Source organism: Schistocerca cancellata, chromosome 1, assembly GCF_023864275.1.
Source record: "Schistocerca cancellata isolate TAMUIC-IGC-003103 chromosome 1, iqSchCanc2.1, whole genome shotgun sequence".
NCBI lineage: Eukaryota > Metazoa > Arthropoda > Insecta > Orthoptera > Acrididae > Schistocerca > Schistocerca cancellata.
Genome location: NC_064626.1, coordinates 91,878,764 through 91,950,852, shown reverse-complemented (window position 1 = coordinate 91,950,852; position 72,089 = coordinate 91,878,764).

Genomic DNA, 72,089 nt, shown 5'->3' with positions numbered 1-72,089 from the left:
CCACCCAGCCTTGCTCATAGAATTTAGCGAAGCTCACAATCAATAGGATTGTTCCCGAAAATGATTGTGGCCTCCAGATCGTGAGTGGAGAGAAAGATGTGCACCAGAGACTTCAGAGGTTCTGTGACAAACTTGACTGTGACTTTCAAGGCTTAGGTTACAGAGTAGAGAATTGTGAGATCCTCCTGAATGGGTCAAGTGTACACTACCCAGGCAGCTGACTAGTGTAGTATACACACACAATAGTTTATTTTTTTAAATTTTTATTTATTTTTTTAGATAAGGTGAGTCTCCATCCAGTCCTGTAGAGACCAGGAATTGTCTGTATAAGATCCAAAGAAATGTCCCCTACAGACAGGATTTTAAAATTCTAGTGATTAACTGTCAAAGCAAATGCAATGAAGTTCCAGAGTTTGAAGCACTCCTGAAAGGAAGTGGAGCTCATATAATACTAGATACATGAAGCTGGTTAAAATCTGAAATTGATAGTACTAAGATTTTTGTGGAAAATTTGTGTGTATACCAGAAGGAGAGGCTAATGGTAAACGGGGATGGTGTATTCGTTGCAGTAGACCAGGAACTCAAATCCACCAAGACAGAAAGTGAAGCTGCATACAAGATAGTTTGGGTGAGATTCAGTGTCAAGGGTGGAAATAAAAATACTGTTGGATCCTATTGACCATCAGACTTACCTCCTGACGTAACTGAAAACTTCAGAGAAAGCAGAAAGTTCACTTGCAAGTAGATTCCCCAATCGTATTCTCATCATTGGAGGAGATTTAATCATCCAAGAAGCAAGTGAGAAAGTAAAAGTTTTATAAGTGGTGGATATACTTTCTCTGAGGCCTACCTAGAACAGATACATCGCCAGCCCTTCCATGATGGATCAGATGGCAACAAATGAACGTGGCCTTTTTGAGTATGCCCTCATTAAAACTGGTATCAGTGACCCATGAGGCAGTTGTAGCAACAGTGATGATCAACAAACAAATAGCAACTAAAACAAGTAGAATGATTCATAGTCCAGTCAACTGGTGTTCAAACTAGCTGTTTTTGTAACGAAATTGCAGATTTTTTTTTTAATGAATGATTCTGTGTTTTTTTCAGGGTGCTGAATTTGAATTCCAAGTTGGCTGCCTTGTCAGAGGTCAGTTTCACAATGAAAAACATAAAAAACCTCAAGTTTTGCACTGTTTTCAGTTTTTCACTTATATTTTGAAAGCTGTGTGTTTTTCAAAAATGAACACACACTGCAAAAATAAAGAACACAAAATTTCCTACAAAATGCATTAGTCAGGTTTGATTTTATGATAAAAAAAAATCCACTCTCCACCACCTACAACTTGAAAATTATACATGATAACAGTGAAAACCTGTACAGCACGTGAAAGTACATTAAATTTCCTACAAGAGACGTTCGTTAACATTTAATTTTCTCTTTAGGGGGGGAAGTAGCAATGCAAAAATTATAAAAATGCATTCAGTACCCCACAGCCAGACAATTACTCCCATCTGTCTTATCTCTCATCAGAGCTATACTTCTCATGTGTTATGCATAAAAGGTTGTTTGAATGAATTGTTGGGAAAGCATGTTTGATCAAAAAATTGACAAATAATACTGTATTCACAACATATTAGGTACATGACACTGCATAGAAGGATGGTTATGAAATCTGTAGGTAGTCATGTAAATTTGTCATTAAATGAGTGAGTGTCAAGCACAAGATGGTGGCGGGTTGTACTTGTGATGTTGTGTCAGCTCCTATGAAAAGTAGTTTTGTATTGAATGATAAGTGTCTTAAATGTAATAAAATAGTGAAAAACAGTATCTTGTGTGATTTAAGTGACAGATGGTATCATTTTAAATGTGAAAATTTGCCAAATTTTAATGAAATCGATGTAAGTAAGGACTGGTTTTGTGGTACTTGCACCTGTTGTGACGAACACAGAGGTGTGGTTAATGAAAACAGTGAGTATTTCAGTGCTTTAGAAATAATTAATGTGTTGCAAAAAGACATCGAAGTTTTGAAAAATGAGAACTGTGCTTTGAGAACTAGAATAAAAAATCTGGAAGAAACCAGTAAAGATGTGACTGAGGAGGGTGTGCCTAATCTAAATGGGGATACAAATAATCTAAACATGCCTAGGAGGTGGGAATCAGTTAGGTCTCTTAAGCAATCGACCAGAATAGCAAAGCAGAAAGTAGACCAAGATAACAGTTTACCTCCAATCAAGAATAGATTTGAATCTCTCCTGCTTCCAGTTGACAGTACTGAAGAAACTAGGTGTATTCCATCTGCAGATAAACCCAGACTTGTTTCAATCCAAAATAAAAACAAAATTAAAAAGAGCTAAAGTTCTTCTTTTTGGTGACAGTCATGGCGGAGGTGTTTCTTTCCAACTGAACCATTCTGAGAGCCTTCAGAATTATACAGTATGTGAAGTTGTGAAACCAGGGCATGCTTTCATGACATTGCTTCATCAGCTATAAACGAAGCCAAGGATCTTTCTTCCAATGACACTGTGGTGCTGATGGCAGGAGCAAATGATGTGGCCAGGAATAATACTTCAAATGCTGTTAATGAACTAAAGAAGACTTTGTCATTGCTTACACATACAAATGTAGTGGTGATAAATATCCGTCAGCGACATGATCTTGAGTCTTGGTCTTGTGTTAACAAGGAAATATTTAGAGCAAATGAAAACTATAGGCATATCTGTAAACATTTTAGAAATGCAAGTATTGTCAATGTTGCTAATTGTAATTGCAGCCTTTTCATTAGGCATGGGCAACATCTCAACAGCCCCGGCAAGGCTAGTTTGTGTAGCACAATTATAAACATTAAAGACAGGTTTACACACATAAATGGTTGTGAACCAATCGCAATGATAGTTTTTTAGGGAATGGCTGGGGCTTACTTTGACACAAGTAGGTATAGATGATGGTATGAAATTAAATCTATGTCTTAACCCTGCTAGTTGTGGAGATTTAATTAATAAGCCTGCCATTTTTTAAGATATAATTAATAAACCGAAGATAATGTAGGCATACTTAAAACAGGTAGCTCTGAGTTTAAAATAGGGTATCTCAATGTTCAATCTCTCAGACATAAATGTGTACTAGAAAATAACTTTGCTGTTGATAATTTGTTAGATATTTTGTGTTTTAAGTGAGCATTGGTGAAGAAAGAAGAATTTCCATTTGAACTATTAGATGATTATATATTAGTTAGCAGTTTTTGTAGGGAACAGCATAATAATGGAGGTACTGCAGTGTATATTAAAAAGCATTCTTTGTGTAATGGTTTTAAATTGGACCTCGATTTTCTTTGTCATGAGTTTGATTTTGAGGTTTCAGTTTTCTGTTTGGAAGATGCTAAACTGCTAATAATTGTACTTTATAGATACCCAACTGGAGGGACAAACTTGATGATTAATTTAATTTTTTGTGTATGTCAAAATGGGAAAAATTTAGCATTGCTATAGGGGGAGATGTCAATTCTGCATTTAATGTAACTGAGGATAATCAAAGTGTGAATGCGTTAAAAAATCTATTAAGGCAATATAATTGTAATTTTTTAAATTCCAAAATGACAAGAGGATCAACATGTCTTGACAAGATTTTTACAAATGTTGTCACTTTTCAGTTTTCAGATCATGATGCTGTGACATGTGAATTAAGTAATATTAAGTTACCTAATAAGTGTACTGTTGCTGGTAAAAGTACTAAGTTAGTAGTTTCTAGGCCACTGAATGAAGTAAATTTATGAAATTTTAAGAATGCATTATGCAATTTTTACTGGAAATGTTTAATTCACTGTTATCAATGTTGCTCAGCTGATGTTATGTTTAACAATTTTTTTTTCAGTTTTTTGTTCACTTTTTGAGGAGTTTATTTTTTTAAAAAAGAGTGCAAGGTCAAGCCCCTTTCACATAAAAAAATCTAAGAACCAATGTGAGTGGTACACTCCTCACTTACTGCATATGAAAAATAAAATACTTTTTTATTTAGATTTGTATAGACAGTATAAGACAGAAAATGCTAGATTGCTGCATACTGAAGCTAAGAGAGATACAAACTAAGTGTCAATAATGCAAAGAAATCATATAATTTAGGTATAATTAACAGATCTGTAAATAAATGTAAAACAGCATGGAAAGTAATCAATTCACTTTCCAATAATGGCAAAAAAGGCTGTGAACTTATCCCCAGATAGTTTTACCATTTTTTGTTCTCAGTCAGTGGAAAAAATTTGTGGAAACATAGTAAAACCCAATGAATCCCCTGCAGAACTGATTAAGCTTTTTGGGGAAAAAAATCCATTTTCAAATATTAATTTTAGGGAAATAAATCCCAAAGATGTTGTAGGAGTTGTTAAAGCTCTTAAACCATCTGAAAGTGTTGATATTTTTGATTTGTCCAGTAATTTTATAAAAAGAATAATTGAATGTATTATTGCCCTGTTGACCTACCTCATAAATCTTTCCTACCATTTTGAAACTGTCTACAGTAGTTCCTATTTTTAAGAAAGGTGATAAAACATGTCCATCTAGTTATAGACCTGTATCCATTACTCCAATTTTTTCTAAAATTAGTGAATCTATTATGCATTCCCAACTTTGTTCCTATCTTGAACAATGTAACCTAGTATGTAATGAGCAGTTTGGTTTTAGAAAAGGCAGGTCAACTGTGGATGCCATGGACATAACTCTAAAAAAGTGCTGGAGGTATCTGAAGCAAGGGGATATGCTCAGGCTACCTTTTGTGACCTCAGCAAGGCTTCTGATTGTGTTTATCATGGGGTACTGATAGAGAAACTGTTTTATTATGGAATAAAAGGTGTTAGCAGTAAAATGTTTCAATCATTTCTTAATGACCGGCAACAAATTGTATGTATAGGTAACGATATGTCTAGTGTAGTCACAGACACGGTGTGCTACAAGGCTCAATATTAGGCCCTTTGCTATTTGTATTAATGATCAACGATTTACCATCTTTTATCAACTCTCAAATTATATTGTATGCAGATGATACTACCTTTTTTAACAGTAGTTCTGATTTCAATGAACTGCACAGTTTAACCGAATACACAATATCTCACCCCTCTATTTGGTTTAGAGCTAATGGCTTTTGTTCAAATAAAGGTAAAATGCAACAAATATTTTTTTACTCTTTGTAATTTACCATGTACAGACAACCCAGATGGTATTAAATTTTTAGGCGTAAACATAGACAGTAAACTCTCATGGGGACCACACATCAAATAAGTGCTAGGCTTTCTAGAGTAATTTATTTGCTGAGGAAATTAAAGAGCTGTGTCCCAGACAATTATGTTAGATCAGCATATTTTGCATTTTTTAGTGTATCATTTCTTATGGAATTCTTTTCTGGGGGAACAGCAGCCATGTCCAGGATATTCATCTGCTACAAAAAAGGGTGGTCAGGATTATTACAGGTTCAAACAAGTGGGAACATGCAAAGCCACTATTTGTAAAATTCAGTTGTCTTACAGTTGTTAATCTGTATATATATCATGTTCTAATTTACATAAAAAATAATTTATCTAGCCATCTCTTAAAGGAAGACATTCATTGTTAAAATACCAGAAATAGCAAGAAAATAGATGTGCCATTCTATAGATTGTCAAAACCATTAGATAGTTGCATTGTTTTAGGCTTCAAAATGTATAATAAGTTACCTTCACAAATAAGTAATTTACCTTTAAATTTATTTAAATGCAAGTTGTATAACAGATTAGCTGGTTTACATTTTTATTCTGTTACTGAATTTTTTGAATGCAATTCTATGGGAAATTGCAGTATGAAGCATGAATGAGGAGATACCTGTCGATATACACTCCTGGAAATGGAAAAAAGAACACATTGACACCCGTGTGTCGGACCCACCATACTTGCTCCGGACACTGCGAGAGGGCTGTACAAGCAATGATCACACGCACGGCACAGCGGACACACCAGGAACCGCGGTATTGGCCGTCGAATGGCGCTAGCTGCGCAGCATTTGTGCACCGCCGCCGTCAGTGTCAGCCAGTTTGCCGTGGCATACGGAGCTCCATCGCAGTCTTTAACACTGGTAGCATGCCGCGACAGCGTGGACGTGAACCGTATGTGCAGTTGACGGATTTTGAGCGAGGGCGTATAGTGGGCATGCGGGTGGCCGGGTGGACGTACCGCCGAATTGCTCAACACGTGGGGCGTGAGGTCTCCACAGTACATCGATGTTGTCGCCAGTGGTCGGCGGAAGGTGCACGTGCCCGTCGACCTGGGACCGGACCGCAGTGACGCACGGATGCACGCCAAGACCGTAGGATCCTATGCAGTGCCGTAGGGGACCGCACCGCCACTTCCCAGCAAATTAGGGACACTGTTGCTCCTGGGGTATCGGCGAGGACCATTCGCAACCGTCTCCATGAAGCTGGGCTACGGTCTCGCACACCGTTAGGCCGTCTTCCGCTCACGCCCCAACATCGTGCAGCCCGCCTCCAGTGGTGTCGCGACAGGCGTGAATGGAGGGACGAATGGAGACGTGTCGTCTTCAGCGATGAGAGTCGCTTCTGCCTTGGTGCCAATGATGGTTGTATGCGTGTTTGGCGTCGTGCAGGTGAGCGCCACAATCAGGACTGCATACGACTGAGGCACACAGGGCCAACACCCGGCATCATGGTGTGGGGAGCGATCTCCTACACTGGCCGTACACCACTGGTGATCGTCGAGGGGACACTGAATAGTGCACGGTACATCCAAACCGTCATCGAACCCATCGTTCTACCATTCCTAGACCGGCAAGGGAACTTGCTGTTCCAACAGGACAATGCACGTCCGCATGTATCCCGTGTCACCCAACGTGCTCTAGAAGGTGTAAGTCAACTACCCTGGCCAGCAAGATCTCCGGATCTGTCCCCCATTGAGCATGTTTGGGACTGGATGAAGCGTCGTCTCACGCGGTCTGCACGTCCAGCACGAACGCTGGTCCAACTGAGGCGCCAGGTGGAAATGGCATGGCAAGCCGTTCCACAGGACTACATCCAGCATCTGTACGATCGTCTCCATGGGAGAATAGCAGCCTGCATTGCTGCGAAAGGTGGATATACACTGTACTAGTGCCGACATTGTGCATGCTCTGTTGCCTGTGTCTATGTGCCTGTGGTTCTATCAGTGTGATCATGTGATGTATCTGACCCCAGGAATGTGTCAATAAAGTTTCCCCTTCCTGGGACAATGAATTCACGGTGTTCTTATTTCAATTTCCAGGAGTGTATTAAGAAAGTCTATCCATCACAACCTAGTGTATAAACTTATATATGCAGTCTTTTAAATATTAATGTTGTCTTTGTCTATTGCTTGTAAAAGTTCAATGACAATAAAATTTATATTATTATTATTATGGTCTGAGCAGGATCTCCAACTGAAAGGAACGAGGCATTCAGTGACAGAATATGGATTCAAGTGACAGATAAGTTGTATAGTGAACTATCAGTGTGTGAGAAATACTCATACTGATGTCAATTATTGCTTTTCTTCAATTGGAAAAAACAGAATTGAATGGTTTTATTTTTGTGACAGAGAAAAAGTGATTTGAAATGCTGCAAAATTTTCTGAATACCTTCTGTCACCTTGGCTACTTCAGTGGTACTGCAAGGGCATCATCGAGATCATCTTCATCTTCTGTATCAAAGTTGTCGATGTTGGAGTATGACCCATCACATTGCTGACACAGTTTCACACAGAACATTCCTGATCGCCTACATCCACACTGACCATAGCAATCTGTCTTTTATTTGCAAGATGTAAGCTGAAGAAGCCTCTTGAGAGCCGGGTTTTGTCTGTTTCCAACCCCAATAGTACGTCTCCAAATAGTGTGCTATATGTGATTGATGGGGGCTTTCTGTGGCACAGATTTTTATGGTTGAGTTGGCATACCTTCAAACAAATTTGTATATAAATAATGTACCGAGTAAGTATGGTCAAAGTGTGAAAACTGTGTGCAGCACCATGAAACCAACAGTTTCACAAATAAATTTTTCATTGAGTGTGGAAAACGAGGGTAGACGAATCACCATGCTGATGATAATGCGCAATGAAAGTGGAATTGCCTCCAAGCAGGCAGCTGATGATGCAGACACACTGATGATGCGGACGGCAGAATCACTGGCTTCAGCTAGCAAGTGTCACAATTGCAGGGAAGATCCTGACCTCCTTCTCATAATGATGGGTCTCCAAAACTCCCCTGAATGTATATTTCCTCAAGCCAGGAAAAGGTACAGCTCCTGTACCATCCGAGAAGTGCAGTGGACAACAGTGTTGCCAACCACTTGCTCTTCCACTACCCAATGAGTGGCTGCAACATTAGTCTGCTTGAATCATACATTGCTAAATTCACTGACACTGCAACCCTTCCAAAGGAAATAACAGCAGCTGGTGAGAAATTTCTGATTGCTCTTTGTAGTGATAACCACCCATCCACAACATTCAACAAGCTGAGATTGTTACCCTGTTCCACACCAACAACGGGACTATCCACCTTGAGGTCCTCTTACAGCAACACAAGAATGAGAAACCCATCAAGGTTACTGTCAAACATTTGCTCTGGGCAGATGAAATGTGTGGGTTGACCAACTCATTGTTACCTGATGTCTACATTGCACCATGCACCTGCCAGCTGCTCTTTGCTATCATCAGACAAGCAAGCACAAGGCCACCTAAGTTGACCAACACAACTGCTGACACTACGCCATCGCTGGACTAGTTTCCACAGGACACCTGCTCAGTTTCTCCTGTTCTACGATCACGAAGGCTGGCAGAAGCATACAGCATTAATACAGGGTGAGTCAAAAAGGTCTTTACAACTTTTTATTGAGATAACATACAGAATCCATAGATGTGTCATTTTGTAGCAAAAAACATCAAGTTTGATGTATGTAGTGCATCAGTATTCCAATCTGCCACTAGGAGTAGCAGCATAGTGCATACTTTCACAGCTGTAGAGTGTGCTCGCTGTGTGGTTTGCATATCGTGATGTGCTTGAAATTTTTTTAATACTATAGATCAGTGAAGGTGATAGAAACAGGATGGTTTACTACCAGCAAGACAGTGCAACACTTCATTTCCTCACAGAAGTTTGATGTTTCCTCAATAATCGCTTCCTGGGTCGGTGGATTGGCCCTCTGCCACCTCACTCTCCAGACTTGACACCACTGGATTTCTTTCTCTGGTGTTCATTAAAGATTGTGTGTATGTTCCTCCCCTACCAAACAATTTAGCCGACCTGAAAAACTGAATCTACGCTGCTGGTGCACAAGTTACATCCGATTTGCTGCAGAGAGTGTGGAAAGAAACTGATAACTGATGAGACGTTTGCCACATCACAAATGGTAGTCACATTGAATCAAAATGACACTTAACATTTTTCATTGAAACTTGAGGTTGTTTGCTACAAAATAACACATCTGTCGATCTGTAAGTTATCTGAATAAATTTCTATATCATCTCAAAGTTGTAAAGCCCTTTCTGACTCATCGTTAATCCTATATTTATTCATCCCAGGAGCTCCTCTATTCAAGACAGGGAGGAGGGGGGGGGGGGGGGGAGGCTATGTGGCAACACAATTGGTCAGAGACTAAGACTGAAATCGTAAGTGTGGAATATGTTTCCTTTGTGTTGTTTTTCCTGCCATGTTTCCATGTATCATGTATCACCATTTTGCTGCATGTATTCTTTCAGTAAATTAATATTGTATGTAACTTCTATTGTTTGCTCTTTATTAGCTGCAAGTTGCCAGTCATTCCGAGTCTTGCTAGGGAGTTCCTACTGAATGTTCGTCATATCTTCAGGTCGTCAGGTGAGATAGAAACATTAAGCGATAGATAGAGGCTGGTTAGAATTCGGTAGAAACAGAACAACAAAAGAATTGAAATCTTTTATTGGATTAATAGGGTATTATCGGCGTTTCAGGAGTGACTTCAGCAAAGTGGCAAACCACTCCATGAATTATTAAAAAAGGGTGTTAAGTATAAATGGGGCACAGAGCAAGAAAATGCGGAGAAGCTACTTCACCCCCCCCCCCCCCCCCAATATTACAGTATCCAGATTTTTCAAAAAAGTTTATCATTACAACTGATGCGAGTTCATTTGTGATAGCATCTGTTTTGTCACAAGGAGAAGCAGGCAAAGACTTCCCCGTGGCCTTTGCATCCAGAATTTATTAGTCCATAGCTCGTGGTCTAGGGCTAGCGTTGCTGCTCCTGGATCATGGGATGTGGATGCTCACCAGGCTCAAACTCGTTGGGAAATCAGCGAAATGTCATGAATAGTGGTCAAGGGGCACTAAATTAGTGTGTGGTTAAGTTGAGAATGCAGTTGTAGGGGAAGGAGTAGAAGAAAAGGTTACTGGAGAATATGGGCTTGGGACAAGGAATGAAAGAGGAGAAAGACTAATTGAGTTCTGTAACAAGTTTCAGCTAGTAATAGCGTATACCCTGTTCAAGAATCACAAGAGGAGGAGGTGTACTTGGAAAAGGCTGGGAGATACGGGAAGATTTCAGTTAGATTACTTCATGGTCAGACAGAGATTCCGAAATCAGATACTGGATTGTAAGGCGTACCCAGGAGCAGATATAGAATCAGATCACAATATAGTAGTGATGAAGAGTAGGCTGAAGTTCAAGACATTAGTCAGGAAGAATCAATACGCAAAGAAGTGGGATACGGAAGTACTAAGGAATGATGAGATACGTTGGAACTTCTCTAACGCTATAGATACAGCAATAAGGAATAGCGCAGTAGGCAGTGCAGTTGAAGAGGAATGGACATCTCTAAAAAGGGCCATCACAGAATTTGGGAAGGGAAACATAGGTACAAAGATGGGAGCTGCGAAGAAACCATGGGTAGCAGAAGAAATACTTCAGTTGATTGATGAAAGGAGGAAGTAAAAACATGTTCCGGGAAAATCAGGAATACAGAAATACAAGTCGCTGAGGAATGAAATAAATAGGAAGTGCAGGGAAGCTAAGACGAAATGGCTGCAGGAAAAATGTGAAAACATCGAAAAAGATATGATTGTCGGAAGGACAGACTCAGCGTACAGGAAAATCAAAACAACCTTTGGTGACAGTAAAAGCAACGGTGGTAACATTAAGAGTGCAATGGGAATTCCACTGTTGAATGCGGAGGAGAGAGCAGATAGGGGAAAGAATACATTGAAAGCCTCTATGAGGGTGAAGATTTGTCTGATGTGATAGAAGAAGAAACAGGAGTCGATTTAGAAGAGATAGGGGATCCAGTATTAGAATCGGAATTTAAAAGAGCTTTGGAGTACTTACGGTCAAATAAGGTGGAAGGGATAGATAACATTCCATCAGAATTTCTAAAATCATTGGGGGAAGTGGCAACAAAACGAGTATTCACGTTGGTGTGTAGAATATATGAGTCTGGCGAAATACCATCTGACTTTCGGAAAAGCATCATCCACACAATTCCGAAGACAGCAAGAGCTGACAAGTGCGAGAATTATCGCACAATCAGCTTTAAACAGCTCACACATCGAAGCTGCTTACAAGAATAATATACAGAAGAATGGAAAAGAAAATTGAGAATGCGTTAGGTGACGATCAGTTTGGCTTTAGGAAAAGTAAAGGGACGAGAGAGGCAATTCTGACGTTACGGCTAATAATGGAAGCAAGGCTAAAGAAAAATCAAGACACTTTCATAGGATTTGTCGACCTGGATAAAGCGTTCGACAATATAAAATGGTGCAAGCTGTTCGAGATTCTGAAAAAAGTAGGGGTAAGCTATAGGGAGAGACGGGTCATATACAATATGTACAACAACCAAGAAGGAATAATAAGAGTTGACGATCAAGAACGAAGTACTCGTATTAAGAAGGGTGTAAGACAAGGCTGTAGCCTTTCGCCCCTACTCTTCAATCTGTACGTCGAGGAAGCAATGATGGAAATAAAAGAAAGGTTCAGGAGTGGAATTAAAATACAAGGCGAAAGGATATCTATGATACGATTCGCTGATGACACTGCTATCCTGAATGAAAGTGAAGAAGAATTAAATGATCTGCTGAACGGAATGAACAGTCTAATGAGTACACAGCACGGTTTGAGAGTAAATCGGAGAAAGACGAAGGTAATGAGAAGTAGTAGAAATGAGAACAGCGAGAAACTTAACATCAGGATTGATGGTCACGAAGTCAATGAAGTTAAGGAATTCTGCTACCTAGGCAGTAAAATAACCAATGACAGACGGAGCAAGGACATCAAAAACAGACTCGCTATGGCAAAAAAGGCATTTCTGGCCAAGAGAAGTCTACTAATATCAAATACCGGCCTTAACTTGAGGAAGAAATTTCTGAGGATGTACGTCTGGAGTACAGCATTGTATGGTAGTGAAACATGGACTGCGGGAAAACCGGAACAGAAGAAAATCGAAGCATTTGAGATGTGGTGCTATAGACGAATGTTTAAAATTAGGTGGACTGATAAGGTAAGGAATGAGGAGGTTCTACACAGAATCGGGGAGGAAAGGAATATGTGGAAAACACTGACAAGGAGAAGGGACAGGATGCTAGGACATCTGCTAAGACATGAGGGAATGACTTCCATGGTACTAGAGGGAGCTGTAGAGGGCAAAAACTGTAGAGGAAGACAGAGATTGGAATACGTCAAGCAAATAATTGAGGACGTAGGTTGCAAGTGCTTCTCTGAGATGAAAAGGTTAGCACAGGAAAGGAATTCGTGGCAGGCCGCATCAAACCGGTCAGTAGACTGATGACAAAAAAAAAAAAAGTTGAGAATTTAGGCCTGACAGGAGATGTGCTAGGATAGTTCGTGCAGTTGCGATGGCCACTGTATCCTGATGGTTTAGTAGTAGTTGACTTTCAGTTGAGACAGTGCGGACAGAACTCAGCGAGCCGAATAGCACTCCACAGGATACTTATTTACCCACTAGCGTGGGGTGCTGTGTCGTCGTATTGACGTACGAGGGCTATTCAGAAAGTAGGGAACGTTTTGGCATTAAACAAAACCAAGTACAAGAAATACATTTTATTATATACATCTGAAAGAGCGACTGACATACTACTTTTCCACATAGTCACCAAACACATTGAGGCATTTATCATAGCAGTGGACAAACTTTGAAAGACCTTCGTCATAAAATTCTGCCACCTGAAACTTCAGCTTATGAGTCACACCCGATTGGAGTTCCACGTCTTCATCAAAGCACTTCATTGCAAGCCAGTTCTTCATCTTGGGTAACAAGTAGAAGCCGCTTGGTGCAAGATCGGGGCTGTAGGGCGGATGAGGGAAAATTTCCCGTTTGAATGAATTAAGGAGTTCTTTAGTGCGGTTTGCCATGTGAGGTCGAACATTGTCGTGCAAAAACAAAATTTTGGACGTCATCTTTACTCGGCGTTTGTTTTGAACTGTTCTCCTAAGGCTGTGCAAAGTTTGACAGTACTGGGCAGAATTTATGGTTGCTCCACATTCGAGCAAATCAATAAGAAGCACATGCCACATCCCAAGACACAGTCGCCATCAGCTTCCTTGCTGACAAGGTTTGCAAACATTTTCATGGTTTTTGGGGGACCTTGTGTGCTTCCACTCCATGGACTGTAATTTTGTCTCGCAATTGACGTGTTTCACCCAAGTCTCGTCACTAGTTACGATTCGATCCAGTAATGAATCGCCACGTTTGCGGTAGACCTCCAGAAATGTCAACATTGCCACCATTCGTTGTTCTTTATGGTACTCTGTAAGCATTTTGGGCACCCATTGTGCACAAAATGTACGTAGCCTAGCTTTTGAGTTGCAATTTCAAACAAAAAAGTCCGTGAAACCTGTGGAAAAGAAAGCGAAAGCGAAAGCTCTGTTATTGTGAAATGACGGTTTTCACGAAACTTTTCATCAACTTTAGCGACAAGATCGTCAGTCACAATGCTCGGGCATCCAGTCTTCTCTTCATCATGAACGTTGGTTCGGCCATTTTTAAACGGACTGCACCATTTCCGGATGGAACATTCACTCATTACGTTGTTTCCATACACTTTGCACAGTTCACGATAAATTTCTGTAGGTTTTAGGTTTTTTGCCAACAAAAACCATATCACAGAATGCACCTCACAACTGGCGGGATTTTCGATTGCAGCGCACATTTCAAATTCGAATATCGAAAAAACCAGACACGCAGAGACGTTCCCACTGTCACGGATAGATGCCGACTGAGCTGTCGAGCGCACACATACCAAAATATACGCGATCGGCGCGCGTCTAGCGGCGTCGGACGGAAACGTTCCCTACTTTATGAATAGCCCTCGTATTACCGCCTCACCATGGCGTTGTCTTATCGACGAGCTACAATCAAACTAACGTTCAATGCATTGTACACAAGACCGAAGGCCAATGAGACAAAGGATTTCTTCGAGACGAGATGCCTATAGAACCACAAGAACTGATAGGCATCCTTTTGTCTATTGAGTCCAGTACAGTATACTTCAAACTGATTGACGAAGCAGCCTGTGACAGAATTCTGCAAAGATCTACCAATAGCCTCCGCTTCTGCCGTGCTGACGGTTATGTGAGTGCAGTAGCGGTGCATCATGGTGGTCTGGGGGTGCATGTTTTATGCATCTTTGAACAACTGTTCGAAACTCCTGCCAACCCTGTCATTGATGTGCTGCAGCCATATGGCACAGTTTTGAGTCCCACAGTAGAAAAATGGAATAACTTTGAAACATGGTACACCAGGTATGCACAGAATTTAAGAAGGAATACCACACTGTTGTTACAAATGAAGGACAGCTGTGGACCTACTTGGGTTGTGACCAGGAAGGCCATGTCCAATCTGAGTGTACGCAGTGATGCCTCATCCAGATTCCCCACTTGGTACTTCCCCAGGAATCTACAATGACCTCTCTCCTGCTAATATATGTGGAGGTGGCACTGCATGATGCGATGGATGATCCAAACTTGATACCACTTCATGCCCCCATGAGTTCCATTGGTGACAAAGCACCAACAGCAACGCCGCTGCCACAGCTACTCCACAGTGTTAGAGGTTGGATCCTTTGCACATCATGGCACCAGGGGCACCTGGCCATTATCGCTGTCAGGATTGGAAGCAGGGACTCCCAATGCTGAGACCCGCCCTCTGGCAAATGTTAAGTCATGGACCCACAAGCAGAAGTCACCCAATTGTCACAAGAAGAGACGATTGTCAGCGTAAGGATCACAGTGTCTCCCCTAATCCCCTCTTGGCGACTGGGCAGATGACATGGAGGCAGACGACATGCAGCAGACATCGATAGCTCCTCCGACACCCATGGCTGGCATTGAGTTCAGAAGGAGACCATATGTTACAATATACACATCATGAAACTGGGCAGATGCTTGGTGTCTGACCCCATCATGGGCTTGCACTCACGTTTTACATCCACCATTTGAGATGTCTCAATCCTATCGTGTGGGAACAGTGTCAATGGTATTCACTCCACCGTTAACACCCCAACGTTACATGACATGATAAGAGCGGCAGACTTGGACATTGTTTTTCTCTGGGAGGACTATTCACAGTTGCATTTATACCTTTATGACTACACTGTCTACAGTATACAGTCAGGTGATGGAAGAGGAGGAACAGCCATCTGTCTCCAAGAAGGCATAGAAGTAATAGGCATGACATACTTTGTCAAATGTGCGAGGTATAGCTCTCACATTTGGTGCAATCAGCTTCATTAACTTGTATGCACGCTCAGGTACTTCACAGCTTGACGACAGGCACAGTTCTATTTGGAGGAGGTGGTGACGTTTTTGCAGGAAAACATGGACCATTACATAGTGGGCAGCGATTTTAATATTGTACTGCATTCCAAGGACCAGATACTGTATCACATCCCATCTCGGACTCTGCAAGCACTGTTACATGACCTAGTGCTCCACAACACATAGCTCTTACATCACGGGAAACATCATGGATATATACACCTTACCAGCCACTCTGCCGGTCAACTGGACTGGATATATGTCAGGTGAAGCCCAGCCCAGCGACCAGTCATGCAGAAATCTGGCCAACAGCCATCATAGATCATGTCACATGTATCTGCACTGTTATCCTACCACACCGACTTACCTGATGCAGCAGAGGCCTATGGATGCTAAACATTACCCACTCTCATGAGGAAACACATTGGCAAGCATAAGCTGACATGTGGCTCCATTATCTCACAAGCCTGCCCACGTATGTGTCCATGTTACTATGGTGGCTGGAGCAAGTCAAACCTGACTTCTGCAAGACCCTGATGGCATACAGTCATGACAGATCGAGCTAGCAAAGACGACATAAGAATTTTACTATACAGCCTTATGTAAGCTGGTGGCACAGCTGCCATCATTTGGACACTGTTGGCCATACAAAGCCTGTCTACTTCATATCACAGAAGAGCAGCTAGATGGCGTCTTCATCGGTGCGAATGTGCCAGATAGCCACCAAAATGGCGTCAATCTGTTACACTGTGCAAGAGAGGCGCCACCACAAACGTCAGCTCATCACGACAATAAACACGGAGGTGGTCAGGTCCACCATGATGCAAATGGATATAGTGTGCAGATTCTCCTAGTACTATGGGATCTTGTACATGGAAGATCTGCAGAATGTTTATCATTTTGAAGAGATGCTGTACAATTTTCCCACCTCTAGAGATGTGGCGTTAGGTGATATGTTTCTGTTGCCTACCAAATCCGACGAGTTGATATTGGACTTGGTGCAAAGCATACCAAACAAATTGCCAAGGCTGGATGGTTTATCCCAGGAATTCTACCACACATTTTATGGTTTTATGGGTGACAAGTGGCTCCAGATGTTTCAAGAACTGACCCAGCCTGATTTCACTGTCCCCATGGTATGCACAGAAGGAATCGTGATGATCCCAGTACCAAAACGGAGTGGTGGTTGTAAGTGGGAGGACTTTCACCCACTCAAGCTCCTCAATGCTGACTACAAGATCTTTGTCCACATCCTCCATACACATCCCCATGCTGCTATTGGGAAAGCAATCCACACCAATTAAACTCCTTAGGTGGTGTCAGTAATATCCATACAGCGTTATTAGCGTACTGTGATGTAATAGCATTGACGGCAGACTGCAACAGGACGCCCTTGTCACAGTTGATTTCGACCATGTGCTTGACTGAGGCGACCATGCATTGCTACAAGCGGTTTTGGAATGTATGGGCCTCTCTCCATAGTGTCTGCAACTCGTAGTCTCATGGTCGCGTTCTCGCTTCCCGAGCACGGGGTCCCGGTTTTGATTCCCAGTGGGGTCAGGGATTTTCACCTGCCTCGAGATGACTTGGTGTTTGTGTTGTCCTCATCATTTCATCATCATTCATAAAAAAGTTGTGAGATTGGACTGAGCAAAGGTTGGGAATTTGTACAGATGCTGATAACCTCACAGTTGAGTGCCCCACAAACCAATCATCATCATCTCTCTAGAGTCCTCTGGGGTCATTCTTTGATTGATCCATGGGACACATTCCCACAATGGCATACATTCCCCATTTTGGTCACATTGTCATTATACAGTCAGTGTAACAAAGATACCCCTTGTTGGGCATTTTATTTGTGACAGCATTTGAACCAGTTGCATGTTCTATGGCAGTGACTGGCAGGCATCTGCATACGGGACATGACTTTTTATTGTGGTGCATTTGCCTATGAACTGTTCCTGGTCAGATCAGGGGGTGAAATACACATGAGACTTCAATGGCTATGCCAGTATGGGGCGCTTACTGGGAGCATTATCAACATGAAGAAGACAAAATAACATGACTGTCAGAGGTGAGCTCCCACAAACAATGGGAGTGCCTCTTGATAAAGTGCTCACATTCAGATGTTTTGGGGTGTTGTTATCTAGCAATGTTTGCTGCACAGTGGCAGCTACGTAGCACTGACTACTACAACAGACATGCACTCTGATACAGGACAACAAACTGCATTGCATAGATATGCTCCTAGGGACACAGGACATGTTATGTTAGCACCCATCTCATCTCAAAACTGAACTCTTTCACCCATATCCTTCTCTTGGCTGTTATGTTGGCCAACAGATTTCAAGCAGCATATGGAGATTTCATGAACCTGGTCTCGTTTTTAAAGTCTGATACACCATCTTGACACCGCCACAGTGGGTGGACAGTATCAGTACATTTCTTGTCTATAACCACACGGGAGAACTGTGTCTGAACACTATGCATCGCACATGGGCCTCTGACGATGCCAGTCGGATGGGCACCCTGATAGCTGAAGTGTCACCATGCTCCCTACAACCACCAGTTTCCATGGGACAGCCCCATGGGGCAGCCACACGGTCTGAGGTGTCTTGCCTTGGCTTGCTCGGCTCCCCCTGTCCGAGGTTTGAGTCCTCCCTTGGGCATGGGTGTGTGTTGTCCTTATCATAAGTTAGATTAAATAGTGTGTAAGCCTAGGGACTGATGACTTCAGCACTTTGGTCACATAGGAACTTACCACAAAATTTTCATGGAATACATTCATCACCGGCACTCACTCACATCAGGGAGTCCTTTATTGACAACAGCTATTTACTAGCGGACCTTCCATCGATATGGTTATCCAGCATGAAAGACAATTATCGCCTTTTCCAGTAGCAGTAGTGCACCAATACAGTCGCACAATAGCACATGGCGTGGGGCACGCCTTTTCTAACTACAGTGGTGCGTTCGTTGTGGTATGTGGCTATGAATGGAAAATTTACTACTCATCAGCAACTACTTTCCATTCACCTAACAGACAATCCTTCATGTCCGAGATGCCCAGGTCGTTGATTCAGACGTGCACCGCCTGAGTTATGATGTGACTGTTGACTGCTGGCGACTCACACAATACATGCTGGCATAACTGTTATATATTGCCCCCGACAGAGTGTATTTTCCAACAGGCAAGACGAAGACGTTCATTGGCTAGAAGACGTGGCCCTTTGTTACAAATTTCGTGATGCCCACAAAAGGACTCTCGACTTTTTGTCCCCTACTGATGACCACACAGGCGACTTTCAGCTGCCACCTGAAGTACAGGGCCCAGTTCGCTAATTATTTAGGTTTTTTATTTGTGGGACCCTCCCGTTCATTGGGGTGCTCCTTGTGAATTATAGCGTGGACAGTGCCTAGCAAAATTAGGGCATTTATGACACACAAATACTGAAGAAAGTTCCACAACCATATTGATCCCCTATGGATTGAATAGGAGGGAACTCCTACCAACAGACAAGAAGACAACTCGAACGCCAGTCCTGCAGTCATAGGACCTTTTAAAATAAATAAAAAACACCTCCTTAATCCCCTCCCTCATGCTAGAGCACGTTGTGTGAGTGTGGTGACAGAATGGTCTACCCGCCCCCCTGCTCCTGCACAGTTCCTTTGGGGAAGAAAAAGGTGGTCAGAGCAACTGCCTAGTAAGGAGAGGACACGGATTCGAATCCTGGTCCAGTACAAATTTTCAACTTTCCCTCAAAGATTTAAATCAATGCCCACTTGCACCACGGTCTGTAATTGCTCTGTATCTTCTTAACGTGGTATCCCAGTATACCACAGTGTCTCATTTCCTAGCTCTCCATCTCTGTCGATCCATCTCTTCTTTCTCCTTCCTCACTCCTCTCTCCACATTCTGCCCCCCCCCCCCCCCCCGCCTCCCTCCCACACCCCAAGTAGGGAGGTTACGGGTTCATCCTGCTATCGTATATCTTTCCAAATAATAAGTAATAGGTATACTGAGCTTGATTGAAACCGACTCAGGGCCTTAATAGGAGGTTTTATCTGTGTTTTGATTGCATGTAGAAGTCTACACTGAAGGGCCAAAGAAACAGGAACATGCATGCATATTCAAATACAGAGATATGTAAACAGGCAGAATATGGCATTGCTATAAGCAACAAGTGTCTGGTGCAGTTATCAGATCGGTTACTGCTGCTACAAGTTCTCCTAGTTCTCCATCTCTGTCGATCTATCTCTTCTTTCTCCTTCCTCCTCTCCCCACATTCTGCTCCCCCCCCCCCCCCCCCAATCCCACACCCAAGTAGGAGGTTGCTGGTTCATCCTGCTACCGTATATCTTTGCAAATAGTAAGTAATAGGTATACTGAGCTTGGTTGAAACCGACTCAGGGGCTTAGGAGGAGTTTTTATCTGTGTTTTGATTGCATGTACAAGTAAGGCTACACTGAAGGGCCAAAGAAACAGGAACATGCATGCATATTCAAATACAGAGATATGTAAACAGGCAGAATATGGCGTTGCTATAAGCAACAAGTGTCTGGTGCAGTTATCAGATCGGTTACTGCTGCTACAATGGCAAGTTATCAAGATTTAAGGGAGTTTGAACGTGGTATTATAGTCGGTGCATGAGTGATGGGACACACCACCTCTGAGGGTAGCGATGATGTGGGATTTTTTTTTTTTTTTTTGTTTTTTTTTTTTTTTTTTTTTTTTTTGTTTTTTGTTTTTTTTTTTTTTTTTTTTTGTTTGTTTTTTTTTGTTTTTTTTTTTTTTTTTTTTTTTTTTTCTTTTTTTTTTTTATTCCACCTTCATGATTTTTACCGAGAATATAAAGAATCTGGTAAAACATCAGATCTCCAACATCGCTGCTGCTGGAAAAAGATCTGCAAACCATTCAACGAAACATTAATGATATGGGTTTTCCAGAGCCGAAGGCCCACTCATGTGCCCTTGATGACTGCATGACACAAACGCTTTATGCCACGCCTGGGGCCTGTTGACACCAACATTGGACTGTTGATGACATGGAAACATGTTGTCCGATTGGAAGAGTCTCATTTCAAATTGTATCGAGTGAATGGACATGAACAGGGTGGAGACAACTTCATGAATCCATGGAACCCTGCATGTCATCAGGGGACTGTTCAAGCTGGTGGAGGCTCTGTAATGGTGTGGGGCGTGTGCAGTTGGAGTGATACGGGACCATTGATACGTCTAGATACGACTATCACAGCTGACATGTATGTAAGCGTCCTGTCTGATCACCTGCATCCATTCATGTCCCATTGTGCATTCTGACGGACGTGGGTAATTCCAGCAGGACAATGCGACACCCCACACGTCCAAAAATTGCTATAGTGTTGCTCCCGGGAACATTTTACTGTGTTTAAACACTTCCGCTGGCCAACAAACTCCCTCCAGACATGAACATTATTGAGTATATCTGGGATGCCTTGCAATGTACAATTCAGAAGAGATCTTCACCCCCTCATACTTCTTACGGATATATGGACAGCCCTGCAGGATTCATGATGTCAGCTCCCTGAAGCAGTACTTCAGACATTAGTCGAGTCCATGTCACGTCGTGTTACGGCACTTCTGCGTGCTTGCGGGGGCCTTATACGATATTAGGCAGGTGTACCAGTTTCTTTGGCTCTTCAGTGTATTTCACATACATTTAATATATTTCAAATATATTTGTACACATGTTTTACCGAAATCTTCTGAGAATTTCGTCCTGCAGTTTCGTTTTCATGCGGCTTTGTGTTCATGATGTCATATAGGGCCTATCTCGAACTACATGTCGTACAACGATATAATTTTGTAGGAACATTCAGCAGCATCCTTGCAAGCTATATACATAATATGTTGTGAATACAATTAGTACCAAAGAAGTAATGAATTTTAACGTCAAGCTGCATGTGGACGTGGAACATACATTTTTATAGTATGTATGGAAAGGACGAAAGTCACCTTTGCATGATGTGTCATTGCAAATACCATATCTCTATGAAACTTGGCCCAATGTAGAAAGAACTATTGCAATATACACTCCTGGAAATGGAAAAAAGAACACATTGACACTGGTGTGTCAGATCCACCATACTTGCTCCGGACACTGCGAGAGGGCTGTACAAGCAATGATCACACGCACGGCACAGCGGACACACCAGGAACCGCGGTATTGGCCGTCGAATGGCGCTAGCTGCGCAGCATTTGTGCACCGCCGCCGTCAGTGTCAGCCAGTTTGCCGTGGCATACGGAGCTCCATCGCAGTCTTTAACACTGGTAGCATGCCGCGACAGCGTGGACGTGAACCGTATGTGCAGTTGACGGACTTTGAGCGAGGGCGTATAGTGGGCATGCGGGAGGCCGGGTGGACGTACCGCCGAATTGCTCAACACGTGGGGCGTGAGGTCTCCACAGTACATCGATGTTGTCGCCAGTGGTCGGCGGAAGGTGCACGTGCCCGTCGACCTGCGACCGGACCGCAGCGACGCACGGATGCACGCCAAGACCGTAGGATCCTACGCAGTGCCGTAGCGGACCGCACCGCCACTTCCCAGCAAATTAGGGACACTGTTGCTCCTGGGGTATCGGCGAGGACCATTCGCAACCGTCTCCATGAAGCTGGGCTACGGTCTCGCACACCGTTAGGCCGTCTTCCGCTCACGCCCCAACATCGTGCAGCCCGCCTCCAGTGGTGTCGCGACAGGCGTGAATGGAGGGACGAATGGAGACGTGTCGTCTTCAGCGATGAGAGTCGCTTCTGCCTTGGTGCCAATGATGGTTGTATGCGTGTTTGGCGCCGTGCAGGTGAGCGCCACAATCAGGACTGCATACGGTCGAGGCACACAGGGCCAACACCCGGCATCATGGTGTGGGGAGCGATCTCCTACACTGGCCGTACACCACTGGTGATCGTCGAGGGGACACTGAATAGTGCACGGTACATCCAAACCGTCATCGAACCCATCGTTCTACCATTCCTAGACCGGCAAGGGAACTTGCTGTTCCAACAGGACAATGCACGTCCGCATGTATCCCGTGCCACCCAACGTGCTCTAGAAGGTGTAAGTCAACTACCCTGGCCAGCAAGATCTCCGGATCTGTCCCCCATTGAGCATGTTTGGGACTGGATGAAGCGTCGTCTCACGCGGTCTGCACGTCCAGCACGAACGTTGGTCCAACTGAGGCGCCAGGTGGAAATGGCATGGCAAGCCGTTCCACAGGACTACATCCAGCATCTCCACGATCGTCTCCATGGGAGAATAGCAGCCTGCATTGCTGCGAAAGGTGGATATACACTGTACTAGTGCCGACATTGTGCATGCTCTGTTGCCTGTGTCTATGTGCCTGTGGTTCTGTCAGTGTGATCATGTGATGTATCTGACCCCAGGAATGTGTCAATAAAGTTTCCCCTTCCTGGGACAATGAATTCACGGTGTTCTTATTTCAATTTCCAGGAGTGTAGTACAGAAAGTAACTGAAAGAAATTACGCAATAAGACGAACAGAAATGACACTTTTGTTCAAAGATAATTATTATACTGAAGTATTCGTGATTTATGGCGGTTCCCCTCCACAGTCAAAAAGTGGGAAATGGTTCTTAATGGGGAGTGTGGTATAAGATGTGCTCCCATATTGGCCACAAGTTTCATAAAGCATTTTTGAGGTAGGGCAATCCTTTGCTCCTCCAGCGTATTTGACAGGTCCTAAATGGTCACTTTTACATGTGAACGTGCTGCAGCACACCTCCCCTATGCATCCCACATGTGCTCGATGGGATTTAACCCGGGGGAACGGACAGACCAGTCCTTTCGCTGAATATTCTCTCGTTTCAAGAGCTCCTTCACGTACGGTCTTTAATGAGGTCGCGCATTGTCATCCATAAAAACGAAGTCACAGCCGAATGCACCCTTCAAAAGACGTGCACGGGGAAGGAGTACAGCATTACAATAACGTCGTCTGGTGAGCGTACTCCCATCCAACATTATGCCTTCCCACATCATAACACTTGGACCACCAAAACGGTCATGTTCCACAACATTCCTGGGTGCGGTACATGTTCCCATCTCTCTCCATAAGAGAATGTGCCCACAATTGTAGTACATGATCGTTTTGTAGTCTGGGGGATATGATGTAGGGTAGCATAATGTTGCATGGGCATATTGACCTCCATATCTTTGAGCACAGTACATTCAGCAGTCAATGATATTGCGTATATACCCCTTACCATTATACGTCTTTTTAGAGTGCATTCTGCCACGACTTGATTTTATGGAAGACAATGCCATGACCATCCATCAGTTCTCAACCGCTCTGTTGAAGGAATGGATCACGCTTCTACAAGGACTGCTTACCAACATTGTAGTTACTGTGAGTGCACGTCACAGAGTAATATATTCTGGCTTTTGTAATGTCCAGCAGTCCAGCACAAATCACGGTGGCTCATTGTCTTTGAATAAAAGTGTCATTTCTGTTCGTCCCATTGGTATGTCTTTCGGTTAACTTCTCTGTTTTATCGTAGCAGTTGCTTATAGTGTGTTGGGTTCAAGTAAGATGTAGGATTTTAATAATACCTAGATGCGCATTGACAAAATAATTTTAATCGGAAAAATCTCCTAACAACGCAGTAAAATAATGAAAAAATAGAGATGTGAAACAAATCACAGAACTTCAACCGACTCTAAATATTGCCTTTGAGTGATGGAACAGAAAATAAGCCCCTTTAACAAGTTTTGGATGGTTAATCTTCTCCTTAATGTTGCACTTATAGCGTGGAACGTCTTTTTGTTCAGGCCACTTCCAGAATATTTTTGTTTTATGCATACACTCGACGACAGCTCCGTTGTCGTCCACACTTGACACAAAACCAGGAAATTCAATGTGCTCCCTTAAAACGCTTCTATGTTGCCTTCCTCCAATGTCTAATACTACTGTATTTTGAAGCACTGCCTTTTTAGTTCTTCTCGCTTTTTACACTGCCCATCTTAGCTTGTTCATCTATAGTCCTACTGTTAGATGGCAGGTCAATGTCCCTCAGGCCACACGCTTCCTTCTCACTGTTACAAAACTAAAATCACTTTCTCCTGATGACAAGACGCTGAAATCATTAGCATCTTCTGATGTTGACTCAATGTCGACTTCCTTTTTTAGTTGTCTTGGCGTTATTCGATTTTTCTACAGTTGTCTTATTTCACATTTTTAACTTTTTACCCTTTAAACACTTTTCTATTTGTTCACCTGCAAAACCATTGTATTTGCGGATCCCATGCAATTTTGTATATTTAAACGACTTAGTGAGCCTTAAACCTGTGAAGGAAAAACCTAAATAGCTTAAAACATATTTTGTATGAGGTGCAAATTGAAAATAACTTGTCACAATCTGTAACGGGTGTTGTATACGTTTCTAAGGATTACTTGGACCCGTCGTGGGTCCAAGAAGCTCTTGTATTTTGTTATCGGTACACCAGCATACACATTGACAAATAAAATGTTAAAGCTGATTTATAGATAAACGTTTACATAGAAATTACGTAGAGCGCTGTTTAAGGCATAAAAATGTGCACTTACTGTATTCAAAATATCAAATCATCGCAAGTTGGACAAAGAAGCTGTAAGACGAGAAAAACAGTAAATATGTTACACTATTGACGTAGCCTCACTATAATCTAACAGAAAGTCGTGCAAATACGTGGAGTGTGCTATAGCCCGCTGAGTGCTGCTACCTCGTGGATGGTCTAAGAACTAAGCTGAATATTTTAGTAAACCACTGAAGTTGGGCGTCTATGATTCTGCTGTGTGCAGGAGTGCATACACGAACTCTGAGTCTGAGAGATTATTATCGCGAGTAGAGGCGGAAGTGGTCGACGCAGGGTGCGGTGGAGAGAAGCCGCGCGACCTGAGGTCGCAGCCTGTTGCGACCGTGCTAGTGGCGCCGGAGGAGACTGTGGTATTAATTGAAAATTGTTTTTTGGTAATTTGCGTTTTCGCTGCACGCAGTTGTTGGTTGCTTGCACACTGGAGGGTTTTTATCAGATTTATGTTTGTATACACTTACAAGGGAACCTCCCCATCGCACCCCCTTCAGATTTAGTTATAAGTTGGCACAGTGGATAGGCCTTGAAAAACTGAACACATATCAATCGAGAAAACAGGAAGAAGTTGTATGGAACTACAAAAAAAATTAATAAAATATACAAACTGAGTAGTCCATGCACAACATAGGCAACATTCAGGAAAATGTGAGCTCGGCAGCGTCGTGGTCCCGTGGTTAGCGTGAGTAGCTGCGGAGCGAGAGGTCCTTGGTTCAAGTATTCCCCCGACTGAACATTTTACTTTCTTTATTTTCGCAAAGTTATGATCTGTCCGTTCGTTCATTGACGTTCACTGTAATAAGTTTAGTGTCTGTGTTTTCCGACCGCACCGCAAAACCGTGCGATTAGTAGACGAAAGGACGTGCCTCTCCAATGGGAACCGAAAACATTTGATCGCAAGGTCATAGGTCAACCGATTCCTCCACAGGAAAACACGTCTGATATATTCTATACGACACTGGTGACGACAAGTGCGTCACATGACAGGAATATGTAGTCGGCCCACCTAACTTGTACACTTAGCGAATGGGTAAAAAGATTCTTCTACCTTGCCCGAGTTAGGTTTTCTTGTGGATGTGATAATCACTCCCAAAAAAAGTGATGAAAACATAAGAGTTTGTCACATAAACTGAAAATAAAAAAATTAACTTTTCACTCGAGGGAAGACTTGAACCTAGGACCTCTCGTTCCGTAGCTGCTTTCGCCAACCACGGGACCACGGCGCTCCTTGACTCCCAGTCTCCTTGATGTTGCATATCTTGAAATGGACTACTTAGTTTGTATATTTTACTAATTTTTTTCATAGTTCCACACAACTTCTTCCTGTTTTCTCGATTGATCTGTGTTCAGTTTTTCAAGGCCTATCCACTGTGCCAACTTGTAACTAAATCTGAGGGGGGTGCGATGGGGAGGTTCCCTTGTTAGAGTCATATTCGTATCTTTCTTGTGGCTAGAAACACGTTTATTGAGTATAGACACTGTGGAATAATTAAAAGTCCTTGCAAAGTTTGTCAGCATTTAAATCTTCAATTTTCTGAATATATATAGTGAATTAAAAGTTGTTATTTGGTTCTGTCATTTTTCTTTACATCGTTTAAGGTTAGTTGACTAAACCCCTCCTGATCATTCAATTTCTACATATAAAAGTATGGCGGTAATTGTGGCAATTAGTCCAAGCATTGCAGTCTACATGGATCGCAGTATTGATAATTGAAATATTTTAGCATGTTGCTGATCACGCAGTTGCAGCGCCAAGACGAGGTAAGTTGTCTGTTGCGCACAGAAACATTGCAGAACAGTTGTTAGGAGACGTTAAGGATATTTTAAAACCCGCAGTCATATGGTAGAGAACTGATTTCTTTATATTTCGTGCGAGGAGTAATTTTCTGCTCCGTTTTCCAATCAGAATTCTTTATTGCCACAGACGGAACGTCGCAGTCACATTTCCGTACGTCTTTTAAAACAATTACGAACTCGTTTCAGCCGGTTCCAGGAACGGCTTAAATCACTTTAAGGTTTTGGGTTCAAGTAAACCGCCATGGTCCAAGTAACCCGGATTTAGGGCATAATACCTCATAATTCTTTGTTATTAGTGCTTAACACAGAGCCACGTTCCACGATTTCCCTTCACGACCAATGAATGTTCTGGCGCATCGGAATCTATTGAGTTGTAGTCACGAGATGTTAGTATGTAATCAGCAGTTTTTCTTTGCATACTATGGGGACTGAGATGCCAATAAGGTTAAAGTAGGTCGATGGGTACTGCTTCGCCGACAGCTGTTATGTTAAATATCTTCTACGGTTGCAGATTCGAATCCTGCCTCAGGCATGGGTATGTGTGCTGTCCTTAGGTTAGTTAGGTTTAAGTAGTTATAAGTTCTAGGGGACTGATGACCTAAGAAGTTAAGTCCCATAGTGCTCAGAGCCATTTGAACCATTTTTGTTACATATCTTGCGGAGTGATCCTGCACATTGTCACGATGTTACCTACAAATGATAATCAAGATTTATATGTTCAGATGATGCGATTATTCTTTGTGTGTTAATCCAGTGATTAAAAACTGAGGAGACGTCATCAGTGCTGAGCTGGTCGCTGTAAGCAGAATGCTAACACTTGGTCACTTTGGTTCAGTGCCTTTACGAATCAGTATTCACAGCGCACCATTCAAATATTAGCTATGCAATTATGTTTGTTAGTTGCGCTGGATTGTGGAAGTGCGCGAGTGAGTCAGATATCCGTTTCGAATTATTTTCTGGGGCATAAGAATTGTACTTTTTCAATAGGCTCTGAGCACTATGGGGCTTAACATCTATGGTCATCAGTCCCCTAGAACTTAGAACTACTTAAACCTAGCTAACCTAAGGACATCACACAACACCCAGCCATTACGAGGCAGAGAAAACTTTTTCAATAGCTTGGAGGCTGAAAGACTTGATCATCGCTGCTTATGGGAGTAGTCTTTCGTTTCTATCACAACACACGTCTTTCAAGCCCACGGCGGACAGATCGATTGTGTCTGTACGTTTTCGTCGTACAGCGTTTGTTATGCCTGTGACGATATCGTAGTAGTGTAGCCACATGCGCGAGATAGTTGCGAATTAGTTTTATGTGTGTAGAATTGTAAAATGGCGTAGCGTGGAAATGCGTTTAGCTAGAACATTGATTCAGTGTCGTTCTGAGCAGTGTACGGGGCACCACAAGGACCCACAGCGAAACAAGGAAAATATTCGCCGGAACATTAGTGAAAATCGCCATTACATTAAAAATTACAAAATACTGAAAGATGTTCTCATGTGACTTGGAAGTAAGCTCGGAATTATAGAACACGCAAATTAGAGGAAAGCTCGCTTTCGAAGGAGTCCAAAAAGCGCAAACTGAACGAATGTGAGAGCTACGGCAGCGTCGAAAAGAACATGAAAAAACGACACAAAGCGATTACGTACCTGGACCATCGGTAACACAGCGACCAGCGACAGTTCAGACTTCCGATTAATGTATTCGTTAATCATTGTAATACTCTCTGCAACGATTGCATTAGGAGGCCCTGAACGTTACAATTAACTATCAGTTTTGCGTCCGATTCGATAATCTAGACTCACAGGAGAATGACCATAAGGTGCCCGAGGCAGCAATAGACCCATGGAGACAAGTCGGCTGGAGGACGATGTATTGAATCGGGACGCAAATTGAGTGTTCCATCGTCATTAGGAGCCCCTGAACGTTACAATTAACTATCAGTTTGGCGTCCGATTTGATAATCTAGACTCACAGGAGAACGACCATAAGGTGCCCGAGGCAGCAATAGACCCGTGGAGACAAGTCGGCTGGAGGACGATGTATTGAATGGGGACGCAATTTGAGTGTTCCATCGCCATTAGGAGGCCCTGAACGGTACAATTAAGTATCAGTTTTGCGTCCGATTCGAAAATCTAGACTCACAGGAGAACGACCATAAGGTGGCCGAGGCAGCAATAGACCCATGGAGACAAGTCGGCTGGAGGACGATGTATTGAATCGGGACTCAATTTGAGTGTTCCATGGTCGTTAGGAGGCCCTGAACGTTACAATTAACTATCAGTTTTGCGTCCCATTCGATAATCTAGACTCACAGGAGAACGACCATAAGGTGCCCGAGGCAGCAATAGACCCATGGAGACACGTCGGCTGGAGGACGATGTATTGAATCGGGACGCTATTTGAGGGTTCCATCGTCATTAGGAGGCCCTGAACATTACAATTAACTACCAGTTTTGCGTCCGATTCGATAATCTAGACTCACAGGAGAACGACCATAAGGTGGCCGAGGCAGCAATAGACCCATGGAGACAAGTCGGCTGGAGGACGATGTATTGAATCGGGACGCAATTTGAGTGTTCCATCGTCATTAGGAGGCCCTGAAAGTTACTATTAACTATCAGTTTTGCGTCCGATTCGATAATCTAGACTCACAGGAAAGAACGTCCATAAGGTGACCGAGGCAGCAATAGACCCATGGAGACAAGTCGGCTGGAGGACGATGTATTGAATCGGGACTCAATTTGAGTGTTCCAGGTCGTTAGGAGGCCCTGAACGTTACAATTAACTATCAGTTTTGCGGTCGATTCGAAAATATAGACTCACAGGAGAACGACCATAAGGTGCCTGAGGCAGCAATAGACCCATGGAGACAAGTCGGCTGGAGGACGATGTATTGAATCGGGACGCAATTTGAGTGTTCCATCGTCATTAGGAGGCCCTGAACGTTACAATTAAGTATCAGTTTTGCGTCCGATTCGAAAATCTAGACTCACAGGAGAACGACGATAAGGTGCCCGAGGCAGCAATAGACCCATGGAGACAAGTCGGCTGGAGGATGATGTATTGAATCGGGACGCAATTTTAGTGTTGCATGGTCATTAGGAGGCACTGAACGTTACAATTAACTATCAGTTTTGCGTCCGATTCGATAATCTAGACTCACAGGAGTACGACCATAAGGTGCCCGAGCCAGCAATAGCCCCATGGAGACAGTCGGCAGGAGGACGATGTATTGAATCGGGACGCAATTTGAGTGTTCCATCGTCATTAGGAGGCCCTGAACGTTACAATTAACTATCAGTTTTGCGTCCGATTCGAAAATCTAGACTCACAGGAGAACGAGGATAAGGTGCCCGAGGCAGCAATAGACCCTTGGAAACAAGTCGGCTGGAGGACGATGTATTGAATCGGGACGCAATTTGAGTGTTCCATCGTCATTAGGAGGCCCTGAACGTTACAATTAACTATCAGTTTTGCGTCCGATTCGATAATCTTGACTCACATGAGTACGACCATAAGGCGCCCGAGGCAGCATTAGACCCATGGAGACAAGTCTGCTGGAGGACGGTGTATTGAATCGGGACGCAATTTAAGTGTTCCATCGTCATTAGGAGGCCCTGAACGTTACAATTAACTATCAGTTTTGCGACCGATTCGATAATCTAGACTCACAGGAGAACGACCATAAGGTGCCCGAGGCAGCAATAGACCCATTGAGACAAGTCGGCTGAAGGACGATGTATTGAATCGGGACGCAATGCGAATGTTCCATCGTCAGTAGGAGGCCCTGAACGTTACAATTAACTATCAGTTTTGCGTCCGAATCGATAATCTATACTCACAGGAGAATGACCATAAGGTGCCCGAGGCAGCAATAGACTCATGGAGACAAGTCGGCTGGAGGACGATGTATTGAATCGGGACGCAATTTGAGTGTTCCATGGTCATTAGGAGGCTCTGAACGTTACAATTAACTATCAGTTTTGCGACCGATTCGATAATCTATACTCACAGGAGAACGACCATATGGTGCCCAAGGCAGCAATAGACCCATGGAGACAAGTCGGCTGGAGGACGATGTATTGAATTGGGACTCAATTTGAGTATTGCATGGTCATTAGGAGGTACTGAACGTTACAATTAACTATCAGTTTTGTGTTCAATTCGAAAATCTAGACTCACAGGAGAACGACCATAAAGTGCCCGAGGCAGCAATAGACCCATGGAGACAATTCGGCTGGAGGACGATGTATTGAATCGGGACGCAATTTGAGTGTTCCATCGTCATTAGGAGGCCCTGAACGTTACAATTAACTATCAGTTTTGCGTCCCATTCGATAATCTAGACTCACAGGAGTACTACCATAAGGTGCCCGAGGCAGCAATAGACCCATGGAGACAAGTCGGCTGGAGGACGATGTATTGAATCGGGACGCAATTTGAGTGTTCCATCGTCATTAGGAGGCCCTGAACGTTACAAATAAGTATCAGTTTTGCCTCCGATTCGAAAATCTAGACTCACAGGAGAACGACCATAAGGTGCCCGAGGCAGTAATAGACCCATGGAGACGAGTCAGCTGGAGGACGATGTATTGAATCGGGACGCAATTTGAGTGTTCCATCGTCATTAGGAGGCCCAGAACGTTACAATTAACTATCAGTTTTGCGTCCGATTCGATAATCTAGACTCACAGGAGTTCGACCATAAGGTGCCTGAGGGAGCAATAGCCCCATGGAGACAAGTCGGCTGGAGGACGAGGAATTGAATCGGGACGCAATTTGAGTGTTCCATCGTCGTTAGGAGGCCCTGAACGTTACTATTAACTATCAGTTTTGCGTCCGATTCGAAAATCTAAACTCACAGGAGAACGAGGATAAGGTGCCCGAGACAGCAACAGACCCTTGGAGACAAGTCGGCTGGAGGACGAAGTATTGAATCGGGACGCAATTTGAGTGTTCCATCGTCATTAGGAGGCCCTGAACGTTACTATTAACTATCAGTTTTGCGTCCGATTCGATAATCTTGACTCACAGGAGTACGACCATAAGGCGCCCGAGGCAGCATTAGACCCATGGAGACAAGTCGGCTGGAGGACGATGTATTGAACCGGGACGCAAGTTGAGTGTTGCATGGTCATTAGGAGGCCCTGAACGTTACAATTAACTATCAGTTTTGCGTCCGATTCGATAATCTAGACTCACAGGAGAACGACCATAAGGTGCCCGAGGCAGTAATAGACCCGTGCAGACAAGTCGGCTGGAGGACGATGTATTGAATCGGGACGCAATTTGAGTGTTCCATCGCCATTTGGAGGCCCTGAACAATACAATTAAGTATCAGTTTTGCGGCCGATTCGAAAATCTAGACTCACAGGAGAACGACCATAAGGTGGCCGAGGCAGCAATAGACCCATGGAGACAAGTCGGCTGGAGGATGATGTATTGAATCGGGACGCAATTTTAGTGTTGCATGGTCATTAGGAGGCCCTGAACGTTACAATTAACTATCAGTTTTGCGTCCGATTCGATAATCTAGACTCACAGGAGAACGACCATAAGGTGCCCGTGGCAGCAATAGACCCATGGAGACAAGTCGGCTGGAGGACGATGTATTGAATCGGGACGCAATTTGAGTGTTCCATCGCCATTAGGAGGCCCTGAACGATACAAATAAGTATCAGTTTTGCGTCCGATTCGAAAATCTAGACTCACAGGAGAACGACCATAAGGTGGCCGAGGCAGCAATAGACCCATGGAGACAAGTCGGCTGGAGGACGATGTATTGAATCGGGACGCAATTTTAGTGTTCCATCGTAATTAGGAGGCCCAGAACGTTACAATTAACTATCAGTTTTGCGTCCGATTCGATAATCTAGACTCACAGGAGTACGACCATAAGGTGCCTGAGGGAGCAATAGCCCCATGGAGACAAGTCGGCTGGAGGACGATGTATTGAATCGGGACGCAATTTGAGTGTTCCATCGACATTAGGAGGCCCTGAACGTTACTATTAACTATCAGTTTTGCGTCCGATTCGATAATCTTGACTCACAGGAGTACGACCATAAGGCGCCCGAGGCAGCATTAGACCCATGGAGACAGGTCGGCTGGAGGACGATGTATTGAACCGGGACGCAAGTTGAGTGTTGCATGGTCATTAGGAGGCCCTGAACGTTACAATTAACTATCAGTTTTGCGTCCGATTCGATAATCTAGACTCACAGGAGAACGACCATAAGGTGCCCGAGGCAGTAATAGACCCGTGGAGACAAGTCGGCTGGAGGACGATGTATTTAATCGGGACGCAATTTGAGTGTTCCATCGCCATTTGGAGGCCCTGAACAATACTATTAAGTATCAGTTTTGCGGCCGATTCGAAAATCTAGACTCACAGGAGAACGACCATAAGGTGGCCGAGGCAGCAATAGACCCATGGAGACTAGTCGGCTGGAGGACGATGTATTGAATCGGGACGCAATTTGAGTGTTCCATCGTCATTAGGAGGCCCTGAACGTTACAATTAACTACCAGTTTTGCGTCCGATTCGAAAATCTAGAGTCACAAGAGAACGAGGATAAGGTGCCCGAGGCAGCATTAGACCCATGGAGACAAGTCGGCTGGAGGACGATGTATTGAACCGGGACGCAATTTGAGTGTTGAATGGTCATTAGGAGGCCCTGAACGTCACAATTAACTATCGGTTTTGCGTCCGATTCGATAATCTAGACTCACAGGAGTACGACCATAAGGTGCCCGAGGCAGCAATAGACCCGTGGAGACAAGTCGGCAGGAGGACGATGTATTGAATCGGGACGCAATTTGAGTGTCCCATCGTCATTAGGAGGCCCTGAACGTTACAATTAACTATCAGTTTTGCGTCCGATTCGAAAATCTAGACTCACAAGAGAACGAGGATAAGGTGCCCGAGGCAGCATTAGACCCATGGAGACAAGTCGGCTGGAGGACGATGTATTGAACCGGGACGCAATTTGAGTGTTGAATGGTCATTAGGAGGACCTGAACGTCACAATTAACTATCGGTTTTGCGTCCGATTCGATAATCTAGACTCACAGGAGAACGACCATAAGGTGCCCGAGGCAGCAATGGACCCGTGGAGACAAGTCGGCTGGAGGACGATGTATTGAAACGGGACGCAATTTGAGTGTTCCATCGCCATTAGGAGGCCCTGTACGTTACAATTAAGTATCAGTTTTGCGTCCGATTCGATAATCTAGACTCACAGGAGAACGACCATAAGGTGGCCGAGGCAGCAATAGACCCATGGAGACAAGTCGGCTGGAGGACGATGTATTGAATCGGGACGCGATTTGAGTGTTCCATCGTCATTAGGAGGCCCTGAACGTTACAATTAACTATCAGTTTTGCGTCCCATTCGATAATCTAGACTCACAGGAGTACGACCATAAGGTGCCCGAGGCAGCAATAGCCCCATGGAGACAAGTCGGCAGGAGGACGATGTATTGAATCGGGACGCAATTTGAGTGTTCCATCGTTATTAGGAGGCCCTGAACGTTACAATTAACTATCAGTTTTGCGTCTGATTCGAAAATCTAGACTCACAGGAGAACGAGGATAAGGTGCCCGAGGCAGCAATAGACCCTTGGAAACAAGTCGGCTGGACGACGATGTATTGAATCGGGACGCAATTTGATTGTTCCATCGTCATTAGGAGGCCCTGAACGTTACAATTAACTATCAGTTTTGCGTCCGATTCGATAATCTTGACTCACATGAGTACGACCATAAGGCGCCCGAGGCAGCATTAGACCCATGGAGACAAGTTAGCTGGAGGACGATGTATTGAATCGGGACGCAATTTAAGTGTTCCATCGTCATTAGGAGGCCCTGAACGTTACAAGTAACTATCAGTTTTGCGTCGGATTCGATAATCTAGACTCACAGGAGAACGACCATAAGGTGACCAATGCAGCAATAGACCAATTGAGACAATTCGGCTGAAGGACGATGTATTGAATTGGGACGCAATTTGAGTGTTCCATCGTCATTAGGAGGCCCTGAACGTTGCAATTAACTATCAGTTTTGCGTCCGATTCGAAAATCTAGACTCACAGGAGAACGACCATAAGGTGCCCGAGGCAGTAATAGACCCATGGAGACAAGTCGGCTGGAGGACGATGTATTGAATCGGGACGCAATTTGAGTGTTCCATCGTCATTAGGAGGCCCTGAACGTTACAATTAACTATCAGTTTTGCGTCCGATTCGATAATCTAGACTCACAGGAGAACGACCATCAGGTGGCCGAGGCAGCAATAGACCCATGGAGACAAGTCGGCTGGAGGACGATGTGTTGAATCGGGACGCAATTTGAGTGTTCCATCGTCATTAGGATGCCCTGAACGTTACAATTAACTATCAGTTTTGCGTCCGATTCGATAATCTAGACTCACAGGAGAACGACCATAATGTGCACGAGGCAGCAATAGACCCATGGAGACAAGTCGGCTGGAGGACGATGTATTGATCCGGGACGCAATTTGAGTGTTCCATCGTCATTAGGAGGCCCTGAACGTTACATTTAACTATCAGTTTTGCGTCCGATTCGATAATCTAGACTCACAGGAGAACGTCCACAAGGTGCCCGAGGCAGCAATAGACCCACGGAGACAAGTCGGCTGGAGGACGATGTGTTGAATCGGGACGCAATTTGAGTGTTTCATCGTCATTAGGAGGCCCTGAACGTTACAATTAACTATCAGTTTTGCGTCCCATTCGATAATGTAGACTCACAGGAGAACGACCATAAGGTGCCCGAGGCAGCAATGCACCCATGGAGACAAGTCGGCTGGAGGACGATGTATTGAATTGGGACGCAATTTGAGTGTTCCATCGTCGTTAGGAGGCCCTGAACGTTACAATTAAGTATCAGTTTTGCGTCCGATTCGATAATCTAGACTCACAGGAGAACGATCATAAGAAGCCCGAGGCAGCAATAAACCCATGGAGACAAGTCGGCTGGAGAACGATGTATTGAATCGGGACGCAATTTGACTGTTCTATCGTCATTAGGAGGCCCTGAACGTTATAATTGACTATCAGTTTTGCGTCCGATTCGAAAATCTAGACTCACAGGAGAACGAGGATAAGGTGACCGAGGCAGCAACAGACCCTTGGAGACAAGTCGGCTGGGGGATGATGTATTGAATCGGGACGCAATTTGAGTTGTCCATCGTCATTAGGAGGCCCTGAACGTTACAATTAACTATCAGTTTTGCGTCCGATTCGATAATCTTGACTCACAGGAGTACGACCATAAGGCGCCCGAGGCAGCATTAGACCCATGGAGACGAGTCGGCTGGAGGACGATGTATTGAACCGGGACGCAAGTTGAGTGTTGCATGGTCATTAGGAGGCCCTGAACTTTACAATTAACTATCAGTTTTGCGTCCGATTCGATAATCTAGACTCACAGGAGAACGACCATAAGGTGCCCGAGGCAGTAATAGACCCGTGTAGACAAGTCGGCTGGAGGACGATGTATTGAATCGGGACGCAATTTGAGTGTTCCATCGCCATTTGGAGGCCCTGAACAATACAATTAAGTATCAGTTTTGCGGCCGATTCGAAAATCTAGACTCACAGGAGAACGACCATAAGGTGGCCGAGGCAGCAATAGACCCATGGAGACAAGTCGGCTGGAGGATGATGTATTGAATCGGGACGCAATTTTAGTGTTGCATGGTCATTAGGAGGCCCTGAACGTTACAATTAACTATCAGTTTTGCGTCCGATTCGATAATCTAGACTCACAGGAGAACGACTATAAGGTGCCCGTGGCAGCAATAGACCCGTGGAGACAAGTCGGCTGGAGGACGATGTATTGAATCGGGACGCAATTTGAGTGTTCCATCGCCATTAGGAGGCCCTGAACTTTACAAATAAGTATCAGTTTTGCGTCCGATTCGAAAATCTAGACTCACAGGAGAACGACCATAAGGTGGCCGAGGCAGCAATAGACCCATGGAGACAAGTCGGCTGGAGGACGATGTATTGAATCGGGACGCAATTTGAGTGTTCCATCGTTATTAGGAGGCCCAGAACGATACAATTAACTATCAGTTTTGCGTCCGATTCGATAATCTAGACTCACAGGAGTACGACCATAAGGTGCCTGAGGGAGCAATAGCCCCATGGAGACAAGTCGGCTGGAGGACGATGTATTGAATCGGGACGCAATTTGAGTGTTCCATCGACATTAGGAGGCCCTGAACGTTACTATTAACTATCAGTTTTGCGTCCGATTCGATAATCTTGACTCACAGGAGTACGACCATAAGGCGCCCGAGGCAGCATTAGACCCATGGAGACAAGTCGGCTGGAGGACGATGTATTGAACCGGGACGCAAGTTGAGTGTTGCATGGTCATTAGGAGGCCCTGAACGTTACAATTAACTATCAGTTTTGCGTCCGATTCGATAATCTAGACTCACAGGAGAACGACCATAAGGTGCCCGAGGCAGTAATAGACCCGTGGAGACAAGTCGGCTGGAGGACGATGTATTTAATCGGGACGCAATTTGAGTGTTCCATCGCCATTTGGAGGCCCTGAACAATACTATTAAGTATCAGTTTTGCGGCCGATTCGAAAATCTAGACTCACAGGAGAACGACCATAAGGTGGCCGAGGCAGCAATAGACCCATGGAGACAAGTCGGCTGGAGGACGATGTATTGAATCGGGACGCAATTTGAGTGTCCCATCGTCATTAGGAGGCCCTGAACGTTACAATTAACTATCAGTTTTGCGTCCGATTCGAAAATCTAGACTCACAAGAGAACGAGGATAAGGTGCCCGAGGCAGCATTAGACCCATGGAGACAAGTCGGCTGGAGGACGATGTATTGAACCGGGACGCAATTTGAGTGTTGAATGGTCATTAGGAGGCCCTGAACGTCACAATTAACTACCGGTTTTGCGTCCGATTCGATAATCTAGACTCACAGGAGAACGACCATAACGTGCCCGAGGCAGCAATAGACCCGTGGAGACAAGTCGGCTGGACGACGATGTATTGATCCGGGACGCAATTTGAGTGTTCCATCGCCATTAGGAGGCCCTGTACGTTACAATTAAGTATCAGTTTTGCGTCCGATTCGATAATCTAGACTCACAGGAGAACGACCATAAGGTGGCCGAGGCAGCAATAGACCCATGGAGACAAGTCGGCTGGAGGACGATGTATTGAATTGGGACGCGATTTGAGTGTTCCATCGTCATTAGGAGGCCCTGAACGTTACAATTAACTATCAGTTTTGCGTCCCATTCGATAATCTAGACTCACAGGAGTACGATCATAAGGTGCCCGAGGCAGCAATAGCCCCATGGAGACAAGTCGGCAGGAGGACGATGTATTGAATCGGGACGCAATTTGAGTGTTCTATCGTTATTAGGAGGCCCTGAACGTTACAATTAACTATCAGTTTTGCGTCTGATTCGAAAATCTAGACTCACAGGAGAACGAGGATAAGGTGCCCGAGGCAGCAATAGACCCTTGGAAACAAGTCGGCTGGAGGACGATGTATTGAATCGGGACGCAATTTGATTGTTCCATCGTCATTAGGAGGCCCTGAACGTTACAATTAACTATCAGTTTTGCGTCCGATTCGATAATCTTGACTCACATGAGTACGACCATAAGGCGCCCGAGGCAGCATTAGACCCATGGAGACAAGTTAGCTGGAGGACGATGTATTGAATCGGGACGCAATTTAAGTGTTCCATCGTCATTAGGTGGCTCTGAACGTTACAAGTAACTATCAGTTTTGCGTCGGATTCGATAATCTAGACTCACAGGAGAACGACCATAAGGTGACCAATGCTGCAATAGACCAATTGAGACAATTCGGCTGAAGGACGATGTATTGAATTGGGACGCAATTTAAGTGTTCCATCGTCATTAGGAGGCCCTGAACGTTGCAATTAACTATCAGTTTTGCGTCCGATTCGAAAATCTAGACTCACAGGAGAACGACCATAAGGTGCCCGAGGCAGTAATAGACCCATGGAGACAAGTCGGCTGGAGGACGATGTATTGAATCGGGACGCAATTTGAGTGTTCCATCGTCATTAGGAGGCCCTGAACGTTACAATTAACTATCAGTTTTGCGTCCGATTCGATAATCTAGAATCACAGGAGAACGACCATCAGGTGGCCGAGGCAGCAATAGACCCATGGAGACAAGTCGGCTGGAGGACGATGTGTTGAATCGGGACGCAATTTGAGTGTTCCATCGTCATTAGGATGCCCTGAACGTTACAATTAACTATCAGTTTTGCGTCCGATTCGATAATCTAGACTCACAGGAGAACGACCATAATGTGCACGAGGCAGCAATAGACCCATGGAGACAAGTCGGCTGGAGGACGATGTATTGATCCGGGACGCAATTTGAGTGTTCCATCGTCATTAGGAGGCCCTGAACGTTGCAATTAACTATCAGTTTTGCGTCCGATTCGATAATCTAGACTCACAGGAGAACGTCCACAAGGTGCCCGAGGCAGCAATAGACCCACGGAGACAAGTCGGCTGGAGGACGATGTGTTGAATCGGGACGCAATTTGAGTGTTTCATCGTCATTAGGAGGCCCTGAACGTTACAATTAACTATCAGTTTTGCGTCCCATTCGATAATGTAGACTCACAGGAGAACGACCATAAGGTGCCCGAGGCAGCAATGGACCCATGGAGACAAGTCGGCTGGAGGACGATGTATTGAATTGGGACGCAATTTGAGTGTTCCATCGTCGTTAGGAGGCCCTGAACGTTACAATTAAGTATCAGTTTTGCGTCCGATTCGATAATCTAGACTCACAGGAGAACGATCATAAGAACCCCGAGGCAGCAATAAACCCATGGAGAGAAGTCGGCTGGCGAACGATGTATTGAATCGGGACGCAATTTGAGTGTTCCATCGTCATTAGGAGGCCCTGAACGTTACAATTAACTATCAGTTTTGCGTCCGATTCGATAATCTAGACTCACAGCAGAACGACAATAAGGAGGCCGAGGCAGCAATAGACCCATGGAGTCAAGTCGGCTGGAGGACGATGTATTGAATCGGGACGCAATTGGATTGTTCCATCGTCATTAGGAGACCCTGAACGTTACAATTAACTATCAGTTTTGCGTTCGATTCGAAAATCTAGACTCACAGGAGTACGACAATAAAGTGCCCGAGGCAGCAATATCCCCATGGAGACAAGTCGGCTGCAGGACGATGTATTGAATCGGGACGCAATTTGACTGTTCTATCGTCATTAGGAGGCCCTGAACGTTATAATTGACTATCAGTTTTGCGTCCGATTCGAAAATCTTGACTCACAGGAGAACGAGGATAAGGTGACCGAGGCAGCAACAGACCCTTGGAGACAAGTCGGCTGGGGGATGATGTATTGAATCGGGACGCAATTTGAGTGTTCCATCGTCATTAGGAGGCCCTGAACGTTACAATTAATTATCAGTTTTGCGTCCGATTCGATAATCTTGACTCACAGGAGTACGACCATAAGGCGCCCGAGGCAGCATTAGACCCATGGAGACAAATCGGCTGGAGGACGATGTATTGAACCGCGACGCAATTTGAGTGTTGCATGGTCATTAGGAGGCCTTGAACGTTACAATTAATTATCAGTTTTGCGTCCGATTCGATAATCTAGACTCACAGGAGAACGTCCATAAGGTGCCCGAGGCAGCAATAGACCCGTGGAGACAAGTCGGCTGGAGGACGATGTATTGAATCGGGACGCAATTTGAGTGTTCCATCGCCATTAGGAGGCCCTGAACGTTACAATTAAGTATCAGTTTTGCGTCCGATTCGAAAATCTAACCTCACAGGAGAACGACCATAAGGTGGCCGAGGCAGCAATAGACCCATGGAGACAAGTCGGCTGGAGGACGATGTATTGAATCGGAACGCAATTTGAGTGTTCCATCGTCATTAGGAGGCCCTGAACGTTACAATTAACTATCAGTTTTGCGTCCCATTCAATAATCTAGACTCACAGGAGTATGACCATAAGGTGCCCGAGGCAGCAATAGCCCCATGGAGACAAGTCGGCAGGAGGACGATGTATTGAATCGGGACGCAATTTGAGTGTTCCATCGTTATTAGGAGGCCCTGAACGTTACAATTAACTATCAGTTTTGCGTCCAAATCGATAATCTAGACTCACAGGAGTACGACCATAAGGTGCCCGAGGCAGCAATAGCCCCATGGAGACAAGTCGGCAGGAGGACGATGTATTGAATCGGGACGCAATTTGAGTGTTCTATCGTTATTAGGAGGCCCTGAACGTTACAATTAACTATCAGTTTTGCGTCTGATTCGAAAATCTAGACTCACAGGAGAACGAGGATAAGGTGCCCGAGGCAGCAATAGACCCTTGGAAACAAGTCGGCTGGAGGACGATGTATTGAATCGGGACGCAATTTGATTGTTCCATCGTCATTAGGAGGCCCTGAACGTTACAATTAACTATCAGTTTTGCGTCCGATTCGATAATCTTGACTCACATGAGTACGACCATAAGGCGCCCGAGGCAGCATTAGACCCATGGAGACAAGTTAGCTGGAGGACGATGTATTGAATCGGGACGCAATTTAAGTGTTCCATCGTCATTAGGAGGCTCTGAACGTTACAAGTAACTATCAGTTTTGCGTCGGATTCGATAATCTAGACTCACAGGAGAACGACCATAAGGTGACCAATGCTGCAATAGACCAATTGAGACAATTCGGCTGAAGGACGATGTATTGAATTGGGACGCAATTTAAGTGTTCCATCGTCATTAGGAGGCCCTGAACGTTGCAATTAACTATCAGTTTTGCGTCCGATTCGAAAATCTAGACTCACAGGAGAACGACCATAAGGTGCCCGAGGCAGTAATAGACCCATGGAGACAAGTCGGCTGGAGGACGATGTATTGAATCGGGACGCAATTTGAGTGTTCCATCGTCATTAGGAGGCCCTGAAGGTTACAATTAACTATCAGTTTTGCGTCCGATTCGATAATCTAGAATCACAGGAGAACGACCATCAGGTGGCCGAGGCAGCAATAGACCCATGGAGACAAGTCGGCTGGAGGACGATGTGTTGAATCGGGACGCAATTTGAGTGTTCCATCGTCATTAGGATGCCCTGAACGTTACAATTAACTATCAGTTTTGCGTCCGATTCGATAATCTAGACTCACAGGAGAACGACCATAATGTGCACGAGGCAGCAATAGACCCATGGAGACAAGTCGGCTGGAGGACGATGTATTGATCCGGGACGCAATTTGAGTGTTCCATCGTCATTAGGAGGCCCTGAACGTTGCAATTAACTATCAGTTTTGCGTCCGATTCGATAATCTAGACTCACAGGAGAACGTCCACAAGGTGCCCGAGGCAGCAATAGACCCACGGAGACAAGTCGGCTGGAGGACGATGTGTTGAATCGGGACGCAATTTGAGTGTTTCATCGTCATTAGGAGGCCCTGAACGTTACAATTAACTATCAGTTTTGCGTCCCATTCGATAATGTAGACTCACAGGAGAACGACCATAAGGTGCCCGAGGCAGCAATGGACCCATGGAGACAAGTCGGCTGGAGGACGATGTATTGAATTGGGACGCAATTTGAGTGTTCCATCGTCGTTAGGAGGCCCTGAACGTTACAATTAAGTATCAGTTTTGCGTCCGATTCGATAATCTAGACTCACAGGAGAACGATCATAAGAACCCCGAGGCAGCAATAAACCCATGGAGACAAGTCGGCTGGCGAACGATGTATTGAATCGGGACGCAATTTGAGTGTTCCATCGTCATTAGGAGGCCCTGAACGTTACAATTAACTATCAGTTTTGCGTCCGATTCGATAATCTAGACTCACAGCAGAACGACAATAAGGAGGCCGAGGCAGCAATAGACCCATGGAGTCAAGTCGGCTGGAGGACGATGTATTGAATCGGGACGCAATTGGATTGTTCCATCGTCATTAGGAGACCCTGAACGTTACAATTAACTATCAGTTTTGCGTTCGATTCGAAAATCTAGACTCACAGGAGTACGACAATAAAGTGCCCGAGGCAGCAATATCCCCATGGAGACAAGTCGGCTGCAGGACGATGTATTGAATCGGGACGCAATTTGACTGTTCTATCGTCATTAGGAGGCCCTGAACGTTATAATTGACTATCAGTTTTGCGTCCGATTCGAAAATCTTGACTCACAGGAGAACGAGGATAAGGTGACCGAGGCAGCAACAGACCCTTGGAGACAAGTCGGCTGGGGGATGATGTATTGAATCGGGACGCAATTTGAGTGTTCCATCGTCATTAGGAGGCCCTGAACGTTACAATTAATTATCAGTTTTGCGTCCGATTCGATAATCTTGACTCACAGGAGTACGACCATAAGGCGCCCGAGGCAGCATTAGACCCATGGAGACAAATCGGCTGGAGGACGATGTATTGAACCGCGACGCAATTTGAGTGTTGCATGGTCATTAGGAGGCCTTGAACGTTACAATTAATTATCAGTTTTGCGTCCGATTCGATAATCTAGACTCACAGGAGAACGTCCATAAGGTGCCCGAGGCAGCAATAGACCCGTGGAGACAAGTCGGCTGGAGGACGATGTATTGAATCGGGACGCAATTTGAGTGTTCCATCGCCATTAGGAGGCCCTGAACGTTACAATTAAGTATCAGTTTTGCGTCCGATTCGAAAATCTAACCTCACAGGAGAACGACCATAAGGTGGCCGAGGCAGCAATAGACCCATGGAGACAAGTCGGCTGGAGGACGATGTATTGAATCGGGACGCAATTTGAGTGTTCCATCGTCATTAGGAGGCCCTGAACGTTACAATTAACTATCAGTTTTGCGTCCCATTCAATAATCTAGACTCACAGGAGTATGACCATAAGGTGCCCGAGGCAGCAATAGCCCCATGGAGACAAGTCGGCAGGAGGACGATGTATTGAATCGGGACGCAATTTGAGTGTTCCATCGTTATTAGGAGGCCCTGAACGTTACAATTAACTATCAGTTTTGCGTCCAAATCGATAATCTAGACTCACAGGAGTACGACCATAAGGTGCCCGAGGCAGCAATAGACCCATGGAGACAAGTCGGCTGGAGGACGATGTATTGAATTGGCACGCAATTGAGTGTTCCATCTTCATTAGGAGGCCCTAAACGTTACAATTAAGTATCAGTTTTGCCTCCGATTCGAAAATCTAGACTCACAGGAGAACGACCATAAGGTGCCCGAGGCAGTAATAGACCCACGGAGACAAGTCGGCTGGAGGACGATGTATTGAATCGGGACGCAATTTGAGTGTTCCATCGTCATTAGGAGGCACTGAACGTTACAATTAACTATCAGTTTTGCGTCCGATTCAATAATTTAGACTCACAGGAGAACGACCATAAGGTGCACGAGGCAGCAATAGACCCATGGAGACAAGTCGGCTGAAGGACGATGTATTGATCCGGGACGCAATTTGAGTGTTCCATCGTCATTTAGATGCCCTGAACGTTACAATTAACTATCAGTTTTGCGTCCGATTCGATAATCTAGACTCACAGGAGAACGTCCATAAGGTGCCCGAGGCAGCAATAGACCCATGGATACAAGTCGGCTGGAGGACGATGTATTGAATCGGGACGCAATTTGAGTGTTTCATCGTCATTAGGAGGCCCTGAACGTTACAATTAAGTATCAGTTTTGCCTCCGATTCAATAATCTAGACTCACTGGAGTATGACCATAAGGTGCACGAGGCAGCAATAGATCCATGGAGACAAGTGGGCTGGAGGACGATGTATTGAATCTCAACGCAATTTGAGTATTGCATGGTTATTAGGAGGCCCTGAACGTTACAATTAACTATCAGTTTTGCGTCCGATTCGATAATCTAGACTCACAGGAGAATGACCATAAGGTGCCCGAGGCAGCAATAGACCCATGGAGACAAGTCGGCTGGAGGACGATGTATTGAATCGGGACGCAATTTGAGTGTTCCATCGTCATTAGGAGGCCCTGAACGTTACAATGAACTATCAGTTTTGCTTCCGATTCGATAATCTAGACTCACAGGAGAACGACCATAAGGTGCCCAAGGCAGCAATAGACCCATGGAGACAAGTCGGCTGTAGGACGATGTATTGAATCGGGACGCAATATGAGTGTTCCATCGTCATTAGGAGGCCCTGAACGTTACAATTAACTATCAGTTTTGCGTCCGATTCAATAACGTTGAGACACAGGAAAACGACCATAAGGCGCCCGAGGCAGCAATAGACCCATGGAGACAAGTCGGCAGGAGGACGATGTATTAAATGAGACGCAATTTGAGTGTTCCATCGTCATTAAGAGGCCCTTAACGTTACAATTAACTATCAGTTTTGCGTCCCATTCGATAATCTAGACTCACAGGAGAATGACCATAAGGTGCCCGAGGCAGCAATACACCCATGGAGACAAGTCGGCTGGAGGACGATGTATTGAATCGGGACTCAATTTGAGTTTTTCAGCGTCATTTTGAGGCCCTGAACGTTACAATTAAGTATCAGTTTTGCGTCCGATTCGATAATCTAGACTCACAGGAGAACGATCATACGGTGCCCGAGGCAGCAATAGACCCATGGAGACAAGTCGGCTGGAGGACGATGTATTGAATCGGGACTCAATTTGAGTGTTCCATGGTCGTTAGGAAGCACTGAACGTTGCAATTAACTATCAGTTTTGCGTTCGATTCGAAAATCTAGATTCACAGGAGAACGACCATAAGGTGCTCGAGGCAGCAATAGACCCATGGAGACAAGTCGGCTGGAGGACGATGTACTGAATCGGGACGCAATTTGAGTGTTCCATCGTCATTAGGAGGCCCTTAACGTTAGAATTAACTATCAGTTTTGCGTCCGATTCGATAAACTAGACTCACAGGCGAACGACAATAAGGAGCCCGAGGCAGCAATAGACCCATGGAGTAAAGTCGGGTTCAGGACGATGTATTGAATCGGGACGCAATTTGATTGTTCCATCGTCATTAGGAGACCCTGAACGTTACAATTAACTATCAGTTTTGCGTTCGATTCGAAAATCTAGACTCACAGGAGTACGACAATAAAGTGCCCGAGGCAGCAATAGCCCCATGGAGACAAGTCGGCTGGAGGACGATGTATTGAATCGGGACGCAATTTGACTGTTCTATCGTCATTAGGAGGCCCTGAACGTTACAATTAACTATCAGTTTTGCGTCCGATTCGAAAATCTAGACTCACAGGAGAACGAGGATAAGGTGCCTGTGGCAGGAATAGACCCTTGGAGACAAGTCGCCTGGAGGACGATGTATTGAATAGGGACGCAATTTGAGTGTTCCATCGTCATTAGGAGGCCCTGAACGTTACAATTAACTATCAGTTTTGCGTCCGATTCGATAATCTAGACTCACAGGAGAACGACCATAAGGTGCACAAGGCAGCAATAGACCCGTGGAGACAAGTCGGCTGGAGGACGATGTATTGAATCGGGACGCAATTTGAGTGTTCCATCGTCATTAGGAGGCCCTAAACGTTACAATTATGTATCAGTTTTGCGTCCCATTCCAAAATCTAGAGTCACAGGAGAACGACCATAAGGTGCCCGAGGCAGCAATAGACCCATGGAGACAAGTCGGCTGGAGGACGATGTATTGAATCGGGACGCAATTTGAGTGTTCCATCGTCTTTAGGAGGCCCTTAACGTTACAATTAACTATCAGTTTTGCGTCCGATTCGATAATCTAGACTCACAGGAGTACGACCATAAGGTGCCCGTGGCAGCAATAGACGCATGGAGACAAGTCGGCTGGAGGACGATGTATTGAATCGGGACGCAATTTGAGTGTTCCATCGTCATCAGGAGGCCCGAAACGTTACAATTAACTATCAGTTTTGCGTCTCATTCGATAATGTAGACTCACAGGAGTACGACCATAAGGTGCCCGAGGCAGCAATAGACCCATGGAGACAAGTCGGCTGGAGGACGATGTATTGAATCGGGACGCAATTTGAGTGTTCCATCGTCATTAGGAGGCCCTGAACGTTACAATTAAGTATCAGATTTGCCTCCGATTCGAAAATCTAGACTCACAGGAGAACGACCATAAGGTGCCCGAGGCAGTAATAGACCCATGGAGACAAGTCGGAGACAAGTCGGCTGGAGGACGATGTAATGAATCGGGACGTAATTTGAGTGTTCCATCGTCATTAGGAGGCCCTGAACGTTACAATTAACTATCAGTTTTGCGTCCGATTCGATAATCTAGACTCACAGGAGAACGAGCATAAGGTGGCCGAGGCAGCAATAGACCCATGGAGACAAGTCGGCTGGAGGACGATGTATTGAATCGGGACGCAATTTGAGTGTTCCATTGTCATTAGGATGCCCAGAACGTTACAATTAACTATCAGTTTTGCGTCCGATTCGATAATCTAGACTCACAGGAGAACGACCATAAGGTGCACGAGGCAGCAATAGACCCATGGAGACAAGTCGGCTGGAGGACGATGTATTGATCCGGGACGCAATTTGAGTGTTCCATCGTCATTAGGAGGCCCTGAACGTTACAATTAACTATCAGTTTTGCGTCCGATTCGATAATCTAGACTCACAGGAGAACGTCCATAAGGTGCCCGAAGCAGCAATAGACCCATGGATACAAGTCGGCTGGAGGACGATGTATTGAATCGGGACGCAATTTGAGTGTTTCATCGTCATGAGGAGGCCCTGAACGTTAAAATTAACTATCAGTTTTGCGTCCGATTCAATAATCTAGACTCACAGTAGTATGACCATAAGGTGCCCGAAGCAGCAATAGATCCATGGAGACAAGTGGGCTGGAGGACGATGTATTGAATCTCAACGCAATTTGAGTATTGCATGGTTATTAGGAGGCCCTGAACGTTACAATTAACTATCAGTTTTGCGTCCGATTCGATAATCTAGACTCACAGGAGAGTGACCATAAGGTGCCCGAGGCAGCAATAGACCCATGGAGACAAGTCGGCTGGAGGACGATGTATTGACTCGGGACGCAATTTGTGTGTTCCATCGTCATTAGGAGGCACTGAACGTTACAATTAACTATCAGTTTTGCGTCCGATTCGATAATCTAGACTCACAGGAGAACGACCATAAGGTGCCCAAGGCAGCAATAGACCGATGGAGACAAGTCGGCTGTAGGACGATGTATTGAATCGGGACGCAATTTGAGTGTTCCATCGTCATTAGGAGGCACTGAACATTAGAATTAACTATCAGTTTTTTGTCCGATTCGATAATCTAGACTCACAGGAGAATGACCATAAGGTGCCCGAGGCAGCAATAGACCCATGGAGACAAGTCGGCTGGAGGACGATGTATTGAATCGGGACGCAATTTGAGTGTTCCATCGTCATTAGGAGGCACTGAACATTAGAATTAACTATCAGTTTTTCGTCCGATTCGATAATCTAGACTCACAGGAGAATGACCATAAGGTGCCTGAGGCAGCAATAGACCCATGGAGACAAGTCGGCTGGAGGACGATGTATTGAATCGGGACGCAATTTGTGTGTTCCATCGTCATTAGGAGGCCCTGAACGTTACAATTAACTATCAGTTTTGCGTCCGATTCAATAATGTTGACACACAGGAAAACGACCATAAGGAGCCCGAGGCAGCAATAGACCCATGGAGACAAGTCGGCAAGAGGACGATGTATTGAATGAGACGCAATTTGAGTGTTCCATCGTCTTTAGGAGGCCCTGAACGTTAAATTAACTGTCAGTTTTGCGTCCCATTCGATAATCTAGACTCACAGGAGAACGACAATAAGGTGCCCGAGGCAGCAATACACCCATGGAGACAAGTCGGCTGGAGGACGATGTATTGAATCGGGACGCAATTTGAGTGTTTCATCGTCATTAGGAGGCCCTGAACGTTACAATTAAGTATCAGTTTTGCGTCCGATTCGATAATCTAGACTCACAGGAGAACGATCATAAGGTGCCCGAGGCAGCAATAGACCCATGGAGACAAGTCGGCTGGAGGACGATGTATTGAATCGGGACTCAATTTGAGTGTTCCATGGTCGTTAGGAAGCACTGAACGTTGCAATTAACTATCAGTTTTGCGTTCGATTCGAAAATCTAGACTCACAGGAGAACGACCATAAGGTGCTCGAGGCAGCAATAGACCCATGGAGACAAGTCGGCTGGAGGACGATGTATTGAATCGGGACGCAATTTGAGTGTTCCATGGTCATTAGGAGGCCCTGAACGTTACAATTAACTATCAGTTTTGCGTCCGATTCGATAATCTAGACTCACAGGAGAACGTCCATAAGGTGCCCGATGCAGCAATAGACCCATGGAGACAGTGCGGCAGGAGGACGATGCATTGAATTTGGACGCAATTTAAGTGTTCCATCGTCATTAGCAGGCCCTGAACGTTACAATTAACTATCAATTTTGCGTCCGATTCGATAGTCTAGACTCACAGGAGAATGACCATAAGGAGCCCGAGGCAGCAATAGACTCATGGAGACAAGTCGGCTGTAGGACGATGTATTGAATCGGGACGCAATTTGAGTGTTCCATCGTCATTAGGAGGCCCTGAACATTACAATTAACTATCAGTTTTGCGTCCGATTCGATAATCTAGACTCACAGGAGAATGACCATAAGGTGCCCGAGGCAGCAATAGACCCATGGAGACAAGTCGGCTGGAGGACGATGTATTGAATCGGGACGCAATTTGAGTGTTACATCGTCATTAGGAGGCCCTGAACGTTACAATTAACTATCAGTTTTGCGTCCGATTCAATAATGTTGACACACAGGAGAAAAGACCATAAGGCGCCCGAGGCAGCAATAGACCCATGGAGACAAGTCAGCAGGAGGACGATGTATTGAATGAGACGCAAATTGAGTGTTCAATCGTCATTAGGAGGCCCAGAACGTTACAATTAACTATCAGTTTTGCGTCCGATTCGAAAATCTAGACTCACAGGAGAACGAGGATAAGGTGCCCGAGGCAGCAATAGACCCTTGGAAACAAGTCGGCTGGAGGACGATCTATTGAATCGGGACGCAATTTGAGTGTTCCATCGTCATTAGGAGGCCCTGAACGTTACAATTAACTATCAGTTTTGCGTCCGATTCGATAATCTAGACTCACAGGAGTATGACCATAAGGTGCCCGAGGCAGCAATAGATCCATGGAGACAAGTCGGCTGGAGGACGATGTATTGAATATCAACGCAATTTGAGTATTCCATGGTTATTAGGAGGCCCTGAACGTTACAATTAACTATCTGTTTTGCGTCCGATTCGATAATCTAGACTCGCAGGAGAATGACCATAAGGTGCCCGAGGCAGCAATAGACCCATGGAGACATGTCGGCTGGAGGACGATGTATTGAATCGGGACGCAATTTGAGTGTTCCATCGTCATTAGGAGGCCCTGAACGTTACAATTAACTATCAGTTTTGCGTCCGATTCCATAATCTTGACTCACATGAGTACGACCATAAGGCGCCCGGGGCAGCATTAGACCCATGGAGACAGTTCGGCTGGAGGACGATGCATTGAATCGGGACGCAATTTAAGTGTTCCATCGTCATTAGCAGGCCCTGAACGTTACAATTAAGTATCAGTTTTGCCTCCGATTCGATAATCTAGACTCACAGGAGAATGACCATAAGGTGCCCGAGGCAGCAATAGAATCATGGAGACAAGTCGGCTGGAGAACGATGTATTGAATCGGGACGCAAATTGTGTGTTCCATGGTCATTAGGAGGCTCTGAACGATACAATTAACTGTCAGTTTTGCGTCCGATTCGATAATCTAGACTCACAGGAGAAGGAGGATAAGGTGCCCGAGGCAGCAATAGACCCATAGCGACAAGTCGGCTGGAGGACGATGTATTCAATCGGGACGCAATTTGAGTGTTTCATCGTCATTAGGAGGCCCTGAACGTTACAATTAACTATCAGTTTTGCGTCCGATTCGATAATCTAGACTCACAGGAGTATGACCATAAGGTGCCCGAGGCAGCAATAGATCCATGGAGACAAGTGGGCTGGAGGACGATGTATTGAATCTCAACGCAATTTGAGTATTCCATGGTTATTAGGAGGCCCTGAACGTTACAATTAACTATCAGTTTTGCGTCCGATTCGAAAATCTAGACTCACAGGAGAACGACCATAAGGTGCTCGAGGCAGCAATAGACCTATGGAGACAAGTCGGCTGGAGGACGATGTATTGAATCTCAACGCAATTTGAGTATTGCATGGTTATTAGGAGGCCCTGAACGTTACAATTAACTATCAGTTTTGCGTCCGATTCGATAATCTAGACTCACAGGAGAATGACCATAAGGTGCCCGAGGCAGCAATAGACCCATGGAGACAAGTCGGCTGGAGAACGATGTATTGAATCGGGACGCAATTTGAGTGTTCCATCGTCATTAGGAGGCCCTGAACGTTACAATTAACTATCAGTTTTGCGTCCGATTCGATAATCTAGACTCACAGGAGAACGACCATAAGGTGCCCAAGGCAGCAATAGACCGATGGAGACAAGTCGGCTGTAGGACGATGTATTGAATCGGGACGCAATTTGAGTGTTCCATCGTCATTAGAAGGCACCGAACATTAGAATTAACTATCAGTTTTTCGTCCGATTCGATAATCTAGACTCACAGGAGAATGACCATAAGGTGCCCGAGACAGCAATAGACCCATGGAGACAAGTCGGCTGGAGGACGATGTATTGAATCGGGACGCAATTTGTGTGTTCCATCGTCATTAGGAGGCCCTGAACGTTACAATTAACTATCAGTTTTGCGTCCGATTCAATAATGTTGACACACAGGAAAACGACCATAAGGCGCCCGAGGCAGCAATAGACCCATGGAGACAAGTCGGCAAGAGGACGATGTATTGAATGAGACGCAATTTGAGTGTTCCATCGTCTTTAGGAGGCCCTGAACGTTACAATTAACTATCAGTATTGCGTCCCATTCGATAATCTAGACTCACAGGAGAACGACAATAAGGTGCCCGAGGCAGCAATACACCCATGGAGACAAGTCGGCTGGAGGACGATGTATTGAATCGGGACGCAATTTGAGTGTTTCATCGTCATTAGGAGGCCCTGAACGTTACAATTAAGTATCAGTTTTGCGTCCGATTCGATAATCTAGACTCACAGGAGAACGATCATAAGGTGCCCGAGGCAGCAATAGACCCATGGAGACAAGTCGGCTGGAGGACGATGTATTGAATCGGGACTCAATTTGAGTGTTCCATGGTCGTTAGGAAGCACTGAACGTTGCAATTAACTATCAGTTTTGCGTTCGATTCGAAAATCTAGACCCACAGGAGAACGACCATAAGGTGCTCGAGGCAGCAATAGACCCATGGAGACAAGTCGGCTGGAGGACGATGTATTGAATCGGGACGCAATTTGAGTGTTCCATGGTCATTAGGAGGCCCTGAACGTTACAATTAACTATCAGTTTTGCGTCCGATTCGATAATCTAGACTCACAGGAGAACGTCCATAAGGTGCCCGATGCAGCAATAGACCCATGGAGACAGTGCGGCAGGAGGACGATGCATTGAATCGGGACGCAATTTAAGTGTTCCATCGTCATTAGCAGGCCCTGAACGTTACAATTAACTATCAATTTTGCGTCCGATTCGATAGTCTAGACTCACAGGAGAATGACCATAAGGAGCCCGAGGTAGCAATAGACTCATGGAGACAAGTTGGCTGGAGGACGATGTATTGAATCGGGACGCAAATTGTGTGTTCCATGGTCATTAGGAGGCTCTGAACGTTACTATTAACTATCAGTTTTGCGTCCGATTCGATAATCTAGACTCACAGGAGAACGACCATAAGGTGCCCGAGGCAGCAATAGACCCATGGAGACAAGTCGGCTGTAGGACGATGTATTGAATCGGGACGCAATTTGAGTGTTCCATCGTCATTAGGAGGCCCTGAACATTACAATTAACTATCAGTTTTGCGTCCTATTCGATAATCTAGACTCACAGGAGAATGACCATATGGTGCCCGAGGCAGCAATAGACCCATGGAGACAAGTTGGCTGGAGGACGATGTATTGAATCGGGACGCAATTTGAGTGTTCCATCGTCATTAGGTGGCCCTGAACGTTACAATTAACTATCAGTTTTGCGTCCGATTCAATAATGTTGACACACAGGAGAACGACGATAAGGCGCCGAGGCAGCAATAGACCCATGGAGACAAGTCAGCAGGAGGACGATGTATTGAATGAGACGCAAATTGAGTGTTCAATCGTTATTAGGAGGCCCAGAACGTTACAATTAACTATCAGTTTTGCGTCCGATTCGAAAATCTAGACTCACAGGAGAACGAGGATAAGGTGCCCGAGGTAGCAATAGACCCACGGAGACAAGTCGGCTGTAGGACGATGTATTGAATCGGGACGCAATTTGAGTGTTCCATCGTCATTAGGAGGCCCTGAACGTTACAATTAACTATCAGTTTTGCGTCCGATTCGATAATCTTGACTCACATGAGTACGACCATAAGGCGCCCGAGGCAGCATTAGACCCATGGAGACAGTTCGGCTGGAGGACGATGCATTGAATCGGGACGCAATTTAAGTGTTCCATCGTCATTAGCAGGCCCTGAACGTTACAATTAACTATCAGTTTTGCGTCCGATTCGATAATCTAGACTCACAGGGGAGTGACCATAAGGTGCCCGAGGCAGCAATAGACTCATGGAGACAAGTCGGCTGGAGAGCGATGTATTGAATCTGGACGCAAATTGTGTGTTCCATGGTCATTAGGAGGCTCTGAACGATACATTTAACTATCAGTTTTGCGTCCGATTCGATAATCTAGACTCACAGGAGAACGAGCATAAGGTGCCCGAGGCAGCAATAGACCCATAGCGACAAGTCGGCTGGAAGACGATGTATTCAATCGGGACGCAATTTGAGTGTTTCATCGTCATTAGGAGGCCCTGAACGTTACAATTAACTGTCAGTTTTTCGTCCGATTCGATAATCTAGACTCACAGGAGTATGACCATAAGGTGCCCGAGGCAGCAATAGATCCATGGAGACAAGTCGGCTGGAGGACGATGTATTGAATCTCAACGCAATTTGAGTATTCCATGGTTATTAGGAGGCCCTGAACGTTACAATTAACTATCAGTTTTTCGTCCGATTCGATAATCTAGACTCACAGGAGAATGACCATAAGGTGCCCGAGGCAGCAATAGACCCATGGAGACATGTCGGCTGGAGGACGATGTATTGAATCGGGACGCAATTTGAGTGTTCCATCGTCATTAGGAGGCCCTGAACGTTACAATTAACTATCAGTTTTGCGTCCGATTCCATAATCTTGACTCACATGAGTACGACCATAAGGTGCCCGGGGCAGCATTAGACCCATGGAGACAGTTCGGCTGGAGGACGATGCATTGAATCGGGACGCAATTTAAGTGTTCCATCGTCATTAGCAGGCCCTGAACGTTACAATTAAGTATCAGTTTTGCCTCCGATTCGATAATCTAGACTCACAGGAGAATGACCATTAGGTGCCCGAGGCAGCAATAGACTCATGAAGACAAGTCGGCTGGAGAACGATGTATTGAATCGGGACGCAAATTGTGTGTTCCATGGTCATTAGGAGGCTCTGAACGATACAATTAACTGTCAGTTTTGCGTCCGATTCGATAATCTAGACTCACAGGAGAAGGAGGATATGGTGCCCGAGGCAGCAATAGACCCATAGCGACAAGTCGGCTGGAGGACGATGTATTGAATCGGGACGCAATTTGAGTGTTTCATCGTCATTAGGAGGCCCTGAACGTTACAATTAACTATCAGTTTTGCGTCCGATTCAATAATGTTGACACACAGGAGAACGACCATAAGGCGCCCGAGGCAGCAATAGACCCATAGAGACAAGTCGGCAGGAGGACGATGTTTTGAATGAGACGCAATTTGAGTGTTCCATCGTCATTAGGAGACCCTGAACGTTACAATTAACTTTCAGTTTTGCGTCCCATTCGATAATCTAGACTCACAGGAGAACGACCATAAGGTGCCCGAGGCAGCAATACACCCATGGAGACAAGTCGGCTGGAGGACGATGTATTGAATCGGGACGCAATTTGAGTGTTTCATCGTCATTAGGAGGCCCTGAACGTTACAATTAAGTATCAGTTTTGCGTCCGATTCGATAATCTAGACTCACAGGAGAACGATCATAAGGTGCCCGTGGCAACAAGAGACCCATGGAGACAAGTCGGCTGGAGGACGATGTATTGAATCGGGACTCAATTTGAGTGTTCCATGGTCGTTAGGAAGCACTGAACGTTGCAATTAACTATCAGTTTTGCGTTCGATTCAAAAAGCTAGACTCACAGGAGAACGAACATAAGGTGCTCGAGGCAGCAATAGACCCATGGAGACAAGTCGGCTGGAGGACGATGGATTGAATCGGGACGCAATTTGAGTGTTCCATCGTCATTAAGAGGCCCTGAACATTACAATTAACTATCAGTTTTGCGTCCGATTCAATAATCTAGACTCACAATAGAACGACAATAAGGAGCCCGAGGCAGCAGTAGACCCATGGAGGAAAGTCGGGTGGAGGACGATGTATTGAATCGGGACGCAATTTGATTGTTCCATCGTCATTAGGAGACCCTGAAAGTTACAATTAACTATAAGTTTTGCGTTCGATTCGAAAATCTAGACTCACAGGAGTACGACAATAAAGTGCCCGAGGCAGCAATAGCCCCATGGAAACAAGTCGGCTGGAGGACGATGTATTGAATCGGGACGCAATTTGACTGTTCTATCGTCATTAGGAGGCCCTGAACGTTACAATTAACTATCAGTTTTGCGTCCGATTCGAAAATCTAGACTCACAGGAGAACGAGGATAAGGTGCCCGTGGCAGCAATAGACCCTTGGAGACAAGTCGCCTGGAGGACGATGTATTGAATCGGGACGCAATTTCAGTGTTCCATCGTCATTAGGAGGCCCTGAACGTTACATTTAACTATCAGTTTTGTGTCCGATTCGATAATCTAGACTCACAGGAGTACGACCATAAGGTGCCCGATTCCGCAATAGACCCATGGAGACAAGTCGGCTGGATGACGTCGTATTGCATCGGGACGCAATTTGAGTGTTCCATCGTCATTAGGAGGCCCTGAACGTTACAATTAACTATCAGTTTTGCGTCCGATTCGATAATCTAGACTCACAGGAGAACGACCATAAGGTGCCCGAGGCAGCAATAGACCCATGGAGACAAGTCGGCTGGAGGACGATGTATTGAATTGGGACGCAATTTGAGTGTTCCATCGTCATTAGGAGGCCCTGAACGTTACAATTAACTATCAGTTTTCCGTCCGATTCGATAATCTAGACTCAAAGGGGAATGAACATAAGGTGCCCTAGGCAGCAATAGATCCATGGAGACAAGTCGGCTGGAGGACTATGTATTGGATCTCGCTGCAATTTGAGTGTTCCATCGTCATTAGGAGGCCCTGAACGTTACAATTAACTATCAGTTTTGCGTCCGATTCGAATATCTAGACTCACAGGAGAATGAGGATAAGGTGCCCGAGGCAGCAATAGACCTTTGGAAAAAAGTCGGCTGGAGGACGATGTATTGAATCGGGACGCAATTTGAGTGTTCCATCGTCATTAGGAGGCCCTGAACGTTACAATTAAGTATCAGTTTTGCCTCCGATTCGAAAATCTAGACTCACAGGAGAACGACCATAAGGTGCCCGAGGCAGCAATATCCCCATGGAGAGAAGTCGGCTGGACGACGATGTATTGAATCGGGACGCAATTTGAGTGTTACATCGTCATTAGGAGGCCCTGAACGTTACAATTAACTATCAGTTTTGCGTCCCATTCGATAATCTAGACTCACAGGAGTACGACCATAAGGTGCCCGAAGCAGCAATAGACCCATGGAGACAAGTCGGCTGGAGGACGATGTATTGAATTGGGACGCAATTTGAGTGTTCCATCGTCATTAGGAGGCCCTGAACGTTACATTTAACTATCAGTTTTGCGTCCGATTCGATAATCTAGACTCACAGGAGAACGAGCATAAGGTGCCCAAGGCAGCAATAGACCCATGGAGACAAGTCGGCTGGAGGATGATGTATTGAATCGGGATGCAATTTGAGTGTTCCATCGACATTAGGAGGCCCTGAACGTTACAATTAAGTATCAGTTTTGCCTCCGATTCGAAAATCTAGACTCACAGGAGAACGACCATAAGGTGCCCGAGGCAGCAATAGACCCATGGAGACAAGTCGGCTGGAGGACGATGTATTGAATCGGGACGCAATTTGAGTGTTCCATCATCATTAGTAGGCCCTTAACGTTACAATTAAGTATCAGTTTTGCGTCCGATTCGATAATCTAGACTCACAGGAGTACGACCATAAGGTGCTCGAGGCAGCAATAGACCCATGGAGACAAGTCGGCTGGAGGATGATGTATTGAATCGGGACGCAATTTGAGTGTTCCATCGTCATTAGGAGGCCCTGAACGTTACAATTAAGTATCAGTTTTGCCTTCGATTCGAAAATCTAGACTCACAGGAGAACGACCATAAGGTGCCCGAGGCAGTAATAGACCCATGGAGACAAGTCGGCTGGAGGACGATGTATTGAATCGGGACGCAATTTGAGTGTTCGATCGTCATTAGGAGGCCCTGAACGTTACAATTAAGTATCAGTTTTGCGTCCGATTTGATAATCTAGACTCACAGGGGAATGACCATAAGGTGCCCTAGGCAGCAATAGATCCATGGAGACAAGTCGGCTGGAGGACTATGTATTGGATCTCGACGCAATTTGAGTGTTCCATCGTCATTAGGGGGCCCTGAACGTTACAATTAACTATCAGTTTTGCGTCCGATTCGAAAATCTAGACTCACAGGAGAACGAGGATAAGGTGCCCGAGGCAGCAATAGACCCTTGGAGACAAGTCGCCTGGAGAACGATGTATTGAATCGGGACGCAATTTGAGTGTTCCATCGTCATTAGGAGGCCCTGAACGTTACAATTAACTATCAGTTTTGCGTCCCATTCGATAATCTAGACTCACAGGAGAACGACCATAAGGTGCCCGAGGCAGCAATACACCCATGGAGACTAGTCGGCTGGAGGACGATGTATTGAATCGGGACGCAATTTGAGTGTTTCATCGTCATTAGGAGGCCCTGAACGTTACAATTAAGTATCAGTTTTGCGTCCGATTCGATAATCTAGACTCACAGGAGAACGATCATAAGGTGCCCGAGGCAGCAATAGACCCATGGAGACAAGTCGGCTGGAGGACGATGTATTGAATCGGGACGCAATTTGAGTGTTCCATGGTCGTTAGGAAGAACTGAACGTTGCAATTAACTATCAGTTTTGCGTTCGATTCGAAAATCTAGACTCACAGGAGAACGACCATAAGGTGCTCGAGGCAGCAATAGACCCATGGAGACAAGTCGGCTGGAGGACGATGTATTGAATCGGGACGCAATTTGAGTGTTCCATCGTCATTAGGAGGCCCTGAACGTTACAATTAACTATCAGTTTTGCGTCCGATTCGATAATCTAGACTCACAGGAGAACGACCATAAGGTGCCCGAGGCAGCAATCGACCCATGGAGACAAGTCGGCTGGAGGACGAGGACGATGTATTGAATCGGGACGCAATTTGAGTGTTCCATCGTCATTAGGAGGCCCTGAACGTTACAATTAACTATCAGTTTTGCATCCGATTCGATAATCTAGACTCACAGGAGTACGACCATAAGGTGCCCGAGGCAGCAATAGACTCATGGAGGCAAGTCGGCTGGAGGACTATGTATTGAATCGGGACGCAATTTGAGTGTTCCATCGTCATTAGGAGGCCCTGAACGTTACAATTAACTATCAGTTCTGCGTCCGATTCGATAATCTAGACTCACAGGAGAACGACCATAAGGTGCCCAAGGCAGCAATAGACCCGTGGAGACAAGTCGGCTGCAGGACGATGTATTGAATCGGGACGCAATTTGAGTGTTCCATCGTCATCAGGAGGCCCTGAACGTTACAATTAACTATCAGTTTTGCGTTTCATTCGATAATCTAGACGCACAGGAGTACGACCATAAGGGGCCCGAGGCAGCAATAGACCCGTGGAGACAAGTTGGCTGGAGGATGATGTATTGAATCGGGATGCTATTTGAGTGTTCCATCGTCATTAGGAGGCCCTGAACGTTACAATTAAGTATCAGTTTTGCCTCCGATTCGAAAATCTAGACTCACAGGAGTACGACCATAAGGTGCCCGAGGCAGCAATAGACCCATGGAGACAAGTCGGCTGGAGGACGATGTATTGAATCGGGACGCAATTTGAGTGTTCCATCGTCATTAAGAGGCCCTTAACGTTACAATTAACTATCAGTTTTGCGTCTGATTCGATAATCTAGACTCACAGGAGTACGACCATAAGGTGCCCGAGGCAGTAATAGACCCATGTGGACAAGTCGGCTGGAGGACGATGTATTGAATCGGGACGCAATTAGAGTGTTCCATCGTCATTAGGAGGCCCTGAACGTTACAATTAACTATCAGTTTTGCGTCCGATTCGATAATCTAGACTCACAGGGGAATGACCATAAGGTGCCCTAGGCAGCAATGGATCCATGGAGACAAGTCGGCTGGAGGACTATGTATTGGATCTCGACGCAATTTGAGTGTTCCATCGTCATTAGGAGGCCCTGAACGTTACAATTAACTATCAGTTTTGCGTCCGATTCAAAAATCTAGACTCACAGGAGAACGAGGATAAGGTGCCCGAGGCAGCAATAGACCCATGGAGACAAGTCGGCTGGAGGACGATGTATTGAATTGGGACGCAATTTGAGTGTTCCATCGTCATTAGGAGGCCCTGAACGTTACATTTAACTATCAGATTTGCGTCCGATTCGATAATCTAGACTCACAGGAGAACGAGCATAAGGTGCCCAAGGCAGCAATAGACCCGTGGAGACAAGTCGGCTGGAGGACGATGTATTGAATCGGGACGCAATTTGAGTGTTCCATCGTCATCAGGAGGCCCTGAACGTTACAATTAACTATCAGTTTTGCGTCCCATTCGATAATCTAGACTCACAGGAGAACGACCATAAGGTGCCCGAGGCAGCAATACACCCATGGAGACTAGTCGGCTGGAGGACGATGTATTGAATCGGGACGCAATTTGAGTGTTCCATCGTCATTAGGAGGCCCTGAACGTTACAATTAAGTATCAGTTTTGCGTCCGATTCGATAATCTAGACTCACAGGAGAACGATCATAAGGTGCCCGAGGCAGCAATAGACCCATGGAGACAAGTCGGCTGGAGGACGATGTATTGAATCGGGACGCAATTTGAGTGTTCCATGGTCGTTAGGAAGAACTGAACGTTGCAATTAACTATCAGTTTTGCGTTCGATTCGAAAATCTAGACTCACAGGAGAACGACCATAAGGTGCTCGAGGCAGCAATAGACCCATGGAGACAAGTCGGCTGGAGGACGATGTATTGAATCGGGACGCAATTTGAGTGTTCCATCGTCATTAGGAGGCCCTGAACGTTACAATTAACTATCAGTTTTGCGTCCGATTCGATAATCTAGACTCACAGGAGAACGACCATAAGGTGCCCGAGGCAGCAATAGACCCATGGAGACAAGTCGGCTGGTAGACGAGGACGATGTATTGAATCGGGACGCAATTTGAGTGTTCCATCGTCATTAGGAGGCCCTGAACGTTACAATTAACTATCAGTTTTGCATCCGATTCGATAATCTAGACTCACAGGAGTACGACCATAAGGTGCCCGAGGCAGCAATAGACTCATGGAGGCAAGTCGGCTGGAGGACTATGTATTGAATCGGGACGCAATTTGAGTGTTCCATCGTCATTAGGAGGCCCTGAACGTTACAATTAACTATCAGTTTTGCGTCCGATTCGATAATCTAGACTCACAGGAGAACGACCATAAGGTGCCCAAGGCAGCAATAGACCCGTGGAGACAAGTCGGCTGCAGGACGATGTATTGAATCGGGACGCAATTTGAGTGTTCCATCGTCATCAGGAGGCCCTGAACGTTACAATTAACTATCAGTTTTGCGTTTCATTCGATAATCTAGACGCACAGGAGTACGACCATAAGGGGCCCGAGGCAGCAATAGACCCGTGGAGACAAGTTGGCTGGAGGATGATGTATTGAATCGGGATGCTATTTGAGTGTTCCATCGTCATTAGGAGGCCCTGAACGTTACAATTAAGTATCAGTTTTGCCTCCGATTCGAAAATCTAGACTCACAGGAGTACGACCATAAGGTGCCCGAGGCAGCAATAGACCCATGGAGACAAGTCGGCTGGAGGACGATGTATTGAATCGGGACGCAATTTGAGTGTTCCATCGTCATTAAGAGGCCCTTAACGTTACAATTAACTATCAGTTTTGCGTCTGATTCGATAATCTAGACTCACAGGAGTACGACCATAAGGTGCCCGAGGCAGTAATAGACCCATGTGGACAAGTCGGCTGGAGGACGATGTATTGAATCGGGACGCAAATAGAGTGTTCCATCGTCATTAGGAGGCCCTGAATGTTACAATTAACTATCAGTTTTGCGTCCGATTCGATAATCTAGACTCACAGGGGAATGACCATAAGGTGCCCTAGGCAGCAATGGATCCATGGAGACAAGTCGGCTGGAGGACTATGTATTGGATCTCGACGCAATTTGAGTGTTCCATCGTCATCAGGAGGCCCTGAACGTTACAATTAACTATCAGTTTTGCGTCTCATTCGATAATCTAGACTCACAGGAGTACGACCATAAGGTGCCCGAGGCAGCAATAGACCCATGGAGACAAGTCGGCTGGAGGATGATGTATTGAATCGGGATGCAATTTGAGTGTTCCATCGTCATTAGGAGGCCCTGAACGTTACAATTAAGTATCAGTTTTGCCTCCGATTCGAAAATCTAGACTCACAGGAGAACGACCATAAGGTGCCCGAGGCAGCAATAGACCCATGGAGACAAGTCGGCTGGAGGACGATGTATTGAATCGGGACGCAATTTGAGTGATCCATCATCATTAGTAGGCCCTTAACGTTACAATTAACTATCAGTTTTGCGTCCGATTCGATAATCTAGACTCACAGGAGTACGACCATAAGGTGCTCGAGGCAGCAATAGACCCATGGAGACAAGTCGGCTGGAGGATGATGTATTGAATCGGGACGCAATTTGAGTGTTCCATCGTCGTTAGGAGGCCCTGAACGTTACAATTAAGTATCAGTTTTGCCTTCGATTCGAAAATCTAGACTCACAGGAGAACGACCATAAGGTGCCCGAGGCAGTAATAGACCCATGGAGACAAGTCGGCTGGAGGACGATGTATTGAATCGGGACGCAATTTGAGTGTTCCATCGTCATTAGGAGGCCCTGAACGTTACAATTAAGTATCAGTTTTGCGTCCGATTTGATAATCTAGACTCACAGGGGAATGACCATAAGGTGCCCTAGGCAGCAATAGATCCATGGAGACAAGTCGGCTGGAGGACTATGTATTGGATCTCGACGCAATTTGAGTGTTCCATCGTCATTAGGGGGCCCTGAACGTTACAATTAACTATCAGTTTTGCGTCCGATTCGAAAATCTAGACTCACATGAGAACGAGGATAAGGTGCCCGAGGCAGCAATAGACCCTTGGAGACAAGTCGCCTGGAGAACGATGTATTGAATCGGGACGCAATTTGAGTGTTCCATCGTCATTAGGAGGCCCTGAACGTTACAATTAACTATCAGTTTTGCGTCCCATTCGATAATCTAGACTCACAGGAGAACGACCATAAGGTGCCCGAGGCAGCAATACACCCATGGAGACTAGTCGGCTGGAGGACGATGTATTGAATCGGGACGCAATTTGAGTGTTTCATCGTCATTAGGAGGCCCTGAACGTTACAATTAAGTATCAGTTTTGCGTCCGATTCGATAATCTAGACTCACAGGAGAACGATCATAAGGTGCCCGAGGCAGCAATAGACCCATGGAGACAAGTCGGCTGGAGGACGATGTATTGAATCGGGACGCAATTTGAGTTTTCCATGGTCGTTAGGAAGAACTGAACGTTGCAATTAACTATCAGTTTTGCGTTCGATTCGAAAATCTAGACTCACAGGAGAACGACCATAAGGTGCTCGAGGCAGCAATAGACCCATGGAGACAAGTCGGCTGGAGGACGATGTATTGAATCGGGACGCAAATTGAGTGTTCCATCGTCATTAGGAGGCCCTGAACGTTACAATTAAGTATCAGTTTTGCGTCCGATTCGATAATCTAGACTCACAGGAGAACGACCATAAGGTGCCCGAGGCAGCAATAGACCCATGGAGACAAGTCGGCTGGAGGACGAGGACGATGTATTGAATCGGGACGCAATTTGAGTGTTCCATCGTCATTAGGAGGCCCTGAACGTTACAATTAACTATCAGTTTTGCATCCGATTCGATAATCTAGACTCACAGGAGTACGACCATAAGGTGCCCGAGGCAGCAATAGACTCATGGAGGCAAGTCGGCTGGAGGACGATGTATTGAATCGGGACGCAATTTGAGTGTTCCATCGTCATTAGGAGGCCCTGAACGTTACAATTAACTAACCGTTTTGCGTCCGATTCGATAATCTAGACTCACAGGAGAACGACCATAAGGTGCCCAAGGCAGCAATACACCCGTGGAGACAAGTCGGCTGCAGGACGATGTATTGAATCGGGACGCAATTTGAGTGTTCCATCGTCATCAGGAGGCCCTGAACGTTACAATTAACTATCAGTTTTGCGTTTCATTCGATAATCTAGACGCACAGGAGTACGACCATAAGGGGCCCGAGGCAGCAATAGACCCGTGGAGACAAGTTGGCTGGAGGATGATGTATTGAATCGGGATGCTATTTGAGTGTTCCATCGTCATTAGGAGGCCCTGAACGTTACAATTAAGTATCAGTTTTGCCTCCGATTCGAAAATCTAGACTCACAGGAGTACGACCATAAGGTGCCCGAGGCAGCAATAGACCCATGGAGACAAGTCGGCTGGAGGATGATGTATTGAATCGGGACGCAATTTGAGTGTTCCATCGTCATTAAGAGGCCCTTAACGTTACAATTAACTATCAGTTTTGCGTCTGATTCGATAATCTAGACTCACAGGAGTACGACCATAAGGTGCCCGAGGCAGTAATAGACCCATGTGGACAAGTCGGCTGGAGGACGATGTATTGAATCGGGACGCAATTAGAGTGTTCCATCGTCATTAGGAGGCCCTGAACGTTACAATTAACTATCAGTTTTGCGTCCGATTCGATAATCTAGACTCACAGGAGTACGACCATAAGGTGCTCGAGGCAGCAATAGACCCATGGAGACAAGTCGGCTGGAGGATGATGTATTGAATCGGGACGCAATTTGAGTGTTCCATCGTCATTAGGAGGCCCTGAACGTTACAATTAAGTATCAGTTTTGCCTTCGATTCGAAAATCTAGACTCACAGGAGAACGACCATAAGGTGCCCGAGGCAGTAATAGACCCATGGAGACAAGTCGGCTGGAGGACGATGTATTGAATCGGGACGCAATTTGAGTGTTCGATCGTCATTAGGAGGCCCTGAACGTTACAATTAAGTATCAGTTTTGCGTCCGATTCGATAATCTAGACTCACAGGGGAATGACCATAAGGTGCCCTAGGCAGCAATAGATCCATGGAGACAAGTCGGCTGGAGGACTATGTATTGGATCTCGACGCAATTTGAGTGTTCCATCGTCATTAGGGGGCCCTGAACGTTACAATTAACTATCAGTTTTGCGTCCGATTCGAAAATCTAGACTCACAGGAGAACGAGGATAAGGTGCCCGAGGCAGCAATAGACCCTTGGAGACAAGTCGCCTGGAGAACGATGTATTGAATCGGGACGCAATTTGAGTGTTCCATCGTCATTAGGAGGCCCTGAACGTTACAATTAACTATCAGTTTTGCGTCCCATTCGATAATCTAGACTCACAGGAGAACGACCATAAGGTGCCCGAGGCAGCAATACACCCATGGAGACTAGTCGGCTGGAGGACGATGTATTGAATCGGGACGCAATTTGAGTGTTTCATCGTCATTAGGAGGCCCTGAACGTTACAATTAAGTATCAGTTTTGCGTCCGATTCGATAATCTAGACTCACAGGAGAACGATCATAAGGTGCCCGAGGCAGCAATAGACCCATGGAGACAAGTCGGCTGGAGGACGATGTATTGAATCGGGACGCAATTTGAGTGTTCCATGGTCGTTAGGAAGAACTGAACGTTGCAATTAACTATCAGTTCTGCGTTCGATTCGAAAATCTAGACTCACAGGAGAACGACCATAAGGTGCTCGAGGCAGCAATAGACCCATGGAGACAAGTCGGCTGGAGGACGATGTATTGAATCGGGACGCAATTTGAGTGTTCCATCGTCATTAGGAGGCCCTGAACGTTACAATTAACTATCAGTTTTGCGTCCGATTCGATAATCTAGACTCACAGGAGAACGACCATAAGGTGCCCGAGGCAGCAATAGACCCATGGAGACAAGTCGGCTGGAGGACGAGGACGATGTATTGAATCGGGACGCAATTTGAGTGTTCCATCGTCATTAGGAGGCCCTGAACGTTACAATTAACTATCAGTTTTGCATCCGATTCGATAATCTAGACTCACAGGAGTACGACCATAAGGTGCCCGAGGCAGCAATAGACTCATGGAGGCAAGTCGGCTGGAGGACTATGTATTGAATCGGGACGCAATTTGAGTGTTCCATCGTCATTAGGAGGCCCTGAACGTTACAATTAACTATCAGTTCTGCGTCCGATTCGATAATCTAGACTCACAGGAGAACGACCATAAGGTGCCCAAGGCAGCAATAGACCCGTGGAGACAAGTCGGCTGCAGGACGATGTATTGAATCGGGACGCAATTTGAGTGTTCCATCGTCATCAGGAGGCCCTGAACGTTACAATTAACTATCAGTTTTGCGTTTCATTCGATAATCTAGACGCACAGGAGTACGACCATAAGGGGCCCGAGGCAGCAATAGACCCGTGGAGACAAGTTGGCTGGAGGATGATGTATTGAATCGGGATGCTATTTGAGTGTTCCATCGTCATTAGGAGGCCCTGAACGTTACAATTAAGTATCAGTTTTGCCTCCGATTCGAAAATCTAGACTCACAGGAGTACGACCATAAGGTGCCCGAGGCAGCAATAGACCCATGGAGACAAGTCGGCTGGAGGACGATGTATTGAATCGGGACGCAATTTGAGTGTTCCATCGTCATTAAGAGGCCCTTAACGTTACAATTAACTATCAGTTTTGCGTCTGATTCGATAATCTAGACTCACAGGAGTACGACCATAAGGTGCCCGAGGCAGTAATAGACCCATGTGGACAAGTCGGCTGGAGGACGATGTATTGAATCGGGACGCAATTAGAGTGTTCCATCGTCATTAGGAGGCCCTGAACGTTACAATTAACTATCAGTTTTGCGTCCGATTCGATAATCTAGACTCACAGGGGAATGACCATAAGGTGCCCTAGGCAGCAATGGATCCATGGAGACAAGTCGGCTGGAGGACTATGTATTGGATCTCGACGCAATTTGAGTGTTCCATCGTCATTAGGAGGCCCTGAACGTTACAATTAACTATCAGTTTTGCGTCCGATTCAAAAATCTAGACTCACAGGAGAACGAGGATAAGGTGCCCGAGGCAGCAATAGACCCATGGAGACAAGTCGGCTGGAGGACGATGTATTGAATTGGGACGCAATTTGAGTGTTCCATCGTCATTAGGAGGCCCTGAACGTTACATTTAACTATCAGTTTTGCGTCCGATTCGATAATCTAGACTCACAGGAGAACGAGCATAAGGTGCCCAAGGCAGCAATAGACCCGTGGAGACAAGTCGGCTGGAGGACGATGTATTGAATCGGGACGCAATTTGAGTGTTCCATCGTCATCAGGAGGCCCTGAACGTTACAATTAACTATCAGTTTTGCGTCCCATTCGATAATCTAGACTCACAGGAGAACGACCATAAGGTGCCCGAGGCAGCAATACACCCATGGAGACTAGTCGGCTGGAGGACGATGTATTGAATCGGGACGCAATTTGAGTGTTCCATCGTCATTAGGAGGCCCTGAACGTTACAATTAAGTATCAGTTTTGCGTCCGATTCGATAATCTAGACTCACAGGAGAACGATCATAAGGTGCCCGAGGCAGCAATAGACCCATGGAGACAAGTCGGCTGGAGGACGATGTATTGAATCGGGACGCAATTTGAGTGTTCCATGGTCGTTAGGAAGAACTGAACGTTGCAATTAACTATCAGTTTTGCGTTCGATTCGAAAATCTAGACTCACAGGAGAACGACCATAAGGTGCTCGAGGCAGCAATAGACCCATGGAGACAAGTCGGCTGGAGGACGATGTATTGAATCGGGACGCAATTTGAGTGTTCCATCGTCATTAGGAGGCCCTGAACGTTACAATTAACTATCAGTTTTGCGTCCGATTCGATAATCTAGACTCACAGGAGAACAACCATAAGGTGCCCGAGGCAGCAATAGACCCATGGAGACAAGTCGGCTGGAGGACGAGGACGATGTATTGAATCGGGACGCAATTTGAGTGTTCCATCGTCATTAGGAGGCCCTGAACGTTACAATTAACTATCAGTTTTGCATCCGATTCGATAATCTAGACTCACAGGAGTACGACCATAAGGTGCCCGAGGCAGCAATAGACTCATGGAGGCAAGTCGGCTGGAGGACTATGTATTGAATCGGGACGCAATTTGAGTGTTCCATCGTCATTAGGAGGCCCTGAACGTTACAATTAACTATCAGTTTTGCGTCCGATTCGATAATCTAGACTCACAGGAGAACGACCATAAGGTGCCCAAGGCAGCAATAGACCCGTGGAGACAAGTCGGCTGCAGGACGATGTATTGAATCGGGACGCAATTTGAGTGTTCCATCGTCATCAGGAGGCCCTGAACGTTACAATTAACTATCAGTTTTGCGTTTCATTCGATAATCTAGACGCACAGGAGTACGACCATAAGGGGCCCGAGGCAGCAATAGACCCGTGGAGACAAGTTGGCTGGAGGATGATGTATTGAATCGGGATGCTATTTGAGTGTTCCATCGTCATTAGGAGGCCCTGAACGTTACAATTAAGTATCAGTTTTGCCTCCGATTCGAAAATCTAGACTCACAGGAGTACGACCATAAGGTGCCCGAGGCAGCAATAGACCCATGGAGACAAGTCGGCTGGAGGACGATGTATTGAATCGGGACGCAATTTGAGTGTTCCATCGTCATTAAGAGGCCCTTAACGTTACAATTAACTATCAGTTTTGCGTCTGATTCGATAATCTAGACTCACAGGAGTACGACCATAAGGTGCCCGAGGCAGTAATAGACCCATGTGGACAAGTCGGCTGGAGGACGATGTATTGAATCGGGACGCAATTAGAGTGTTCCATCGTCATTAGGAGGCCCTGAACGTTACAATTAACTATCAGTTTTGCGTCCGATTCGATAATCTAGACTCACAGGGGAATGACCATAAGGTGCCCTAGGCAGCAATGGATCCATGGAGACAAGTCGGCTGGAGGACTATGTATTGGATCTCGACGCAATTTGAGTGTTCCATCGTCATCAGGAGGCCCTGAACGTTACAATTAACTATCAGTTTTGCGTCTCATTCGATAATCTAGACTCACAGAAGTACGACCATAAGGTGCCCGAGGCAGCAAGAGACCCATGGAGACAAGTCGGCTGGAGGATGATGTATTGAATCGGGATGCAATTTGAGTGTTCCATCGTCATTAGGAGGCCCTGAACGTTACAATTAAGTATCAGTTTTGCCTCCGATTCGAAAATCTAGACTCACAGGAGAACGACCATAAGGTGCCCGAGGCAGCAATAGACCCATGGAGACAAGTCGGCTGGAGGACGATGTATTGAATCGGGACGCAATTTGAGTGTTCCATCATCATTAGTAGGCCCTTAACGTTACAATTAACTATCAGTTTTGCGTCCGATTCGATAATCTAGACTCACAGGAGTACGACCATAAGGAGCTCGAGGCAGCAATAGACCCATGGAGACAAGTCGGCTGGAGGATGATGTATTGAATCGGGACGCAATTTGAGTGTTCCATCGTCATTAAGAGGCCCTTAACGTTACAATTAACTATCAGTTTTGCGTCTGATTCGATAATCTAGACTCACAGGAGTACGACCATAAGGTGCGCGAGGCAGTAATAGACCCATGTGGACAAGTCGGCTGGAGGACGATGTATTGAATCGGGACGCAATTAGAGTGTTCCATCGTCATTAGGAGGCCCTGAACGTTACAATTAACTATCAGTTTTGCGTCCAATTCGATAATCTAGACTCACAGGAGTACGACCATAAGGTGCTCGAGGCAGCAATAGACCCATGGAGACAAGTCGGCTGGAGGATGATGTATTGAATCGGGACGCAATTTGAGTGTTCCATCGTCATTAGGAGGCCCTGATCGTTACAATTAAGTATCAGTTTTGCCTTCGATTCGAAAATCTAGACTCACAGGAGAACGACCATAAGGTGCCCGAGGCAGTAATAGACCCATGGAGACAAGTCGGCTGGAGGACGATGTATTGAATCGGGACGCAATTTGAGTGTTCGATCGTCATTAGGAGGCCCTGAACGTTACAATTAAGTATCAGTTTTGCGTCCGATTTGATAATCTAGACTCACAGGGGAATGACCATAAGGTGCCCTAGGCAGCAATAGATCCATGGAGACAAGTCGGCTGGAGGACTATGTATTGGATCTCGACGCAATTTGAGTGTTCCATCGTCATTAGGGGGCCCTGAACGTTACAATTAACTATCAGTTTTGCGTCCGATTCGAAAATCTAGACTCACAGGAGAACGAGGATAAGGTGCCCGAGGCAGCAATAGACCCTTGGAGACAAGTCGCCTGGAGAACGATGTATTGAATCGGGACGCAATTTGAGTGTTCCATCGTCATTAGGAGGCCCTGAACGTTACAATTAACTATCAGTTTTGCGTCCCATTCGATAATCTAGACTCACAGGAGAACGACCATAAGGTGCCCGAGGCAGCAATACACCCATGGAGACTAGTCGGCTGGAGGACGATGTATTGAATCGGGACGCAATTTGAGTGTTTCATCGTCATTAGGAGGCCCTGAACGTTACAATTAAGTATCAGTTTTGCGTCCGATTCGATAATCTAGACTCACAGGAGAAAGATCATAAGGTGCCCGAGGCAGCAATAGACCCATGGAGACAAGTCGGCTGGAGGACGATGTATTGAATCGGGACGCAATTTGAGTGTTCCATGGTCGTTAGGAAGAACTGAACGTTGCAATTAACTATCAGTTCTGCGTTCGATTCGAAAATCTAGACTCACAGGAGAACGACCATAAGGTGCTCGAGGCAGCAATAGACCCATGGAGACAAGTCGGCTGGAGGACGATGTATTGAATCGGGACGCAATTTGAGTGTTCCATCGTCATTAGGAGGCCCTGAACGTTACAATTAACTATCAGTTTTGCGTCCGATTCGATAATCTAGACTCACAGGAGAACGACCATAAGGTGCCCGAGGCAGCAATAGACCCATGGAGACAAGTCGGCTGGAGGACGAGGACGATGTATTGAATCGGGACGCAATTTGAGTGTTCCATCGTCATTAGGAGGCCCTGAACGTTACAATTAACTATCAGTTTTGCATCCGATTCGATAATCTAGACTCACAGGAGTACGACCATAAGGTGCCCGAGGCAGCAATAGACTCATGGAGGCAAGTCGGCTGGAGGACTATGTATTGAATCGGGACGCAATTTGAGTGTTCCATCGTCATTAGGAGGCCCTGAACGTTACAATTAACTATCAGTTCTGCGTCCGATTCGATAATCTAGACTCACAGGAGAACGACCATAAGGTGCCCAAGGCAGCAATAGACCCGTGGAGACAAGTCGGCTGCAGGACGATGTATTGAATCGGGACGCAATTTGAGTGTTCCATCGTCATCAGGAGGCCCTGAACGTTACAATTACCTATCAGTTTTGCGTTTCATTCGATAATCTAGACGCACAGGAGTACGACCATAAGGGGCCCGAGGCAGCAATAGACCCGTGGAGACAAGTTGGCTGGAGGATGATGTATAGAATCGGGATGCTATTTGAGTGTTCCATCGTCATTAGGAGGCCCTGAACGTTACAATTAAGTATCAGTTTTGCCTCCGATTCGAAAATCTAGACTCACAGGAGTACGACCATAAGGTGCCCGAGGCAGCAATAGACCCATGGAGACAAGTCGGCTGGAGGACGATGTATTGAATCGGGACGCAATTTGAGTGTTCCATCGTCATTAAGAGGCCCTTAACGTTACAATTAACTATCAGTTTTGCGTCTGATTCGATAATCTAGACTCACAGGAGTACGACCATAAGGTGCCCGAGGCAGTAATAGACCCATGTGGACAAGTCGGCTGGAGGACGATGTATTGAATCGGGACGCAATTAGAGTGTTCCATCGTCATTAGGAGGCCCTGAACGTTACAATTAACTATCAGTTTTGCGTCCGATTCGATAATCTAGACTCACAGGGGAATGACCATAAGGTGCCCTAGGCAGCAATGGAT